This window comes from Lactuca virosa, chromosome 1, assembly GCF_052849685.1.
Source record: "Lactuca virosa cultivar CGN04683 chromosome 1, Lactuca_virosa_CGN04683_v6, whole genome shotgun sequence".
NCBI classification, from domain to species: Eukaryota; Viridiplantae; Streptophyta; class Magnoliopsida; order Asterales; family Asteraceae; genus Lactuca; species Lactuca virosa.
The window spans coordinates 63,907,125-63,979,213 of NC_136426.1; the positions used below are offsets into that span (position 1 = coordinate 63,907,125).

A 72,089-nucleotide genomic window follows, 5' to 3' on the forward strand; every position below is an offset into this window, starting at 1 on the left:
GGGTTATAAAGAAAAAATAAATTTGTGTCCCTTCAGTGCTCATTCTAAACTGAAGTCATTGGTTTAGATCCTTGATTTCAGACCAAGTTGTGGTTTTGGAGTCCACATTTTTGTAAGAAGATGTAAAAGATGCAGTTTGATCATGTGGTTCTGGCTCCAGGTCAGGATGGTTTTAATATTCTATTTTGGAAGAAGTATTGGGACATTCTACAAGTTGGAGTTTTAGGAATTGCTAATGAATTCTTCAACATGGGTCACATTCCTTCATGTTGCAATTGTTCCTCTGTTATTCTTATTCCTAAAGTGGAGAGTGTAACATCCCCATTTTCACGGCCAGAAAAGACCGGTTTAATTTATGCTTTTAAAATAATTTCAGAGTAATCCTTTGATTAAAAGAGTTGCGGAATTTGTTCCCAAAACGAAATATGATAAAATAAGATTTACCAAAGCATTTCTTAAAGAAATGTATTTTCATTATATAACAAAACTCGGGATGTCATGTTCCGATACAGACCAAAAGCATAAACGGCACATTATAAGCCTTACAACAGTTATATACACTACAGGTCTATAATTAAAATATCTTGATAAGTCGTTCAACTTATGCTCTTGCGTCACTACCTGTAATACAAAGAAAACTGAGTGGGTCAGGCTTGGGAGCCTGGTGAGCATATAGGGTTTTCAACCCACAATAAATAAATTTATTAATTTCATCAGACAACAATAACCCGATTACCCATTCCCGTTATCCTCACTTTACGTCCCTAAAAACAACTATCATAAGGGACCTAGTCTAAGGATTTTCATCGGGGCGACAACACTGCTTTGGGCGTTTCCCAACAATTTATGTCAAATAAGGCAACCATGTGGGGAATGGAGTACAGCAAATAAACACCCAAGCTCATTAACACCTACAGGTTGCGAGCCTGCCAGCGTTCCACGGGACTATCTAGAAAAGTTTGTGGTCGTCATCCATACTCCGCTAGATGACTGGATCACAATAACATAGAGGCCTCTCATCATTTTATTTCACCACACATTAACTATCTACCCATATTTTACCCAACATATTTGTAGATAAAAATACATATATAGTTTAATTTATTTAAAAATCTGTATAAATCATTCATTCATCATCTATCTCAAATAAATAAACAACATATATTCACATAGCACATATTTTATATAAAATACTTCATATATATGTGTAAGATGAAAGTGACTATACACTCACCTGATTTAACGATAATCGGGCAGCACATCGTTTCCTAAAACGATCGTTTTCAATGAAACCGGGAGCTTTTTAATGAAAAACCGGCCTTACACAGGCAGAGTTTCGGCTTGTAAATATAATTTTCTCGGGAACTTCGGAGCGTCGGGACTTGCTTCGGGTGTCGGGGATGATACCGGGACTTCGGGGGTTAAAAGTGGGCTAAAGGAGTGTCTTAGAGTGAGAGAAATGAGAAAAATGTAACCAAAATACGGATGCCTTCGCATCTATTTATAGGGTGAAAATTTGAGATTCACCTCGTGAACCGAGTATGTTCACCTTGTGAGGTTCACCTCGTGAACCAAATATGTTCACCTCGTGAATTCGATCCTGATCATCTCCTAGGCTTACCGTGTATCTTCTAGGCTCGAAAGATGTCATGCAACGAATTCACCTCGTGAAGGTCTCGAAGTTTGTGCTCCGAACTTCGAAAATTCATATCTTTTGCATACAAACTCCGTTTTTGACGTTATTTATATCTACGCGTAGGTGAAATTATGCTCTACAACTTTCATTTAGACTCCGTCGGCTAATTTTGACTTCATTTTTATTATTATATTTTTAACAGGCCGGGACAGGAAAAGTCTGTTAAAAATTCATAACTTCTTCATCCGACGTCTGTTTTCGTCTGTCTTTTTACCGTTGTACTACTATTGACGAGACCTTCGATTCTCGTTTAGGTTGTGTCGGTTAAAAATCACTCGATCTAAAATTCGAGTTTTTAGTTGTCTACTGCTAAGCTGAAACTTAGAAAAATCATAACTTCCTCACACGAAGTCAGATTTGGGCGTTCTTTTTATGCATACTCTCGGTTTAATGAACACTACGACTTTCATTTAGATCACCAAGGCTAAAAAGTAGTTTATCAAAAACTCACTTTTTACGTCATTCGGCGCCGTGCCGGTTTTGTCGCGAAACTTTGACAAGTCATAACTTCTTCGTTATAACTCGGATTTCGGTATTCTTTATATCTCCGGAATCCTTGTTTCGGCCACTAAAACTTTCTTAATAGATATCGTCTTTATCTAATATTTATTTTCGACGCTTATTTTTATTCTTAATTCATTAATCATAATAATTAAGCAGATAAGCACATAATTCACATAATATTCACATAATTCCTCTTTATTATTTCAAAATGAGTTACAAAGGTTAACCTAGACTATTACGTCAATATTAATGTCTAGCCTAGAAACACGGGCGTTACAGAGAGTCATATGTATTTGTCTGATTTAATGCATATTAGTCTGATCAGGGATCATTATAAATTATTTCCAAACTTTTGGGTAATAGACTTGCCATGGTGGTTGATTTTATTGTTACTTCTACGTAGTCTACGTTTATTAAGGATCGTCAAATCCTTGATGGTCCCTTAATAGTGAATGAGATGGTAACTTGGTACAAGAAAAAACTAAGGATTCTAAAGATTGAATTTGAGAAAGCTTATGATTGGGGTTTTTAGTTCAAGTTATGTACTTTATGTTGGGAATATTAGGGTTTGTGGTGGAGATCTGGATACCGACTTGGATCGTGATATCACTTTCCGAACTGATATTTCTACCCTATGCATGGGTTACAAGAAATTCAGCCTAGGATAATCCAAGTGGACACTTACGATTCTAGGCACAGAAATCGTAAGCCAGAATGCTAGAGGATTTTGTGAAAGTATGATGAAAAACGAGAGCTTAAGATTGTAACCCTCTTCTGAAAAGAAGAGTTGTTTATATAATAAACGATATTAGGGTTTCATCAGGTTGAGTCAGGGGCTCTTCCCCTTGGACACTGCTAGGGGCGCTGCCCCTAGACCCCGCCAAAGGGGCGTTGCCCCTTTGGAAACCCCGGACCCGGGGGCGCTGCCCCCGGACCCCCGACTAGTCGTCGAACCGACTTCTAATTCGATCTTATACATGCGTGCACTCCACACAACTCCGTACATATAATAGAGTACAAATTATGAATCCCCTTAGCTCACATGTTAGTTCCAGTTACTTAAAATGACATGGTGACACTAAAATCACCAACAATCCTCCCCCATTTTAGTGTAACCCTTGAACAAACATAACCTTTATGAAACAAACCAAACTAGTACATAATGAAAATATCGAAACGATTGAATTTCCACTTAGTATCATACATTTGCAAATACTCAAGAATCAGGGTGTTCTAATAATTGAACCCATCAACCCATTTGAATACCAGAAAGTAAAATACATACTAGTTTATTGAATTTCTAGCAAATTACAACTTGACACTATTATAAAGCCGTGTGTCCCAATCCTCTCATGATCGTATCAAGGTCAAGTCCACAACCTCTTGAAATGCGGCTACACTTCACAATCACGTAGGTAACTCCTTTCCATGTATCTGCACATACATTTATCAAAGGAATTATTAAGAAGTTAAACTTCAACCTGGCTAACATGCAGAACCGAACACATACCTGGGATGAATACTTATGTGTTCCAATATATAAGTATGAGCTTTCCACATTGAATTCAACTCCTAACATTATATTAAGAGGGAATTGGGTGTCTCATCATTATAGAATTAAATGGACTTTAATCCCATCCCGATTACAGACTTGTGCACTAAGTCTCGTGTCAGACCTTTAGTCAAGTGATCTGCCAAATTTTGTTGCGATTTCACAAACTCAACCGAAATCACACCATTCATGATTAGTTCTCTAATCATACTATGTCTAACACCTAAGTGTCTAGACTTGCCATTATAAACCTGGCTATATGCCTTAGCCCAAGTGGCTGCACTATCACAAAGGATAGAAATAGGTGTTATTGGTTTAGACCACAAAGGAATCTCATAGACTAAATTCCTTAGCCACTCTGCTTCTTTACCAGCAGCTGTTAACGCAACAAACTCAAATTCCATTGTCGAGTTTGTAATGCAAGATTGCTTCTTGGAAGCCCAAGAAATGACACCTCCCCCAAGCAAGAATACCCAACCAGAAGTTGAAGAATGGTCCTCCATGTTGGTTATCCAACTTGCATCTGAATGACCTTCTAAAACCGAAGGACTTCCCATATAAATCAAGCCATAATCCATGGTTCCCTTGAGATATTTAAACACTCTATTCACTGCTTGCCAATGTTGAGCACTAGGATTACTAGTGTACCTGCTCAACTTACCCACAGCAAAAGCAATACCAGGTCTGGTACTTGTCATGGCAAACATCAAGCTACCAATAGCCTTAGAATATTCCAACTGTGAAATAGGAACACCATTATTTGGCATTAATTTCAAACTTGGGTCCGTAGGAGTACTCACAGGAGAACAGTCGGTAAAATTAAACCGCTTGAGAATTTTCTTAATATAATGACTTTGAGTCATTACCAAACCTTTGTTCATCCTTTTAATTCTTATTCCAAGAATTACATCAGCCTCTCCTAAATCTTTCATAGAAAACTTAGATGATAACAATTTCTTTGTTTCATCTACTTGATTTTGGTCGGTACCAAAAATCAACATGTCATCTACATATAAGCAAATGATCACACCAGCTTTAGTAGCATCATCAAATCTACTATAAACACATTTGTCACATTGGTTTGTCTTGAAACCAGAGGACAAAATAACTTCATCAATTTCTGATGCCATTGTTTAGGCGCTTGTTTCAGCCCATACAAAGATTTGACAAGTTTACAAACCATATGCTCTTTACCGGGCATAATAAAACCTTCAGGTTGTTTCATGTAAACTTCCTCGTCAAGATCACCATTTAAAAAGGCTTTTTTCACATCCATTTGATGAATAACCAGATTGTGGATACTTGCCAAAGCAATCAACAATCTAATAGTAGCAATACGTGCAACCGGAGCATACGTATCAAAGTAGTCAATACCGGGTTTTTTTCTAAAACCTTGAATGACTAACCGAGCTTTGAACTTGTCAATAGTCCCATTAACATTCATTTTCTTTTTGAAAATCCATTTGCAACCGAGTGGTTTAGAACCTGGAGGCAAATCAGACAACACCCATGTGTTGTTCTCAAGAATTGATGACATTTCATCATCAATTGCTTCCTTCCAAAAGGCACTATCACGAGACTCTATGACCTCTTGATAATTCTTAGGATCATCTTCAATACTATAGCAATAATAGTATTCAAGATTGATGAAAATTTCATCTCTTGAACCTTCCACCAAATACAGTTGGAAGTCGGATTCGAAATTTTTAGCAATATTGCCTCTTTTGCTTTTATGAAGCTCTTGTGGTTCTTGCACATTACCACCATCTTGACTTTCTGAATTTTTCTCTTTAAGAGCACCAAAAGTCAGATCCTTAGGCCTTTGAATCGATGAAAACCGCATCTCATCAAAAATTATATCTCGTGATTCGATAACAGTGTTAACCGAAACCGAATCATTAGGTTCTATTACAAAAAACCTATATACCTTGGAATGTTCAGCATATCCAATGAATATGCAATCAATTCCACATTCTCCCAAATTCTTCTTTTTGGGCTCGGTGAGTTTTACAACTATCCGACATCCCCAAACCCAAAAATAACTCAAATTTGGCTTTTTCTTGAACCAAAGTTCATATGGGACTGTTTTGTTCCTTTTATTTGGAACCTTATTTAATAAATAGCAGGCCGTTAACATGTCCTCTCCCCAGAATCCTTCACTCAATCCCGAGTAAGACAACATCGAGTTTACCATTTCCTTTAAAACTCGATTTTTGCGTTCAGTAATCCCATTCTGTTGGGGCGTGTAAGGTGTCGTGGTCTCATGAATGATACTCACTAATTGGAAGTATATAGGATCCATATATTCACCTCCCCTATCAGTCCTGAGACATTTAACCGGAATGCCCAATTGCAATTCCACCTCGGTTTTGTATATTTTAAATTTATCTAATTCTTCATCCTTAGAATGCAACAAATACACATAGCAAAACCGAGTGCAGTCATCAATAAAAGTGACCACATACTTTTTATTTCCCAAAGAAGGAGTGGAGTGGAAATCACACAGGTCACTGTGTACAAGTTCCAAAACAGCTAAATTTCTAGTGACACTAGGAAAGGGTTGTTTTGTCACTTTTGTAAGCATGCATGTTTTACATTTATCAGATGTCATATCAAAGGCTGGAATTAATCCATCTTTTGACATCTCATGCATCCTTCTAAAGTTTACATGACCTAATCTTACATGCCAAAGCATAGATTTATTAACATTAGAAGCAGAAGATACAAATGTAGAATTCTGAACAGGTAATAATTTGTCAACAATATTCAAACGAAACATTCTATTATTTAAATATCCAAAGCCAACAAACATTCCACCCTTAGACAAAACAAACTTATCCGACTCAATAACTTGTTTAAAACCATCATAATTCAAACAACTAGAGCTAACAAGATTCTTGCGAATCTTGGGAACAAACAAAACATCAAATAACCTAATTGTCTTTCCAGAAGTAAATTCAAGACACACGACACCTAAACCACAAATAGGAATAAAAGAATTGTCTCCTATTTTCAGCACCGACCCATCTTCAAGCGGAGTTAATGTTTCAAACATTCGTTTATCCTTTCATACATGGTTCGTTGCACCGGAGTCGATCCACCAAGCAACATCATCATCCTGCACATAGAATGATTCAGGGATAAATGAAACATAATAAACATAATTTCGATTAGAATTATCAAAGTTAGTCAAAAACTGACCTCCTTTAACTTGGGCCGAAGACCCGTTCACTTTCCCATTGGCTCCACTGTTTCCAGCACCATTGTTGCCCAAATTCACACGACAATCATGCTTACAATGCCCAACTAGATTGCACCTCCAACAAACCAGATCCTTTCTCTTTTTGTTGGAGTTGCTTAGTACATATTCCTGCTTACGTTTGCCATGTCCTTTGTGGTTCTAGTTCCTTAGTTTGTTTTCAACCACATGAACCGAGGGTTGTCCAAGTTCAACTTTTCCTTTGGGTTTTTCATATTTGTCAATTTCCTTCGCACGAAGAGATTCTTCAATATGAATGTGACTAGCAAGTTGAACCAATGACAGTTCCTCCTTTTGATGTTTCAGGTTATGTTTGAAGTCTTTCCAGGACGGAGGAAGTTTGTCAATGATAGTGGACACAGCAATGGATTCATCCATATTCATACGGTGCAGTTTAAACTGACCGTATATGCCAAGGAGTTCATTGTACTGTTCAGTGACAGACCTTGAATCTTCCATCTTATAATTATTAAAGTCACTGACCAGAAACTTCTTGCTAGAAGCATCCTCAGTAATGTATTTCAGTTCAAGGGTGTCCTACAACTCCTTGGCACACAAGGCTTCACTATGGATATCAAATAATGCATCAGACATACCGTTCAGAATGTGACCTTTGCAGATGCAGTCATCATTGTCCCACTTCTGTCTCTTTCTTGTCTCTTCGGCCATCTCAAAAACACCTTCTGCAGGCTCTGCTGGTTTTGGAGTAGTCAGCACGTATGCTGCTTTCAGAGTAGTCAGCATGAAGTGCATCTTCTTCTTCCAACGCCTGAAGTCGACACCTTCGAACTTCTCCAGTTTGGCAAACTTGGTAGTCATCTCGTGGATTGAGTCACCCATCTCCAGGAACAGAAAATATCAGTTCGATTGTTGGGAATATTAGGGTTTGTGGTGGAGATCTGGATACCGACTTGGATCGTGATATCACTTTCCAAACTGATATTTCTACCCTATGCCTGGGTTACAAGAAATTCAGCCTAGGATAATCCAAGTGGACACTTACGATTCTAGGCACAGAAATCGTAAGCCAAAATGCTAGAGGATTCTGTGAAAGTATGATGAAAAACGAGAGCTTAAGATCGTAACCCTCTTCTGAAAAGAAGAGTCATTTATATAATAAACGATATTAGGGTTTCATTAGGTTGAGCCAGGGGCTCTGCCCCTTGGACCCAGCTAGGGGCGCTGCCCCTAGACCTCGCCAAAGGGGAGCTGCCCCTTTGGAAACCCCGGACCCGGGGGCGCTACCCCCGGACCCCCGACTAGTCGTCGAACCGGCTTCTAATTCGATCTTATACATGTATGCACTCCGCACAACCCCGTACATATAATAGAGTACAAATTATGAAGCCTCTTAGCTCACATGTTAGTTCCAGTTACTTAAAATGACATGGTGACACTAAAATCACCAACACTTTATGGGTTTTAGTGGAAAATGGAATAGTTGCATTAAGCATGTCTCAATTTGGCTAGGTCTTCTCTTATTGTCAATAGGACTTCTTGTGGATAGATTTACAAATAATTTGTCCAAATGGAAGATTTAAATGCTTTCTATTGGTGGTAGACTTTATAGAAGTGAGTTTTGGGTTCTTTAAGGACTTACTACATGTATATTTTTCCTATGTTGGTGTATGTTTCTAAATTCTTAGAAATTCTTAGAAACTGCTCGGATTAGATTCTTTTTTTTTGGGGGGGGGGGGAGTGGGAGATGAAGTTAATAGAAAAATGTATTGGGTTAAATTGGACATGGTGTTAGCGTCAAAAGAAAATGGAGGTCTTGATATTGGCAATTTTTCGGCCCTCCGTTATGCCCTCATCGAAAAATGGAAATGAAGATTTCATAAAAATAAAGATGCTTTATGGATTAAGGTTACCACTTTAATTCATTCATAAAAATAAAGATGGTTTATGGATTAAGGTTATCACTTTAATTCATGGCCTTCATAGAATAAATGGGTTTCGTGACAGTTATGTTGACACGGTGAAATTTGGTCGAATATTGTTGGAGCTATAAATAAAATGCATGCAAATAGTATTATTACTGATGGTAATCTTCGGATGGCTATTGGAAATGGTAATAGTTCTTTTTTCTATAAGGATTTTTGGATTGACAATGTTCATCGTAAAACCAAATTCCCTTATTTATTCGTTCTTGAAAGAAATAAATATTGTTGCATCAAAGATTGAAGACTTGGTGAGCATTACCATTGGGATTAGGTTTGCAACCCGAGGACAGGGGTCGAGACTAATCAAATCATGACATTAATTCCTTTGGATGATAATGTCCAATTTTATGATCAAAGAGATAGATGGTATTAGGATTTGGACAATGATGGTGATTTCACGGTTTTTAGTAAATATAACCCTATTGATGATTTCTTACTTCTGGATAGTGATCTAGTTACTAAATGGAACAAATAATCCCCAAATAAAGTTAATGTCTTTATGTGGAGAGTTATTTGGAATAGACTTCTAAGTAGACCTAACCTTTCCTTCTATTGGGTTGATGTTCCTTCCACTGTGTCTTTGGGTTGTTTTATTAGAGTTAAAGACTTAATTCATCTTTTAATGAAGTGTCAAGTTGCAGCTAGAACTTGGAATTCGATTTCTCTGTGGATGGACATGCAAGTTCTAGATTATGAAGAAATTGATGATGTTTCCATTAGTTAGAGTCGAGTCATACCTCTTCCTCAAAAAAATAATGATTAAATCGATTGTATTTACTATGTGTTGGGCTTTTTGGCGGTTCAGAAATTCATAGTGACAGGTGCTTGGTGACATTAAACAAGTAAAAGATAGCATAACACTATTCAAGACTGTTTTTTTTTTGTTTTGAAGTGAGGGCATGAAAACTTTAATTAGTTGTATAGAGTGATTAAAACACCCAGTTAATGTTGTGTAATTGTTTATTTTTCTAGCTTCTTGCTTGTATAAATATATGAATAATTAGCTGTTAAAAAAAATGATGCAATGATATGAAGATCAAATATACATTTCATCTTGATGGAACATAAATAGACTAAAGGCCAAACGAAAATCACTAACAAATGAAACATCTCGGTTCAATAACCTCCCAAGTGTCCAATGGTTATATATGACCATCGTCTAGGTGATAATAAATGAAACATCATTCAGACTCATTTGTATATCAATAGTTGTCTGTCCTATAGAAATACGACTCCCAACGAATCAAGTCACTAACTTTAATATGGATGAAATAGATACATGCCTAGCTTAGGGTCAACTTAGACACGTTCAATGAGATAATGGATGTGGCATCTATGAGGCGGGTTGCATGTAATTAGGCCTGGCAATCATGTCGTGTTCGGGTTGGCGTGTCGCGGGTTGGCAGGTCAAAATATGTCAACCCAAACACGACTCATTTAAATATACAGGTCACGGGTTGGTGGGTTTGGAACATAAACTCATATATGACTCGCCAACCCATTTATTTATACGGGTTCACAGGTTGGCGGGTTCGTGGGTCAGATTCCATAAATAAAATTGACAATTAAACATGAATAAATTCTTGATGGTTGATGCAAACATATCCGAATTTTAGACACTTAAGTCTTAAACATCCAAATGAAAATTATAAACATTCATAAAAACATGTTCAAACTAAACATTAATACAAACATAGATAATTCAAGTGCTAAAGTAATACGCTCGTACACGATTTGATTTTGAGATTATAATTTAGGGTTAGGGCAAATGAGCAAAATAGATACAGACTTAGCCTTACAGGTTACGACTTACGACCTTAGGTCATCCACCACAAGTCAAAATGTCAAAACAATCAAATGGTCTATGAATCAATGGTATGTATTATATAATACTTATTAAATATTAATACTTGATACATAAATACATTTAAAAATAAAATAATTTTTTTATTAAAAATATAAACGGGTTGGCGGGTCAACCCGTTTATTTTTCGAGAAACTCATATTTGACCCGTTTAATAAACGGGTTGGCGGGTTGGTGGGTTGGCGGGTTGAAAAACTCAACCCAAACCCATTTATTTCGTGTCGTGTTGCAGGTCGTGTCGAGAATTGTCAGCCCTACATGTAAGTCCTACACATGTGAATATTAAATAATTAGGTCAAAGGCATGTATTTTAAGGTAAAGAATATTGTACTTTAGAGCCTTGTTTGCTAGGTTCACTGCATTATATTGATCATTTGAAGCCTACCATATACACATATACAACAATTTAGATTTTTTGAATAATATTTTTCAAGTGTTTGATGTCACTCTCATCGACTATCTCTATAGGATACTTTAACGTAGAATGTTGAAAAGATAAATTGATATTAACTATGTTTTGCAAACCTGTCTTCAAATAGAGCAAATTTAGTAAATCAAGAAAATTTAAATCGGACATAAATTTTGCACCATAGTTCTTAACAAAAGGCCTAGCATATTGAGTTTTATCATTTAATGGTTGTTATGAACCACCGATACAAACAATTAAATACTCTGTTGGGTTTGAAGTCATGGTTTTTATTTTCTCAGAGAATGATATCAGATAATTTTCTTTTTGAAAATTTCAATGTTTTCAAAGTATAACTTATACAAAACAATGATTCTTTTTTTTAATCTATATACGGATGTTAGATTTTACAATACGGAAAACAGAAAAATATATACTATTGTCAGAATGTCTGCATATATATATATATATATATATATATATATATATATATATATATATATATATTCACCAAAGTTCTAAATAATGTGAGGCGTAGCTTGGTGGCAAGGTAAAAGTTAAGTCATGACAAGCCTTGGCGAGCCATGACGTTTTTTAAGGCGTGACTATTTTATATATATTAAAAGAAATAAATCATATAATTATTGATTTTTATCAAGTATATCAAGTTTTTAGAACTGTTATATTAGTATTTAATATAAAAAGTTAACAAAAACTAAATTATTTTAGGCTCGATAAAAAAATTCAAAAAACAAAAAATACTCGGGCCTTGAAAAAAACTCGCGCCATATCGCGATAAGGCGCGTCTTGCCACGTTATTTGGGCGTCACGCTTAACAAACCCGCTTTGGACGCTTTCGTAATGGCTACACCACGCCTCACGTCATAGCACGCCTTGAGGCGCGCAATGACGCGTTTTTTAGAACCATGATATTCACAGATGAAATCTGTAATTTTGTAGGTATGTGAAAAATCTCATTTTCTCATATGACATGAACGATTTTGCAAATGTGAAAAGAAAATTTCTCAACATTTTTAGATCATTTCACAAATGAAATCTAAAAAATAATGGCTAATTTTGATAGAGCGTTTAATTTTTATTTTTGTTTAAATCTTAAAAAATTATAAATGGAATTAACATATTTGTCTTTTTCTCTGATAAATAATTGGAATTAACAAATACAAACAAAACAACACATCCTTTTAAAGAGTAATACAGACACTTTGTTTGGTCTCCCCGGTCCAACGAGTACTAATATGTTGCTATAAATAAGTAAACCACAAGAATCCATTAATTCCATTCATCCTCGTACACAAAAAGACAGACACAAACACAAACACAAATTCCCTTTCTTTCTTTCTTTCTTTCTTTCTTTCGCTTTCACCCATCATATCAAAACCATCCAAAACGGGTGTTCCTCTGTGGATGCTTGGATTCGGTGCAGTTCGTCTGCGAACCGACATGAATCGCTTGCTTTCAGTCCTCTTCCACCAAGGCGTTCTCGATGAACAGTTCTTGCAGCTCCAACACCTCCAAGATCAATCCTCCCCCAACTTCGTCTCCGACGTCGTCACCATCTACTTTCACGAATCAGAAAAGCAGCTTCGCAACCTCCGAAACCTACTGTACGTATTATAAATTTATAATCCCTCCATTTCCTCTCATTCCTTCAGGTTTTCTGATGTCAATCTTCTTCATATTAATTGTTCGAAACCAATTAAAGGTTGGATAAGGAGACATGGGATCATGTTAAGCTCGGAATACATTTGAATCAGTTGATGGGAAGCAGTTCCAGCATTGGTGCTAAAAGAGTTCGAAACATTTGTGCTGTGTTTCGGGCTGCAGTTGAACAGAATAATCGGCCAGCGTACGTGACCGAAGATACATTAGATTAATCGGATTTCGTTTAAACTTTATTAGATAAACATATTAATTTGCAGGTGCATGAGGGCATTAGAGGTGCTTGAACACGAATATTGTTATCTGAAGAACAAGTTGCATGAACTTTTTCAGGTAATTAATTATTATTCATTCATTTGGTTTTGTTAAAGTAGAATGGAGGTCTGACGAGTTTCAGGGGTTGTGTGCAGATGGAGCAACAAAGAGTGCTTGGAGATGCAGTGAGGTACGCAGGTGTAGTGCACCAACAGTGAATCGAAGCGCATGTAGGTAGCATGGGGTGTGCCTTTTGGGTGTTATAGGTTGTTAACTTTTTTGTCTTTTGTTAATTATTAGGGGGGAATGTAAAACGGGCTACTTTTTAGTGTTGTCTTTTTCTATCGCACTCTTTTGGGATAGTCGGCGCAAGATTCCTTTCTTCCTTTTTAACGTTTTTGTCAAGAATTGGTAAGGTACAGCACACTAAAACACTACAATATTTTTTCAATAGTATATCTAAATATCAATCAAAAAATAATAAAAAAATTTAAATATCAATCAAACTATATATACAAACGCCACTTTTTAAGTTATATAAAGATTTGAAATTATGATGCATTTGTTTTAAAAATGGCTTAACTTTGATTATACCAATAAGTCAAATTAATAAGCTTCAAAAACTTAGTTGAAGCAAAAACAGAATATTGGTTAAATGGAATAAATGTCGACCAATGTATTAAAATACTTAATAATCTCGTAAAAATATTGATCATATTTTAACGCGGTACTTCTATTATTTTATCTTTTTTCTTATAAAACAAAGTTTATACTAAAATATTGTTAAGTAAAAGTTCAAACATATTCATTTCATGTTTAGACAAATGGAAAATACATTTGTATTTTTTTACTTTTTTTTGCTAAAATCTCATATAGGGGCTATTAGGAGTTGTCTTGACGTGAGGGTGCCAAAAGGATGGTCACATCATCACAACACACTTCTACCGCCACCGCGCCACCATTGGGATGGTGTTCACGCCAATGACGCCCATCAAGTGCCCGATGATGCTCCCATTCCTGATAGTTAAATCTTCATTTGCATTTAGATCAATCAATCTCTTCTTGTTATTAGCAAACCGTATTCTTCTTTGCACGGCCAAATTATATTAAACTAGCATGACACTACTAAACAATAAAATTACAACGAAGAGACAGCCAGAGTTGGATTTGTAACAAACCGGTTCGACGTTTAAGTTATAAAATAACCATAAAATGAATACAATACATTTTTTTGTAAAAAGACCATATTTTCTCAGTTTCTTTGTTCTAAAGAGCAAAGTGTTACAAAAGTTCCAAATCCTTGTAAAAGTCTCTCTCTCCATGCATTCTTATTGCTCTTTGTTTAAATTGTAAAATTTTTGGCCAATGATAGTTGTAACCCCTCAACTTATATATAATTTCCAGTCATATTTCATTTCCGCATGTATGTTTTTTAACAACATAACTCGCATTATTTTTATCAAAAGTTACTTATATGTTTTTAGGGGTTACAACTAGCGATCACAACCATATGAAAACATTCAAAAGTATATTACAACCATATGAAATTAAAATAAATTGTTATGATGTTTTCCACATCTAAGTCTCAAAAGTCCATCTTCTTGTATCTCAAAAGTCCATGCTAATGACTTATATCACTCTTATTTTTCTTTAGTGACTGAAGTACATTTCATAAAACAAAGAATACGCAATACTTTTTTTTCTAGTGCTATACATAGGTTTTAGACACAAATCATTCGTGTAAATACGCAAATACAATGCAATACATATACTCGAACACTTGACACTATGTAATCTTGTTCCAAATCAGAGGGGCCATATGTTGTCCCAAATCGAAAGGATATTTGCTTATTCTAAATCAAAGGGACCTTTATCTCATTCGTAATTAGAGGACCTTACACTCTAGACCTTTTATTTAACTTTATACAATCACGTGTACATGTACATCACAAGCACTCTTTCCAAATGTAATCATACTACACATTCACCATGATATGTTATGGTATCAACCAAACTTTATCATGTAAAATTACTTGTGAACATATTATTTCATAAAGAACTATACATCATATCATTAACATTTCATAACAAAACATTATAATAAAAATAAAACATTGGTGACATATACCCAATTTAAAAGCTCTATATGTACTATAGAAGATCATCAAAATGGATTGATAGACATTTAAGGGCTTTATAGGCCTTTACTCTAGAAGATCGTCGTAACACCCGTTTCCTCAAGTACATTTCTTATATTATTTAAAACCTTAATTTTATTTTTGGGAAAATTGGTCCTACGCGGGGCGTAGGTAGTACGCATGGCGTAGGTCAACAAGTCATTGAGAGGGTTTAATGCCCTACGCATGGGCGCATACATGTTTACGCAGGGCGTAAGTGCGCAGGGTTCAAACTCTAATTATGGGTTTGTGAGCCCTATTTAAGGTCCTTCACTTCTTGAGACCCTCTCCATACTCAGCCCTCCACCATTTCCTTCATTAACCTTGAAATCCTAGTCCCTGGGTGTGAACTTTGAAGCATTTGAGTGATTCTTAGTGTGTTTTTATGAAGAAGGAGGCCCTCGAAGGTGTACTTAGGAGTCCATAGCTTGTAGATACAACCCATACTCTTCTTCAAAATTCTCCAGGAGGTATAAAGCGTAAACATTGATGACTCATTTGATAGATCTAGCTAGTTATGGGTTTTATGAGCTTTTTGGTCCCTTGACTTTGGTCCAAGTGAGTATGAGCTACTCCAGATGTAACACCCGTTTCCCAAGTACTTTTCTTTGGGGCTTGATTTATTTTAAAAAAATCAAAATTGGTCCCTACGTTGGGCGTACATGTTTGGTACGCCGGTCGTAAGTCATTAAGTTGATCGCGCATTCTTTCGAGTACGTTGGGCGTACTCATGCAGAGTGTAAACCCTAAATTTTAGGATTTGGACCCTATTTAAACACCTTATAAGGCCTCTCCCATCACCAGCCTGTTGGGTTTTGAGCATTCTAACACTCCTAGGTGTACATGCAACCCTAAATACCTTTGATCTATGTTTTCTCTATTATACATGCAAATATGAACATTCCAAGGTATTACCCTAACTAGCATATAATCTTTTGATACTTGGGTAATAAACTAGATAGAAATACATACCTTGTCGATGTAGCTTGATTCCATGAAGCTCGAGAGCCTAGTTCCCCAAGTGTGACACCTTAAATGGTTCACACAACATCACCAACACATGGAATAACCATGAGAAGAAGACACTCATGCTCAAATCGGCTAGCCCTCATCTATGTATCACAAGTGCCGGTTTCTTAAGCTAAAAGGGTCCTTATATAGTGTGCACATTAGGGTTACACCATGTAACCCATGACTTTACCCATTCCTTATGCTTCATGAGTTTTTAACCTCCATGGAGTATCGATGGATCACCACATGGGTTAAACCCAACATAAGGAATCATGGATCATAAGCCCACATATATAAGAATGAATGATTTACACAATCAATCCCCATATATTTAATTAGTCTCTTCTGATCACTAAATTAAGTCCAAATTAATTCTTGATCAATACTAATTAAATAACATGATTTCATATTAATATATTAGAACTTATAATATATTAATATGTCACAAATGTCCTCTTCTCACAAACGGTCTATCCAAATGTTCTGATGCCATGCAACCCAAATGGACCATGCCGAGTTGGGTCAAGTACATACCAAATATAGTTATGGACTTAGACACTAATCCAACAGTCTCCCACTTGGATAAGTCTAAATTTATTATTGCGTATGTCTTCAAAAACCAACTGGCAATCGTAGCTCTCAAAAGCCGCTGTCGAACTCTGACCTTGTCGATGAACTTTGACCTTTGTCAATGACTTATCCATTAGATAAGAGATCATATATTCCTCCATTCTAGATATCATATGGACTGAGACATGGATTGTAAATCATTCTCTCTGTCCATTTGTTGTTTCCCGATTTGCGATTCATGATGACTGACTGATTGAACAGATCAAATCAGTCCTGGCTTGGCCAAGCACTCACATGTATCATCATTAAATCATCGAGCGGCCCACATATATCGCTTTTATCCCGAGGGTAAAAGGAATGGATAAACTTTGACTCATATGGCTTGTTCTACTACTTGTTGAATCATACACAAAGGCACGTTTTATAACATCGAGTTACCAATGCGTTTTCGTGCAATCAATGTATAACCAACTCATAGTAACAACTCATATCTCTAGGTTTGAAGAATATAGGATATTATCTTCTCATGATCACTCGTGATAAAATCCATGAAGTGATTCCAATGAGCGTGGGTTGAATCCAATACTCAGAACTTATGAGCATTCATGAGTGTTGTAGCACCACTTTGTCCAACATCTTAGACCTCTACAAGCCAACTCATGACAGTCTTGATTCATATCTACTTCCAACATATGACCGACTGTGGATGGTTTGAATAACTTAGTCATTCAGGAGGAACGACCTAGTTATTCTGGAAGTCAAAACATGCAAAGTGAAACACAAGAATAATCGAATCCAATATGGTCTCAGAACTTATGAATATAAATAAAACATCTTTTATTTATCACCATATTGATTACACATTATTCATTGTATACTGTTTCACACTATCAACTTTATACTTGAATTAAAACAATAGTTGTCCCATGCTCCAAGCATGTACACTATGTTTTCTAAACACTAGCCATGTTATACTCTAAGTATGCACCCTATGTTTGTCTAAACATTAGTTATGCCATACACCAAATATGCATACTAAGTTTGTCTATGATCTTTACTTTGTGAAATAGATCGATTGAACATAATTCCAATGATACTCATTTCACAATCCCAAATCCTTACCGCAAATGCAAGAATTCCAAATTCCTTCCATTTACCTAAATCTGTTAAATTCTAAACTTATATGCATTGGTCCTCTTGTAATGATTATGCACAAAGTCACAAAGACTTGTCAACAGACATTACAGAGTGTTCCAATAGAGATCAACTCCATGGAACAGAAGTCTCATATTCAAAGTTCATTGCCTTTGAACATTCTTCTTGCATTAAGTTTCCTAATCTTACACAGATTTAATGAATAACTTCCATCTATGGGAACATTTCCATATTCCCCTTTTGAATATTACTCCTGAACAAGAGTTGCCTCTTTTCAGAATATGTCAATATGGTCCTTCCAAAATTAACACTATACTTCCAACTGTCCCTGAGCAACCAATCTTTGGTAAACCTTAGATTGTCCTAGACAATTGCTTAATCATTTTAGTCATATCCAATTCTAGACCTTTTTCCCTTCTTAATGCTCTGGGCATTTGGAAAAATTTAGAACAGGTGAATATTATAGCACATGCAATCGATCCTATATCCGAAGCATATGGGACACGATTCATGATGTCTCACATAAAGACATGATACTAGACCAGTCCTTTTGCTACAATATTTCTATTTGCCAAGTTCTTATAATTCAGATTATGAAAAGGGATGTCGTAATCATAATCGAATTTTAAAACGCAAATAATGGACTCATATATAGAATTTCCTTATGTTGAGCCATTCCAACACAAAATTCATATATATCCTTGACTAAAGATGATTAAAACCTCAATCTAAGCTTTTAGAATTGAAATGAAGTATAATTTCCTCTCCCTTAATTATAGCAAAACAACTTTTCAACCCCTGCAACTTCACGAATTGAAACTTTTGTTTTCTATAATTAACATTGCTATCTTGCAATACTAATAATTATCATGCTCCCACTAACATGATGATTATTAGCGTAACACTTATGCTCCCACTAGCTTTGACATGTACTTAGAAATCAGCTGGACTTCTAGAAATCAATACTTTATTGACTTTCTTACCAAAGTTCAGATTTCTGATACAATGTGCTTTGATAAAACTTTATCAAAATCATACACCTTTCCTCAGATAGCACACATATGTGTCTAAACAATTTCAGAACTATGAAAAGGGATGTCGTAATCATAGTCCCAATTGTTTAGACCTTTGCCATTTCTCACAAGTCCATGTTAGTGTCCCGGTTAACCACACACGCTCCACTAACGACTTTGAGAATACAAATATCACAATTGCTATCTACTTAAAATCTACTTAGTGAAAGTGTTTCCTCACCATCATTTTCATGAATCGGAGAGAAACCTTATGACACTTAGATTTTATGGTGTATGTGTTCTTATCCATGTGAATTTGTCAAAACCATAATCACAAAACAAGGATAATGACAAATCCAAACTCATATGGACTGAACTCAATCTTAATTACTTGCCACTTGGCAGCACAAGGGCCTGCCATTGCTTCCAAGTTGTTATGCAGCCAATTGAGAACTCTCAGAACTCATATGCAAAGCCAATTTTAACTGGAATGGGCACAGAAATAGAAATATGTCAACACGATAGGTTATAAACCTCACGTCGTGTGCTAGTGTCAAACTACAAGTTTTTATTCTTGATTAGATCTTGAAATTCTTTCAGGATCTTTAAGACTCCCACTGTCCTCTTGACATATAAGACTATCTTGCCAAATATTCTAGAGATAGTGCGGATTCTTTATCAAGACAAACACTTCACACAATTAGCCTTAGTTGGTCTTTGTTTTATCCAAAAACATCACAACTTACCAATTTCAAATGTACAAGAGTAGAAAACATTTTACTCTTACATTTGACAAGTGTTATAAACCTTCTTTAAGATGTGTCACTCAAGTTACAATCTTGGAGTATGACTCTAAGAATTATTTTGCAACGAGGTATGATTCGTCTTTTGATTTAACCAATTCAACAATTCACGATTCCTCTTCTTAGTCAAACAAATGCACTAAGATGTCCATAAGGAATCAATTGTAATATGGTTTCAAAATCACTAAGATAATCACAAAACACGATACTAAAGTACTCTCCCATCTTTTCATATTGGAGAAACTTTTATCTTTCTGCCAAATTTGATTCTTCTCATTCGTTCTGCCTTACATTGAAACTTTTCCAATGTTTCAGAATTATACTTAAACTTGCAAGTATAACCATATTTACTAAACTATAGTAAATCATGACGAATAGTCTTATCGATCTTTTGTAGTGGACTTGACCAGCGTACAAGAATGTGTACTCGATCCCTTAGTCCTTCACTTGACTCACATATAAATGTGAACAAGGAATTAGTCTTAATTTTCCAAAGGTGAAAATTCTCATTCATCATAGTATACAACTTGCATAATTCCAAGTTTCTATCAACTTGAAACTTGGTTGATGAGAATCTTTCCTTATTTGGTAAATTATGACACTACCACAAACGATAGAATCAAATTCATTTTCCAATGTTGCTATCAATGGAATCATATAAACAACAATTTTTCACAAGTGCCATTGTAAGGATACTTAAAATAAATAAAATCAAAACTTTTCTTTTATTTTAAAACTTGCGGAAAAACTTATCCTTACAATGCAGATGCATATGAAAACTATGTTGTTATTTATTCCTAAGCAATCTATCACAACTCTTAAGCAGTAGCTCAAAAATTCTGATCACCGAACCTTGCGATCGAAATCCATCTTCGCGATCAGAATCAACTCACTCTTCTTTAAGCTTCCTCTCCTTTCTTTGGTTCTTAAAACTTCAACATGTGACCCAGTCATATCATGTAATAAGAATCTCCAAATAGGAACTTAATAGAGTTAGATAGTGGACTTACCTGAAGTAGAGTCAAACTTTTTGACCAACCTTATGATCTTTTAGATAAATAGGGCAGCTTTGCAACCAATGCCCCTTCCTTTGGCAATACAAGCATATGGACCTTTTGGGAATGGTACACGAGACTGTCTCAGACTTAGCCTTTCTCTTACCATTTGGTCAACCGAGTTGACTATGGCCAATCCCTTTCCATTGGGAAGAGAAAGCTTTTTTGGATTTTCAATGTTACCATTGTCAATGTCCATGGAAGTTTGGGAAGTTGATCTTCTAATCAAATTTGCTTTACCAGTACTCCAAATCATTGCTGATTCAGCAGCACCTAGCAAATAAATAAGATCATTAAGGGCCATGTCACAGTCTGTTTCATAGTAGTCCCAAGAAAACTCGCTATGTGACTTAGAAAGTGATTGAACATCCAACTTTCTTAAGACTTTGACACCCAACTCTCCCGGCTTGTCAATATGTGACTTCATCTCCAAGATGCAATCACACATAGACCTTGCTTGACAATAGGGCTTGAGTGACCTTGAACTTGTGGGTTAGGGAGAATAATTGGAGGAGGTGGAGAAAGTGAAGTTCCAAGAGATTTGGGAAGATCATAGATGTCTGAACTAGACATCTTTTTGGGATATATTCAAGATAGTTGATCTAAAGTCCTTAATATAACACCCAATATGAAATATTAAGGCTAGGATCCAACACAATACTTTTATAACTTGGAAGAGGGATGTCGTAATCCAAGTTATAAAATATTTGAAGGTAGGCGAATGACGATTCACCAATTTCCACCATGAAAACGAAATAATTTAATTAGGTTTTACTTGGATTTGAAACTCCTAGATATTTTGAGATTCATTGAACTGTTCAATGGCATGTTTCAATCTCGATTGTGCCCTCTCAAATTTTGTGACTGGGATGCCGAGGATCACAAAACAAGGTGTGAATAACCATGCAAATATACTTGGTACCCTTAATATTTACCCCTCAATCGATGTGTCGGTTAACCACATGCACTCCATCGATACTATGATAAACATTAAGTTACCCTTTGCCTACCTTGTTAAGTCAAGCTAGTGTGCCGGTTAACCACACACGCTCCACTAACCGACTTAAGCAAAGTGCAAAGTGTAATTTCATGGGTTAGCACCAAATTCACATTTTCCTAAAGTAACTAAGATTGGGAATTTATAAAAGGTTTAGTTACTTTATATTTATCATTAATACTTTTAATGAAGGGAGAATTCTAGTCCTTGTCCTACCCGTTCGGCTAACGACCCTCCACCAGTCAAGGAAGCGGTGGGTGAGAGTGGACACCCATTAAACTGCCATTTTATAGGCAGTAACCTTATACCCCCCTTATAGATCGGCTTCGTGAATGAGGCCTACTAACGGTAAGACTGACTTGCTCTTATATATATATATATATATATATATATATATATATATATATATATATATATATATATATATATATATATATATATATATATATATATATATATATATATATATATATATTGTAACAACGTGAATTTTCAAAACAATTTTTCATTTTTAAATCATACTTTCAATCACATGAAAATCACAAAACATAATGTATCACTGTGTCATAACAAAACATGTCCCCAGAATCTTAATAACATAAACTCTATAAATGTGTACGGATCATGCCGGCGCCTTCCCGCGATCCTCGCTAGTACCTGAAACACATAACACAACAACTGTAAGCATAAATGCTTAGTGAGTTCCCCAAAATACCACATACCACACATACGCCTTTCCAGGCCATAACTCTATAGGATCTTCCGATCCATGTGTCTCAGGGGACTTCCGTCCCGAATCCCGGTAGACCTTCCAGTCCTACCCGTATCGACCTTCCGGTCCATAACCCTTTGACCTTCCAGTCCATATCATCGTGACCTTCCGATCCATATCATCTTGACCTTCCGGTCCTTACCATACATAACATACATAACACATACATATCACGTAACCGCATATAGCACATACATCTCATAGCATACAAGACCTTCCGGTCACACATATCACATAACCGTATATAGCACATACATCATAGCATACAAGACCTTCCGGTCACACATAGGTACCCTTCCAGGTACAGTATAGTGAGAAGACTCACCTCAATGAAGTTGGATAAACTCTCGTGCTCAACGTCCCGACTTAGCCTCCTCCTATTATTCAAATAACATCCCCGATCAATATTCTCTCATAGCCTCATCTTTACAGATTGGGTAGAAGGCCATTCTACCCTTCCCTGAACTCTCTTGAATTAGTCTTGACCAGAACCCTAAGGTCAACGAAAGTCAACGGTCAAACTTTGACCCGACTCATCGAGTGCACAAGGGCGACTCGGCGAGTCCATGCGGGTCCTCTGAATCCTTTCAGCCTCTCTTGGCTCGTCGAGTCATCCTTCCACTCGACGGGTTACACCTGTCACGAATCGCGGGCAACCCCGACTCGACTCGTCGAGTCCACTTATGGACTCGGCGAGTTGCTCCCATAACAACTCTCAAATGACCTTCTGAGGTCAGATCTGCTTCTCTAAACTATAGATCTGGCCTTCAAGTGCTCAAAGGTCACGTAAAGGTGCAACCTTTACGTGCATGCAACCCACATCAAGACATAAATGGAGAAATAACTCTAAAAATGGCAACCTAGTCTCCAATCCTCCATGAACAAGCTTAAAGCAGAATGAGAAAGGTTCTCTGGACCTCTATGGGTCCAGATCTGAGGTCTAACCCAGCAAGGGACCAAAACCTCAACCTTCCAAGCCTTAAAAGGGTTTATAGAAAACCCTAAATCATAGATCTTAACCCAAAACAGAAGGGAAGTTCGATTTGATACCTCAATAGTGTAGATCTGAACTTGAAAACTCTGGATCCACAGCTCCCTTGACCTCCTCTTGTTGGAAACCACTTCTCTTTTGCTAAAACACTCAAGAAATGGTGAATTAGCCTTCCTCTAGCACCACAAACGCTCTCTCTCTCTCTCTCTCTCTCTCTCTCTCTCTCTCTAGGGTTTCTCAGGGGGAAAGTGGCCGCAATGGAGGCTATAAAGGCCTTTAAATAGGGCACAGGCCCCGAGAATTGGGGTTTCATTTAACAGCGCGGACTCGCCGAGTCCACGCATCGACTCGTCGAGTCCTTCACTAAATCAGACCAGAAATGCGCGATCCCACTCGGCGAGTCTGAGCGCCTACTCGCCGAGTCCCTTTCTAAAATTCAATATAAATACTTAAAATAAGATACCTGGGAATCCGGATGTTACAATTCTCCCCCACTAGAATCAGACTTCGCCCTCGAAGTCCTGCTCGGCAAACAACTCTGGATGCTGCTCCCGCATCTCCAACTCCGGCTCCCAGGTCAGCTCGGACCCTTTCCGATGTTGCCACTGGACCTGCACCAGGGACACTTCCTTGTTCCTCAGAACCTTGATCTTCCGATACCGGATCGCGATTGGTCTCTCAGCATAATTCAGGCTCGCATCCACCTGAATATCCTCCAGCGGTACCACCGCCGATTCGTCGGCTATACACTTCCTCAATTGAGACACGTGAAAGGTATCATGAATCTGCCTCAGCTCCTCAGGTAGCTCGAACCGATAAGCTACCCTGCCCACCCTCGCGGTCACCCTAAATGGCCTGATATACCGGGGCCCCAGCTTTCCCCTCTTCCTAAATCGGATCACTCCTTTCCAAGGAGACACTTTCAGGAGTACGAAGTCTCCCACTTGGAACTCAAGCTCGGATCGTCGCCTATCCGCATAACTCTTCTGACGACTCTGAGCCGTCAATAACCTTTGTCTAACCTGCTGTATCTGCTCTGTCGTCTGAAGCACTATCTCAGTGCTACCCATCACACGATGTCCTACCTCTCCCCAGCAAATGGGAGTCCGACACCTCCTACCATACAACAACTCGAAGGGAGGCATACCAATACTCGAATGGTGGCTGTTGTTGTAGGAAAACTCAGCCAACGGTAAGTACGTGTCCCAACTTCCTCCGAAGTCCAACACACATGCTCGAAGCTTGTCCTCAAGTGTCTGAATCGTCCGCTCACTCTGTCCGTCCGTCTGGGGGTGGTAGGCGGTACTGAAATGCAACCTCATACCCAACTCCTCGTGGAACTTCTTCCAGAACCTGGAAGTGAAACGTACATCTCGATCTGACACAATCGAGATCGGTACTCCATGACGCGATACCACCTCCCTCACATACAACCCTGCCAACCTCTCAGCAGAACAGCTCTCACTGATAGCAAGAAAGTGCACGCTCTTCGTCAGTCGGTCGACGATCACCCAAACTGCATCGACACCCCTCGCGGTCCTCGGCAATTTGGTGATGAAATCCATGGAAATCTGTTCCCACTTCCACTGGGGAACCTCAAGCGGCTGCAACTTGCCATGCGGACGCTGGTGCTCAGCCTTAACCATGCGACAGGTGAAGCACCTCTCGACAAACCACGCGACATCCCTTTTCATACAGGGCCACCAATAATCCTTCTTCAAGTCCAAATACATCTTGGTGGCCCCGGGATGGATTGAAAACCTTGATCTATGTGCCTCCTCCATCAGAATGGTGCGCGTCCCGCCTGTATACGACACCCAAATCCGACCCTGAAAGGTCATAAGCCCACGACTATCGGTAACAAACTCAGGTACCTGTCCAATCACCCGCTCCCTCTTGCGGTTCTCCGGTCTCACGGCCTCTGCCTGGGCCTCCCGAATGGTGTCCAACACCGGAGTCATCACTGTCAATTGCATACAAGTGTCTCGAATCGGGGCACTCTCCGCCCTACGACTCAGCGCATCAGCTATAACATTAGCTTTGCCCGGGTGGTACAGGATCTCACAATCGTAATCCTTTACCACATCCAACCATCTCCTCTGGCGCATATTCAGGTTGGGCTGATCCATCAGATACTTCAAACTCTTGTGGTCCGTGTATATGGTACACCGAACCCCATACAAATAGTGACGCCAGATCTTGAGGGCGAACACCACTGCCCCCAACTCCAGATCGTGGGTGGGATACCTCGTCTCATGAAGCTTCAGCTGCCTCGATGCATACGCTATCACATGCCCCCTCTGCATATGCACTGCACCCAACCCCGATATCGATGCGTCACAATACACCACAAAATCCTCCATCCCTTCCGGGAGGGCTAACACTGGGGCTTCGCATAACTTCTGGCGAAGTGTATCAAACGAGGTCTGCTGCTCTGGACCCCATGAAAAAGCAACACCCTTCCGGGTCAACCTGGTGAGAGGCACGACGATCTTGGAGAAATATCTGATAAATCTCCGATAGTAGCCGGCCAATCCTAGAAAACTCCTGATCTCGGTGGGAGATCTCGGCACCTCCCAACTCATCACTGCCTCAATCTTGGCCGGATCGACCAAAATCCCATCCTGGTTGACGAGATGCCCCAAGAACTGGACCTCCCGTAACCAGAACTCGCACTTGGAGAATTTGGCATAAAGCCTCTCCGTCCTCAATACCCCGAGAATCTCTCTTAGATGCTCCTCGTGCTGCTCTCTAGATCTCGAATACACCAGTATATCATCGATGAACACGGTCACCGAACGATCCAACATCGGTCTACACACCCTGTTCATGAGATCCATGAACGCTGCTGGTGCATTGGTGTGCCCAAAAGGCATCACCACGAACTCGTAATGCCCATAACGAGTCTTGAACGCCGTCTTCTGGATATCCTCATCATGCACTCTCATCTGATGATATCCAGACCTCAGATCAATCTTGGAGAACCAAGACGCTCCCTGCAACTGATCGAACAAATCTTCGATCCTCGGTAATGGGTAACGGTTCTTGACCGTCAACTTGTTCAACTCCCGGTAATCAATACACATCCGGTGTGAACCATCCTTTTTCTTGACAAAAAGGATCGGCGCTCCCCATGGCGAGCTACTCGGTCGAATAAACCCCTTCCCCAGCAGCTCCTGGAGCTGCGAGGATAACTCCTGCATATCTGGCGGCGCAAGGCGATAAGGCGCCTTGGCGATAAGCGCTGCCCCCGGAACCAAATCAATGCGGAACTCTACCTGCCTCTAGGGAGGCACACCCGACAACTCCTCGGGAAAAACATCCGGGAACTCACGCACTATCGGAACGTCATCCATCAAACTTGGCCCCTCGGCGGCCACTCGTGAGTCCATCACATATGCCACAAACCCGCTACAGCCCTGCTGTAAACTCTGTCTCGCTCTGGCTGCCGAACAAAACGCTGACCCACATCGGGTACCCTCGCCGTACACCGTAAGTACTCCCCCATGGGGTCTCGTATCGTCACCAACTGTCGCTCGCAGTCTATGACAGCCCCAAATCGGCTCAACCAATCCATGCCCACTATGACACATACGTCCCCCATCGTTATCGGGAACTCAACACCGAAGATCTCGAGTACACATCCTCGAATCACATCCGTAGCATACACCGCTCGCTCGTCAGCTATGGAAACTCGTAAAGGTCGTCTCAACGCCTCTCGTCGGCTACTGATGTGTCGACTAAACGCTATCGACACAAATGATCGACTCACACCCGAGTCAAATAACACTAAGACAGGTACAGAACTCACAAGAAAAGTACCTACGCATATCATAATATAAGCACAATATCTCATCTCAGCATAAATAAATAAAGAATACATACCAGCCACAACATCGGGCGCTGCTCGGACCTCCTTCGCTGTCAACTGGAAAGCTCTCCCACGAGCCCTCGGTGCCTCGGCCTTCGCTGGCAGAATCTCGGTAGCCCTAGCAGCAGGTGCAGATCCCTGTGCTGATCCCTGATGTAGTTGCGGGCACTCGGCCTTCCGATGGCCAGTCTGGTTGCAATGAAAGCAAACCATAAATCCCTTCAAGCACCCGATCGACAGACCCCATCATGTCCCTTGCCGCACTTCCCACAATTGCGGCCCTTCTGGCCTCCAGATCTCGTATCAGCGGACTTTGCCCGCTTGGCTGCCGGCTGAGACTGTGTCGGCCGCCGATCCATCCTCTGAGACTCGGCCTCCTCCCTGGCCCGAGTCTCCAACTCAATCTCCCTCTTCCAGGCATTTGCCTGGAGCTCAGCAAATGTTTGGTAAGTCGAGTTCGACATGAACTCCCGAATATCCCTCCTCAAAACGCCCAAATACCGGCTCATGCGTGCCTGCTCAGTAGACACCTGCTCAGGGCAGAACATCGCCCTCTCATGAAACTTCCTGGTAACCACAGTAACCGAATCAGTACCCTGCTTGAGGGTCAAGAACTCCTGAACCAACCGTTCCCTCTCCACCGGGGGAACATACTCGTCTCTGAACATGGTGGTGAACCTCTCCCAGGTCACCGTTGAAATCTCTGCAAGAGTGAAGCTCGCCGTCACGAACTTCCACCAATCCTTCGCTCCCAACGAAGCTGGTTCAACGTGAACCGTACCCTCAGATGCTCCGGACATGAACACGTGTAGAAGCATCCCTCGATATCAGAAATCCATCTCATCGCAGCGATCGGATCCTGCGTCCCGTCAAACTCTGGTGGCTTCGTGTTGCTGAACTCTCGAAGCAACAACAAGTCACCTCCCCGAGGGCTGGCAGCAGCCACAGCTGCAGTAGCTGCAGCAGCAGCAGCCTCATTCACCGCTGCGTACCGCTCATCAAAAGTCTCAATCAATGTGGTCTTGATAGACCCAAACATCTCCGGAATCTCGGTCGAATCGCCGCTGCCACCTCATCGTGGATCATCTGACGAAGCTCCTCGTCACTCACGCCACTCGGCTCAGGTATGTGACGTGTCCTAACCATGATGTCTCTGAAATACAACATAAAATATCAGAGACTCGCTCGAGCATACTCGCACTCGATAACTTAACCCTACTTGTTCCTTAGTACCCAAAGGATTCTTACTTAGAGTGCGCACTGCTCCGGTGTCTTCAGTAGTACGGGCCCTATACTACCGTCCACACCGCATCAGTATTCACCCTAAGTCCTCCTCCTTGGATCCCAGATCACAAGTACTCTATATCTCACTGGCATAGGCTACCCTTCGGTAGACCCCTCATCAGCTCCTCACTGCTACCTAATCGCTCTCAAGCATCACATAGCAGCAAAATCCTTCCTAGGCTAAGGCATCACAAATCAGGCCACTCTAGTCCTAATATGAATACCTAGCCTACTCTAGCATGCATATCATAACATATCTCATAACACATAATGTAAGGGTATCTTGGGAAATCACCGTTCAGGCGATGGCTGATCGTACACACTGCTTCCTTCTGCCTTTCTCAAAATCTTTTACTCTTTTAGAAAAATTGTTTATTTTATGAAAACTTTCTCAATTCCTCAGTTTGAGTTCACATCCATCCGAAGATGCACCCGAATCCCTCAAACCAAGGCTCTGATACCAACTTGTAACAACGTGAATTTTCAAAACAATTTTTCATTTTTAAATCATACTTTCAATCACATGAAAATCACAAAACATAATGTGTCACTGTGTCATAACAAAACATGTCCCCGGAATCTTAATAACATAAACTCTATAAATGTGTACGGATCATGCCGGCGCCTTCCCGCGATCCTCGCTAGTACCTGAAACACATAACACAACAACTGTAAGCATAAATGCTTAGTGAGTTCCCCAAAATACCACATACCACACATACGCCTTTCCAGGCCATAACTCTATAGGATCTTCCGATCCATGTGTCTCAGGGGACTTCCGTCCCGAATCCCGGTAGACCTTCCGGTCCTACCCGTATCGACCTTCCGGTCCATAACCCTTTGACCTTCCAGTCCATATTATCATGACCTTCCGGTCCATATCATCTTGACCTTCCGGTCCTTACCATACATAACATACATAACACATACATATCACGTAACCGCATATAGCACATACATCTCATAGCATACAAGACCTTCCGGTCACACATATCACATAACCGCATATAGCACATACATCATAGCATACAAGACCTTCCGATCACACATAGGTACCCTTCCAGGTACAGTATAGTGAGAAGACTCACCTCAATGAAGTTGGATAAACTCTCGTGCTCAACGTCCCGACTTAGCCTCCTCCTATTATTCAAATAACATCCCCGATCAATATTCTCTCATAGCCTCATCTTTACAGATTGGGTAGAAGGCCATTCTACCCTTCCCTGAACTCTCTTGAATCAGTCTTGACCAGAACCCTAAGGTCAATGAAAGTCAACGGTCAAACTTTGACCCGACTCATCGAGTGCACAAGGGCGACTCGGCGAGTCCATGCGGGTCCTCTGAATCCTTTTAGCCTCTCTTGGCTCGTCGATTCATCCTTCCACTCGACGGGTTACACCTGTCACGAATCGCGGGGCAACCCCGACTCGACATTTCGAGTCCACTTATGGACTCGGCGAGTTGCTCCCATAACAACTCTCAAATGACCTTCTGAGGTCAGATCTGCTTCTCTAAACTATAGATATGGCCTTCAAGTGCTCAAAGGTCACGTAAAGGTGCAACCTTTACGTGCATGCAACCCACATCAAGACATAAATGGATAAATAACTCTAAAAATGGCAACCTAGTCTCCAATCCTCCATGAACAAGCTTAAAGCAGAAAGGGAAAGGTTCTCTGGACCTCTATGGGTCCAGATCTGAGGTCTAACCCAGCAAGGGACCAAAACCTCAACCTTCCAAGCCTTAAAAGGGTTTATAGAAAACCCTAAATCATAGATCTTAACCCAAAACAGAAGGGAAGTTCGATTTGATACCTCAATAGTGTAGATCTGAACTTGAAAAGTCTGGATCCACAGCTCCCTTGACCTCCTCTTGTTGGAAACCACTTCTCTTTTGCTAAAACACTCAAGAAATGGTGAATTAGCCTTCCTCTAGCACCACAAACGCGCTCTCTCTCTCTCTCTAGGGTTTCTCAGGGGGAAAGTGGCCGCAATGGAGGCTATAAAGGCCTTTAAATAGGGCACAGGCCCCGAGAATTGGGGTTTCATTTAACAGCGCGGACTCGCCGAGTCCACGCATCGACTCGTCGAGTCCTTCACTAAATCAGACCAGATATGCGCGATCCCACTCGGCGAGTCTGAGCGCCTACTCGCCGAGTCCCTTTCTAAAATTCAATATAAATACTTAAAATAAGATACCTGGGAATCCGGATGTTACATATATATATATATATATATATATATATATATATATATATATATATATATATATATATATATATTAACTTATAATACTATAAAGTATAAGGGTTGAATTTTAACTTTTAAAATTCTAAGGGCTTAACTTGGAATTAAAGTAGTCATAAGGGAAAACTTTACAAATTCCAAAACTTGAGGGCAAGTTTTGAAACTATTCAAAACTATTCAATTCCATAACTTATGTGTTTAAAGTAGTTTTAATTCAAAAAACTCTTCAAGTTCCATAACTTGAGGACAAGTTATGGAAGACTTTAAACTATTAAAAGAATATGACTTTTCTTTATTCATAACCTATGGAAATATTTATGAGTTTTATGAATCTTAAATGTGACTTTTCATATAACTTGAGGACAAGTTACAAAAACACATTTTAGAACCAACTCTTAGATTAATTTGGATTGAAAACAACAATTTCACATAACTTTTCTATTAATCTAAGCAACTCATAAGAACAAGATAATTCAATCAAACTTTTTCATGTAATCAGCCTAACCATGAAACTAATACAAAACATGAATCTATTGACAATTATCTTTGAAATTGGATTAGCATGAACATTACCACATCAAAAACAGGTTTATAAGTTGAAAAACAGCTTAAGGTAATGTTCCTAGTCCAATTCCAGCCAAAACAGTCGAAGATATGCTGTCTGGGGGTCCAACTCGTCGAGTGCATGAACCAACTCGACGAGTTGGATCGGTTTGAACACTTTTAAGGCATGGACTCGTCGAGTCACCTGATGGACTCGCCGAGTCAGATGCCCAGACAGCAAAAACTTCGATTTTTAAGCAGATTTTGCAAGTATAACAAGAAAACAAGCCTAGGCTCTAATACCACTGTTGGGTTTTGAGCATTCTAACACTCCTAGGTGTACATGCAACCCTAAATACCTTGGATCTATGTTTTTTTTTATTATACATGCAAATATGAACATTCCAAGGTATTACCCTAACTAGCATACAATCTTTTGATACTTGGGTAATAAACTAGATAGAAATACATACCTTGTCGATGTAGCTTGACTCCATGAAGCTCGAGAGCCTAGTGCCCCTAGTGTGACACCTCAAATGGTTCACACAACATCACCAACACATGGAATAACCATGAGAAGAAGACACTCATGCTCAAATCGGCTAGCCCCCATCTATGTATCACAAGTGCCGATTTCTTGAGCTAAAAGGGTCCTTATATAGTGTGCACATTAGGGTTACACCATGTAATCCATGACTTTACCCATTCCTTATGCTCCATGGGTTTTAACCTCCATGGAGTATCCATGGATCACCACATGGGTTAAACCCAACATAAGGAATCATGGATCATAAGCCCACATATATAAGAATGAATGATTTACACAATCAATCCCCATATATTTAATTAGTCTCTTTTGATCACTAAATTAATTCTTGATCAATACTAATTAAATAACATGATTTCATATTAATATATTAGAACTTATAATATATTAATATGTCACAAATGTCCTCTTCTCACAAACGGTCTATCCAAATGTTCCGATGCCATGCAACCCAAATGGACCATGCCGAGTCGGGTCAAGTACATACCAAATATAGTTATGGACTTAGACACTAATCCAACACAGCCTCCATTATCCTAAAATAGTCCCCTCGAAATCCTAGCCCCTTTTGAGAGAATATTGAGCCTTTTGAGTGAGTTGGTGTGTTTTTGGTTCATTTTGAAGAAAGAAGAACTCTTTGGAGAAGCATTGGGTGGTTTGAAGCTTGTAGATCTCGACCTTGCTCACCTTGATCATCCTTCTGGAGGTATATAGTCTCAACCTTGTTGCTTCATCTCTTAGATCTAGTTAGTTAGGGTTTTTGGCATATTTGGGTCCCTTAGGTTGATTCATGTGAGTATAAATTACTCCAGAAGCTTAGGATATTAGATCTTGATGTTTTTGAGGTCCCTAATACATAAAAATAGCATCTTGATGGATTTAGCTCAACCATGCATGAGTTGATGTTCATAATATGGAATTAGAAGGTTAGATTTTGGCTTTGGGCTTCTTTGAGCCATGTAAAGGCATCACGTTGATGACTTTGTCATTTAAGACATTTCCCAAGAGCAAAATCTTTGATTTGGACATTTAGACTTAATGCATTAAGTGATTAATGTGGATTTTGGGCTTCTGGGGAGTACGTTGGGCATAAATATGCATACGCTCAGCATAACGTGTTTAACCCCGTTCCTCTTTGTTGTTAAAGCATGTACGTTGGGCATAATAGGGTGGTACGTTTAGCGTACACACCAAAAGATATTTGGGTCATTGTTTGGGCCTTAGGTATTTATGGGTTTAGGTCATTATTGGGCCTTAGGTCTTTATGGATTTGGGCCATGGTTATATTGGTAAATTAAGAAAAGGGTAAATGGTCTTTTACCCTTAGCTGTTTGATTATAATTTGGACCATTTATTATGGGTTATTACCTTGATTATATATTAGGGTTAATTTTGGATATGTTCAGTGTGAGGAGTCGTTGTAGCAGCGGCCTGAGAGCGTAATTTGTTCAACTTTATATTGAGGTGAGTCTCCTCACCGAACTTGTGGGTCGAAGGCACCAATGTCGACCCACTGGAGTATGTTGTAGGATAATAATGGTCTTTGTGACACTTCCTGGTATGCATGTATGTGCTTGCAGTCTTTATGACTCTTGCTAGTATGACTGTATGCTTAGCTGTATGGGGTGAAATAGACATCTACCGGTTGAAAGATACCGAAGGCGTCGGAAGGGACTCAGGGGTGAAATAGACCCGTACTTTCTTTAGCATGATATGTATGTATGATGTATGGTATGTGGTATTTGGGGAACTCACTAAGTTTTGCACTTACGGTTTAAGTTTATGTTTCAGGTACTTCGAGTTCGAAGGGGAAGGACCTGGCCCAATCGCAGTGCATCCACCCGTCTTTAGCATTTTTATGATTTTTGGATTGTACTATGATAACTATTTTCATATTGACATGGTTAATATGAATATTTGATGGATTTTGGTTGACTTAAAAATAAAAAATTTCACTTATAATTTTTGGGATGTTACACTAGACCTCATGAATGGCATTTTCCATCACTTCTGAGCTTGTAGAGTGATAAAAATGGGAGTTTGGTCACTCTCATCCTTCCATGTTTGTATCTTTGGGCATTGAAGTGTGCTTTGGACTTGGGTTTGGTATCACGCTCCATTAAGCCATGTAAAGGCATAAAGTTGTATTTTTTGGTGTTTGAAAAATGAAAATTTTACCAATGTTTTTGAGATGTTACAATCGTCAAAATGGATCAAGCTTGGTAAATGATAGGTGTTTAGCATTGTTTTATTCATGTAACCAAAATAAGCTTAGATATATCGATATTTGACCATCATATAAAAGGCATCAGAGTAATTGGGCTTTCTTGGCTAATTAAATATTTATATTAAGCGAACTAAAAAATTAATGATTAATTAAATTATCAGTCCGTGATCAACATTTGATTACCTTTCTGAACAAGTTTTGACATTGAGATTTTCAGTTTTCGACGATTATTAGTTGTCGTTTTGACACCATATGTATACCCCAAAATGACGGATTTTGGGGTTGTTAGACACTCCAGAGACATACCATCGATTCGTCAAATTCAAATTCATCGGTCATAATTTATTTCGTAAGACTACATGCAAAAATTGTTTTATTTATCCTTCGGACATAAATTCTTTATTTTATTTATCTTTCGGACATAAATTCATGGGGGTCTACTATTGTTTTATCATACCAAATTGTTTTATTTAGTTGGAATTCAAGTCCATATTGAATTTTTTTGTTTGTTATTTTAGAAAATTTGTTTTATTTAGTTGGAATTCAAGTCCATATTGATTTTTTTTTTTGTTATTTTAGAAAAATTATATAAGAACTAGCAAGATGCTAAAAAAAATTATTAAAAAAAAAAGTTGAGTTTTAAAGATACCAAACCCAATTAACTTTTAGTATTTTGGTCTTTGTTACAAAGCCAAAAAAATACAATTGCCTTACAATTTTCACGAATGTGCAATGAAAAACCTTTTTAATTAGAATTGTATCTTTAAAAAAATGCATTCCGTCGTGAGAATAACCACTTCTAAACCTTTTTTAGCGATGGTGACAATTGCATGAATTTTTTACCACTCCATCAAACACATTAACCACTATTTCTAAACAACAATGAAGTAATAAACGATCCGCAGTTTCCACATATACCTCGCACAACCGGCACAAAAAAGAATAAACATTTACCCCCGGTCTTTAGAGATTATCTCTAGTCGGCAAGCGTTTCAAACAAAAACCACCACATTAAAATCTTAACTTTGGTTAATGGATACAAGAATGTTCCATTTGATGCCATTTATAACCACCAAAGCACTATCAATAAAACGTCTCATGTAAGAAGAATATCTCAGACTTATTTTGCATTTTTTATCCACCATGTATTGAAATTTCCACCACACACACACACACACACATATATATATATATATATATATATATATATATATATATATATATATATATATATATATATATATATATATATATATATATATATACACATTAGAATTATAATTCACAAGTCAATACATACATATACTCACATATAGATACTACTTAATTACTAGCCAACTTTAACCTCCTTGACATTCTTCTTCTTGGTGTCATCTTTTGGTATGATTACATGAAGCACCCCATCTTTCATCTCCGCCTTGATCTCCTCCACTTTAGCATCCTCCGGCAGCATCAGGCTAGTGTTATAGTACCCGTATCTGGCTGCAGTCCAATACTCCTCCTCGTCTCCTTCCTCCTCCTCCTCCTTATGCTCTCCTCGGATGAACAACATCCCATCTTCAACTGTAATCTTCACATCATCTTTCGACAGCCCAGGCATCTGATACTTGATGCTGTAACTCTCATCTTTCTCTTTGAATCTCCTTATCAGATGGGACAGAGACAAGTTTTCCAGTAGTCTGTTCATGTTCGCCGCCGCTTCCACGATGGCATGCCCAACACCTGGTGAATTTCAAGAAATCTTGGAATTATTTAGAAATAATTAAGAAAGAAAAAATTCGGTGGTGAATAATAGTTTAAGAGAGCGAAGGTACCGGAGAGAGAAGGAAGGACGTTCCGATCATTGTTTCTCGACCAAGGACGTGATCTCCGGCTGCGTCTCTTTGGTGAAAAGAGTTTGGGTTTTGTGGTAGATTCGGAGATGGAAAGCTCTTTTGTGTCTGATTTTTCAGGGTGGTCGGTGGATGTCGTGATGGTGAAACGGTGGAGGAATTGAGAGGTCCATTGTTGGGTTTTGAGAGGTGATCGGTGGCTGTGAGTGATAAAACGGGACATGGCCATTGTTGTGTTTGTGGTGATGGTGTTGAAATTGAGGGTAAATAAGAGATGGAAGAAGAAATGAGAAGTTTCTTGTTGTTCTCTTTTTTAAAATGAAAATTCTACTACCTTCTATAAGACTCTAAATCATTTTATTAATTTATAATTTTATAACATACTCAATAGAACTACAAATATTATTCACCAATATCTTGTTTTACTATTTTTTATCATTTGATTTTTGAGGTTGTTTTACTATTTTTTATCATTTGATTTTTGAGGAATTTTCTTATTAGTCGAAAGACATTTCTTAAATTATATGTTAAGCAAAAAATATTGCAAGGAACATGTAATTTGAGAAGTTTTTATCAATTACTACAATTTATAGCATAAAACATAATAACCAAATTTTTTACCAAAGAAATTATTTTTACCATAACAGGTGATTTCTTACCTTTTAATTGGCAAGAATGCATGCTTCCCCTCTCCTCTTCCTCTCACACACTATTACACTAATTCGAATAACCCCATGTTAAAAAATGAATTTTCTTTTGCCGGTTGTAGACCCTTTAATAGAAATCGGTAATTCGTTTTCCTTCTTCACATTCATAAAAAGTATTGAGGTGTTGTCATGAAAAGCAATGGTTTTAATTATTTTGAATACAATAAATTTGATCATATTGGAGATTGAGCAATGATATCTAGGGGTGTAAATGAGCCAAGTTAATCATGATCTTGACTCGTTTAAATTCATAGTGCTCTAGCTTAAGCCAACTCGATCCTTCTATACGGAACTCGAGCTCACCTTGTGAATAATCTCTTATGCTTAGGGGCAACTTCGTTGTTTTTAGGCTTGTTAGATGCTACTTTTTCTAGAACATGCAGTTTGCCTCCTTAAAACACTAAAACCATCTTCGTTTTCTCGAAACTACATCATAGAAAAAAAAATTACATGGGAAATTTCTTGTAGATACAACCCATATTTTCTAAGGATCTAGGATAAATAGAAAATGAAGGAGTTATTGGGATTTTATTTCAAAACGAATTTTTTTTTTTTGTAAAAGTGTTTATTAGCTTATGTGGTAGCGAATTTTTTTAAAAAAATGATTTGATAAGTTATTTGGTGGCAAAAAGTTATAAGTTACAAGATTTTTGTATGTTTGGCAAAACTATTTATAGTTGTAAAATGACAATGAAATTAGGCGGTAAAGAAAAAATGAAGGAAAGAGTGTGAGGTTCATATTGTCTTTCTATCTCAAAAGGTCATTAGTAGGGAACGACTTCTTGAAAACTCATTACTAGAGGTGAGGAAATGTCATTTAGTATGTATAATTACCAACTAGCAACCAAACACGAAAACAAAACGGATCTTACAAATTTCCAAGCAAAAACAAATGCCCAAAGAATAAACAGCGAATAAAGTAAAAAAGTAAAGTAACCAATTTTTCCTTTTCTTGTATTTTATGCAACATCTTACATCCCTAGGTGAGAAATAAAGTTACAAGTTTAAAGTTTAAAGTTTAAACCAGGGGGTTTTTACAAGTTCTGCCTATGGATCTAGTCAGTTAAATAGTCCAATACCAGAAAAATAAATAAAGGTTACAGTAAGCATAATAAATAAAAATAAAAATAAAAAGAATTCAACATAATAACCTAATGTGTTATTTTAAACCACAATTCAAGACTAAGTTTAATTTCCACCTATTTTCAATCATACAACCCTTCCTGCTCCCATACATCCCCCAAAAAATCTACCATTTCCTGCAAGTTTTAAGTTTTAACCAATATTGTAAGTCTTCCTCATCCACAAAAAAAATAAAAATAAATAAAAAAATAAAAACGGCTTACAGAAAGAGGAATGGGCTTTGCAAAGGGCTTGTTGCTACCTAGCAAACTATCATACGTAACATTCTTACTGCAAAAACCGTTAAAAAAAATGCTTCTTTAAACTTTTCTACAAAATTAATCTAATTTTATTCAAATAATTTGAAGTAAAAAAAAAATGTTACCTCAATCTTGGTTCGCGAGGCTTGTTTCTTTGTCTATTTCTTTTATTTCCTATCCACTGCTGTCTACTTTGGTTCCACAGAAGAAAACCTATTACCAAATTTTATTATTTGAAATAAGAATAAAAGAATACATGTGAAAATTAATAAAAGGGTAAAAAATATATATAATGTTCTTGCCATGATTTATGAAGTCATGAGAATCAAGAGATGGATCGCGTGTGTTGTCCATGTCAAATCTACTACTTGTCCAGGTGTCATCTGCCATACAAGGTTTTGACATTGGGCGAGTTTGCCTTTGACTTTTGATCAGTTTGTGCTTCGCATCACATCCAAGACAGCAACTGCTCTGTTACAAATGATGTCATTGAATAAACTTACAAGTTAAAAGATTAAGATTTTCTTTACCTCTTTTAATCATCTTATCAACATTTTAATCTTAATGTATGTTATTATAAGATGCAACACATGAGATAACACACATAAACTTTTATATAAAACCCATTTTAACCTCTTACACTTGCAATTACACAACAAAGTTAGAATCTTTATTTGAATTTAGACCTTTATTATATCTATAGCCTTTTACCTATAAAGCTACTGTTACACCATATAAGTTCATATATTGGTGCTAGAGAGGATGATAAAAAGTTCAATTTTTCTTTTAGGAACAAGAAAATATCATGATTTATTGTGTTTCAGGTATGAAAATATCATGATTTATTGTGTCACAAATGGAACCACTTAGTGACAATTGAATATAGGATTAGAAAGTCACAATTCATCATTATGCACCTTCTTTCTAGGTCTTGAATCTAGGGCTTTCTAACAAGCAATCGTTTTTGTATTCATGAATTTCCCCTACCAATCGTAAACATAACAAGAACATAATGAAAGGATGGTATACAATCTCATGTTCAGCAAAAAAAGATTGATTCATATTATTACACAGCAAAAACCTAATTAGTAAATGTGCAAAAAAAAAAAAAAAAAAAAAAAAAAAAAAAAAAAACAATCGGCAGAAAGATGAATGAGAAGAAAACTCCAGAAATTGATGGAATGAAACAACGTACCCCATACAGGCAACAAGGTGAAAGAGCCAAGCTGTTACAAATCCAAAACGTAGCAGTGCTCCAACAAGAAACATCGATTTAATTTCACCAAAGGAGGAAAGATCAATAGGCCCTGATTCAATAGAGGTGTTGAATTAATCATATATAGCTGAAACATTACGGCGATTGCAAAATAAATTAACGTTGACATAAAGAGACGCGTCGTAAAGGGGCATACATTTGGTCTCTTTCCTTCCCTTTGGGTGGTAATCTTTGAATGATCCCCTTCTGAAACGGAAAGGATTGGAAGCCCTAGGTCGAGAGGATAGCGGCGAACTCAGATACTTGGAAATTATTCTTCTTGGCTGATGAATTTTTGGCGAAAGATTGCAGATCCAAGATTATTGAAACGCGAAAAAAAATGTTAAATTATGTTTAGATAGATACTCCACGGATCTTGCTGGATGCTACCAGGAAGTCGGCCATATCCAAAAGTCCAATCTACGCCTAATATCATTTTGGTTAAACTCCATATATGACGAATTTTATTGTTTTTGTTGACCATCATAGCCCTACAAGATCTTATTTTTGTTTTGTTTAAAGGTTGTTATTTTTCGGTAATCTAAGGTCATAAAGGGTTTAATACATCATTTTGTGGAAATTGGAAGGGTTTATAGGTTGTTTTTGTCATGTCATATTTGTTAGAAAAATTAAATATTATTTTATTTTTTTTTTCCTATTTATTCTTCATATCATATAAGATTATGACACGTGGATACAATTAATTATCTATCTTAATTTGTCTTGATTTAATAAATAAAAGGATAAGCAGAAAGAAATTATAAAAAAAATATTTGATTTCTCTTGAAAGAAATTGTTATGTCATTGTTTATATTTTACTCTTTTAATTAGTGTAACTAGTACACACCTTAAATGATCCATACACTCATTCATCTCTCATCTTGCTTCAACAAAAACCATTCTCATCTACAACCGTTCGAAAAGGCAAAATTATGGAAGAAGGTAATCAGAATCGGGTGTAATATCAAAAGCAGAGTTGTGTTTTCATCGTCGAGCTTCTATTTTATCTACGATCTCTTTCATGAACGACGCCCGGTGTTCGCCGTCCACCACTAGGCTGATGTCAAAACGTGCACAATCATCGCACCGCCCTCCGGTTCGCGGTGAAGTCAGAGAACATCGAAATCGGCGAGACATTAGAAAACATATTGTACGCTTCAATCATATCAGCTTCATGTTCGGCACCTTGTGGAGGATTTTCGGATGGTATTCATCGGCTTAGAGAATACATATATAGCATTCCTCAAGAGACTATATGGAGGAATACAGAAGCTAGACATGTTTTCGGAATATATGAGGGCTATTGTAGGTCTACGACCTACGCTCGAACTCCAGTTGGTCAACACATAGTCATTCTATATGGAGATCGGGTTACATCATGGATAAAATCTTTGCGTTTTGATTTTGAAGAGATATTTCTCATGAGATTCAAGAAAAGGTGCATTGGTATATACCTTTTTGTTGATGACATTATGTCGAGTGGCAATGCAACATCTCACTTATGGTTAATTTAAAATATCAGTTAAATTATAGATAAAATATTAAGCAACATCTCACAAAATCCTTTGTTTAAAATTAAGTAGGAGGGATGTTCCAATTAAGTATCATCTTCCAAATCTTACACTAAGCATCAACTCCTCATGTTCGTAAACGTTCTTATCACATGTGTCACGTGTCATAATAGTACATTAATCTATGAAGTTTGATGAGTTACACAGGGTTAGACATAATATAATCATCACAATCCATAAACATAACATGATGATTTAGTCATACTCAGTTTATGAACATACTGAGTAGTGAGTACAGTTATAAGTCTTCATCATACCCATTTTTGAACCTCACCACAATGACGGATTATCGGTAGATATCATGTGGTCAATCCACATACCCATCACACGAGTGTTTGCAAGGTTCAAACGACAGTTTGGGGCCCTATTGGGATTTATGTTGTAACATGTATGTATGAAAAATATATATGTTATGAGATTCCTTTTATAGATAAAAGCATATATATCTCACTTAACATACATTATACATATAACAGGAATCACAAAGATATTAGAAGTTGCATCAACTAAAAGTCATAGTTAGGGAAAACAAGTAAAAGACAATACAAACCACTAGAAAACCCAAGTCTTCCCTCATTTAACCACATCCAAAGCAAACATACCTTATTATTATTATTATATACCAACCATAAAATTCTCAGGCTGTAAGAATTGGAGGAAGGTAATCAGATTTGGCACCAAGAACACGAGCCTTAGTATCCGGAAAAAACTCCGTTCCTGGCAATTCCGTAACATTACCTTCACTATCAACCCCAATCGGGTATCGCAACAAATGACCTGGCAAATCCTGTTCAAGATTCTCACTTGCAAACAAATCCCAATATTTCTCAGCAATCTGATTAACCTTTTTCACACAGTTTATGTTTTCTGGGTTCTGGAAGCTTTCATCAAGCATCCCCATGTGTTCGTACCATAAAGCCATACGAAACCCATATATCTGACCCCTTGCTGGTTCACGGGTCGATAAATGGAAAGGCTGGTAGGCTCCCATTGCTATCTCGGTATCCCGAGCACCGTCCATGGATCGCTGGTTTATGTTTGCTGATCCGATGATAATGTATTCGTCATCCACTGCAACACACAAGTGAAGATTGAAGAAGAAAGTTGTTAGACTGGATTTTACATTTTTGGACCCTGAATTTAGATGATTGTTTTGGCTTTGCTTAAGCAAGTTTGTAATTTTGGTCCCTCAATAGTTAGATCTACCTATTCAACTGTTAACTTTTTTAAACGACCATTGAAGAAAAAAATATTATACTGGTATATTACATTTTTGGTAGAGTTCAAATTATTTTTTGGGTTTTGGTTTGCAATTTGGTCTTTATTTTGATGTTTCATAATGATTTTGGTCCCTGAATCATAATATCTAACTACTCGTTTGTTAATTAATTTAAAATGACCATTTTGCCCTGTACCACAAGGACAAAATGGTCAGGTGGTCCAAGGGAAAAATAATCTCAGGCCATTTTGATGTTTCATAATGACTTTGATCCGGTGGTCCAAGTGAAAGATGGTCATTTTTAATTGATAAACAACTAAGCAGTTAGAAACTTAGAATTAATGATTTAGGGACCAAAATTGCAAATTGTGACTCCTTTAAAAACCAAAACCGAAAAAATCATCTAAACTCACGAAACAAAATTGTAATTTACTCGAGTTATTATGATATTATACCGATCATCATTTTGGCATGAACATAGATCATGAACCTCCGAGCCTCCTGAGCTTTCAAGTAATCCGTATCCGGGTCTGGCGATTCCGAGGGTACATATTCACCCTCCTGTTTCATCTCACGATTCCCAAGGCAAAAAAACGTAAGATAATCTCTCGGGTCTTCTTCAAGCCCCTGAACCTGAAGAGCCTGAATAATATCTTTATACATCATATCCATAGTCCTCCTTTGCCAATCCAATATAGCTTGAACCGAAGCACTTTCCGGTATCCCTTCCGGCCACATCGGGACCACAACATAAACCGTAAACTTTTCACCCGCCTCAATTTTAGTCGTTATTTTCAACGAAAGTTCTTTCGGGATTAAATGTAAAGCACCAACATCTTCTCCTTTAATGCCATCGGGTTCCCACCCGTATGAGCTTCCTAGGAAATACTGGTTTTCTATATAGATGAAGCGTTTGGCTCTTCGGATAGCGTGAATATACGCGTCTTGTATACTTCGGTCAATGATGTTGTCCTTTCCACTGACTAGACCGGCTTTCGCCGCCTCTTCCGGTGTGTCCGGGAACCCAAAAGCGGCTCCACCGTCGATTGACCGGAAAACCTGAACGTTCCATGTCTCTTGGTCATCCGGGAACATGATCGGAGACGGAGGGGTAATTTCGTCCAATTCTCGTAAATTGACCAAAACGTCCTTCCCGCCTTGTTTTTTCCACCTTTGTTCGAAGTTAAATAACACGTCCCACGCAACCGGTCCTTCGAGTCGCGAATGTATGTCGTGCCACGGCTCGCGGGGTCCACCTTTTGTTATCGTAGCACCGGGGTAGTTAGGTTGGTGGAAATCGTCGTGGTGGGCGGTGTCCAAAGTTCGGAAAAGGGAATGGAATGGGGAATCGTATCGCCCGTCGCAAAGATCGATTCCGCCAACAAAGCTTACAACTCTCCGGTTTTGTGATTCCGGAGTCGGCATTGCAGAATCCACCACAAGAATTTTCTGGTGGTGAGTGAACATGGTGGAGATTTGGAGGTCTTGAATGAAGCTTCCACCATCATCGGGATTCCGAGGGCATAAAACACAATGGACTTCGCTACCCCGGAAGTAGTTTTCAGTATCTTCATCGTGAGTCGCCATTAATCCGTCTTTTTTGAAAACATCTACAGAAGTTCTATCGTCCCAAACAAGCATAAGAACACGAACACCTTCACTTGCTTTGGTTTTTAGAAGCTCACCAAGCGTGATATCACCTCCCGCCTTTTGCCTTCTTGTATCTCTTATCAAAGTAATCCCGGTGTAAACAGACCACCCGGTGATATAAATGAAGTGTTTTGCATTTGTGATGGCATCAAACACATCTTCCCAACATCTGTGTGGTTCGTAATTTTTTCCACCAGCGAGGGGTATTTCGGGGATGAAATTGTCGGGGACATGGGCGTCTTGGTATAAAGAAACACGGCATCCTTGTCTTTGAGTGAAGAATGTGTAAGGGACTCCGGGGTATTTTCCGCTTTTGACCCCGACATTCCAATTTCGGTCTTGAGTGACATCAAAAAACTGTAGTTTCACATGGATTTTGGAACCCGCACTTATGGGATTTTTGTTAGTATCCAGGATTTCAACCCATCTGTCTAATTCTTCCCCTTCTAAGAGATCTCGAACAGGGACATAAGCTCTTCCGAGTAATGTTGCACCAATGGGATTATCATCTTTGACAGTGAATATAACATCAGAAGCAAGATGAGCACAGTAAATGTGGAAGGACTCATACCACCTTGGGTTCTCGACCTCATTCTCAATCTTCCTAGTCCTTCCAACTCTGGCTTTTTCTAGATCGATTGTTGCATAAATTTTGGCAGTTCCTTTCCCAAATCCAACAGTCTCCTCTATGTTAGCCACCAACTGCCATAAGAAACAACTCCAATGAGATCAAAAAGTCAATTGCTAAACTTTTTGCCTTTTTGAAAAAAGGAACAAATGTTTAATCGATAGAATGAAATTGGAAGTTGGATCTTCTCAATGAAAAGACATGGGGTATAGGTATATGCATACCTTTTTGAATATATTTCCGCCACCACTCGAATGAAGCTTATCAACTTCGTAGATTGTCACATGAAGAGTGCCATGGAGCAGTATCTGAGCCATTATGTATCCTGCAGCATACGTTACAACACGATTCAGTAACATTTTTACACAAATATGAATTGAAGCGACTTGACATAGCCTAAATGCCTAATTAACTAAAAAAAAGCTAGAAACAACGAGATTGACCGTAAGTTGAAAATAAACTGTTTAAACAAACATGAATTGAAGTAATTCGAATATAGTCTAATCGAATCAAAAAAAAAATTATCCACGAAACTGACTGTAACTTGAAAATAACTTGTTTACACAAATATCAACTGAAGTAACTTAAAAGTAGTCGAATCGAATCAAAAACCCCCCACATCAACGAAATTCACCGTAATTTGTAAAGATCGAGTGATACGGTGTTGCAAATCGGATTATATTTGCATCAACGTAATTTTTAAAAGGCAAGTGATACAGTGTTTCAGATCTGAACATATATCGCGTCAACAAAATTCACCGCAATTTGTAATGGAGATACAATTTTGCGAATCGGAATATATAATTAGTACGTGCGATTCAAACCTGCTTATCTGCGAAAGGAAGAATCTGAACTGAAATAACTTGGCTACAGTTGAATCCGATCAAAAAGCCTCTGCATCAACAGAAATTCAAAGTAAAATTAGCATATAACAAGTTATACAGTAGCTCAAATATGATAATCAAAATTCTTATCATCTACATGAAAAATTATATACAGAAAATTGCGGAAATCTGGTAAGATAATTGAGAGGATGTGGTCCGAAACATACTGAAGAAATGTAATGAGAGAATGGAGACGGCAATCAGTGAAAGATTGTGACCGGGCAATCGTTTAGAGGCCCCCAAGTCCAACTGAGTCATGACACCCACCCTGCAATCTAATCTGCTTTATAAATTAGACTTCAATTATTTTATGGTGACGCGGCATATGTGACAAACTGACAATTATCCGTCCTACACATCGTGACTCTCGTGTACAAAGAATAATTTAAACGATTGTTTATTTGATAACAATATGATTAGTTTATGATAAATATATGACATGCCTATTTAGAATAAAAATCAATTTTTGATAACTAAAATCAATATTTAAAGTTTATTTTGATAAGATGCTTCTCAAAATAAAAATTAAATAGAAACGGATATTTTTAAATACAATGGTATTATATTTATTTAGACAGGCAAAGAAACACCCAAAAAAAAATGAAATATAAAAGGTAAACTATAACATGCTTAAATAAATGCATTTTTTGCATTATTGTTGTATTTCTAACTCTTTTATTTATTCAGAAATTTTTTATGATATGTTTTTGTTTTGTTTCTATCCCTTTCAAATGGAAAATTATCATATTGCCTTTATTATAAATTTTATTATTATTATTTATTATTATAATTATAATATAAATTTAAAAAATAAAAATAAAAACTAAAATCAAAATCAATAAATACTTATAACCTAAAATCAAGATTCAAGCTTCGTGCTACTCAATTTCTCCCCCTCCCTTGAACTTTTCATCGTTCCAAAGAGCATCACCACCGACGACCCTTTTTGGTAAACCACGTCATTAAAGCCGGCGGCACATCAACCTATCGTGAAGTCATCATATGAATGTGGACATAATCCTGTTAATAGAGCCATCTTGTTCAAAATCATGTTTCATCACCATCACCATGGACAATCGTGTTCGAAATCTCATTTCATTACCATCCGAAAACCTAGGGGTGGCAAATCGGACACTCGTGTCGTGTTTTTGTCTGACACAACACAACATGACAATGTTTTATGTAACACAAACACGACCCGATGTCGTGTTTTTTTAACTAACACGCAAAACGAATCAATTGAAAAACGATAAATACAACACGACACCACAATGATAACATAAAATACCAATTAGTTTACTTAAGTAATGTTTAATCATACATAACACGAGAAACCCGAAAAACACGACAAACAATTGCTAAATCATGTCAATTTCGTGTCGAAATTTGAACACGAACACGACACGACATGACACGACATCGTGTTTTTTTAAACTTGACACGAACACGAATTCGGATTTCAGATTCATCCTAGTTTTGTTTCGTGTCATTAATTGTCACCCCTAGGAAAACCACAGCTACTGTCAGCGGATGATCAAGCGGATGATCAATAGGCGATGAGTGGATATTGATTTCGATTTCTTCACCTAAGGTTTTTGAGGTTTAATTTGAGGTACATCACGAATCAAAATTCATATAAATACTTATCAACATCAACATCACCATCTTCGATTTCTTCATTTGAAGTTCAAATTCAACCTTGTTTGAGGTTTAATCAAAGAATATTAACACTAAAATATCTCTCGTCTCTTTCTCTATCTCTCCTTGGCAGGGGCAGACCTAGGGGGTCCATGGTGGCACTAGCAACCCCTAACTTTTCCGGCCGCAGTGGAAAATTTTCGAAAATTTTATTTTTTCTACTACCGTGCAACCTCTGACTTTCCTGTGCAACCCCTACTGTGAAATCTTGCGTCCGCCCCTGCTTCTTGGTGTAACAACTTTTGAATTTCTAGGTTTGTTAGTCCCTAATCTGCTTGTGTATCAATCAGATTCGTTTGATGGTGCGGAATCTCAATCAAACGGATGATGTCAGATCAAATAGAAGAGAATGAGAAGAAGATGATGATGAATCTTGTATGTATTTATATGAATGAAGATCCGGATACAAGATTCACACACACTAACACACACTCTCTTTTCTCTAGTTTCTCTCTCTAGAACACCTTCAAATGCACACACTTAAGCTCCTCTAGTGTTCTATGTGTTCATCACTCTACTCCTCACCCCTTACACCTATATTTATACATAAGAAACATGGGCTTGGTGAACATGGGCCGTGAATGGGTTTACGGTCGTAAATGGGTTTACGGCCGTAAACACCCATTGGGCCGTAAACAGGGTTTACGACCATAAACCTGTTTACGGCCGTAAACACCGAGCTGTTTACGGTCCTAGACATAAAAATACATTTTCCTAGAAAAGCAAAGTATAAACCATATTTTTGACCCAACAATCTTCCCCCTTGGTTTATAGCTTTCTTTTCTTTTCTTAAATGACCCAACAAGCTCCCCCTAAAAAGTAGCTGGCTTTCTTGTTCATCTTCATTGTAAGCTTGGCTTCAGCATTTATCTTCAAATTCTTCACAACTTCAAGATGAACTTGATGAATCTTCAATGAACGACTTCATCTTGAGCACTTGGGCATTTCTTCAAAATTTGGCTTTGAACGATCGTTGGGTGAGGAGGCTTGACGTACTGATTCTTGAAAGATAGCGCTTTCAACTTGAGAATCTTCAGAGAGAACATCAGAGAGAACAAATCTTTTGGATCACTTCAGCAGGTTTAAGATAGCAGCAGACTCATTGAGGAGGCTTCAATGCAATCCGTCACCTAATCTTCAATTTCAGCTTCACCTTGCTTCTGGGGTTGAAAGATTGAATGTCGAAAGAATAATCTTCATTTCTTGCTCCTTCGAATGAGAATTCTTCGATGATCACGGATGAAGCTTTGGCTCAGAAATCTTCGACACAAACTCCATGAGTTTCATCTTCACCTGAATTTACTTTTCAAGACAAAACAAAACTAAAAGAAAACTTAGCACACAATATTTTTGGATTTTTCATATTTTCTGAAAAAGAAATAAAACAGAAATAACACTATTTTTGGATTTTTAATTTTTTTTTATTTTTGTTTGGTTTTTAAAATTTTTAATTCTCCCCTAATATTTAAATTAGAAGAAACTATGAACAAATTTAACAAAAATAAAATGATATCTAACTTTAAGAGTGATTTGGGATCAAAGTTTTTAGACAGCCTTTATCCGTTTATCAGTACCTCTCCCTTCATGAATAGATCTGGTCAATCGCTGGTATTGTGGTCCACTTAAACACGAGAGATTGTGACAAGATTAGGACATACTACAAGTGACAAGACAATGTGATCCTATGTTCCTAGATAATATGCCTAAAGGACCATTCAGCTGACGACGACCAAAGATATTGTTGTCCACCTAAATTGAGCAGTGAGATCTACAGACAACCTAGTGATTGTTCAATTTTAAATGTACTAGAACATGTTTCCAGCTTCCTGACATACCCCAATAATCAGAAACTTCCAAAGTACTCCTTACTTTAGGTGAGCAGACAATTATTATGATAGAAGTCAGATTTAGAATGCATATGCTATACACCCAGGTCGGATCTCTTCCAATCTCGCAGAGGATGAAACATATGACTAACTGAAGTTTTAGAGCGATTGAGAAGAAGAATGGTGCATATACTGTGTACCAGGTCGGATGTATTTCAATCACGCAAAGGAGACAGCATATGGCTAACAGGCAGGAAGAATTGCATAAATAGAAGATGCATAGAAATAGAGTTGCATATGTTGCAGTCCAGTTCGGATGTATTTCAATCACGTAGAGGAGGCAACATATGACTAACAGAAAGAAAGCAAGAAAATAATTTTCTACAGACCTACTTTATCGGAATTCCCCAGTCGCCCCATCAATACCGGAATTAAGGACAAAGCCTGTACATCGAGGAAGAGTTAAACCACAGTTCTAGATACGGATTACTTTAATGTGACCGGTGGATTATCATGTATATCTCCCTGCTCAACCTATCCGAGCGTCGTATTGTCAGGCTAAACGGATTTAACTAGGTCAAGATTTGTCAAGTCTTTGAATTCCTAAAGTTCAACTCTGCCTAGTCAAGTCCATTTAGAATCTTTCGTGCCTACCAGCGCATCGAACACAGAGCCTAGACAATTCAGATTTAGTCCCTTACACAGATTCAGATTGCCTGTTATCACATGATTATATCACTTCCCAAAACATCTCCCTCAAACTCATTTCATAACCAACATATTTTTGGATTTTCTGATTTTCTAATGTTTTTGGATTTTCTTAAATTTTCTAATTTTTGTTTTGTTTTTATTTCTCCCCCTAAATTTGTGCATAGGAGAGAAACGAAAGTAAATGCACAAATTTAAACTATCCTAAAACAAAAATTAGTCTTTAAAGTGAATCAGCTTAAGAAAAACTCAGGAGTATAGAGAAGAAAACTCAAACCGTAAGTCACCGATTGAATTTGCATTCAGAAGGTCTGAGAACAGCACGCATAATCTCAGAACAGATCCGAAAATTCTTCATGTCATTAAGCACTAACCCCATGTGTGATCCCTTCTTTTCTTCCTTTCCCGCAAAGGACACATACTCCCAAACAAAGTTATGAATGTTGTACAGTTGAGAGATGTCCCCTATCATGTGCCTGGAACAGCCACTACCAACAAACCGAAGTCTGATGATATGCCTCCATAGCTGCTCCGACACAGAGCAGGATTAGTTGGTCTTTGGAACCCAGTCCATTTTGAAACTAGGTTGACCTTTTTCATCCTTGCACGGTACTCTCTCCCATGACATGTCCTTCTTATCACAAACAGAAGATGTAGAAATATTAGAGTCATTAGTTGATTTGGGAGAGTGAGCCTTTGGAACCCATTTGTAGTTGGGTTTGACCCATTTCTTTTTCGATCCGATGGGTGGCTCAGTACTTGCTTTTGATTTTGATGTCGGCCGTTGAGATGACTTTGACCTAGCCAGTCTTGGTTTCATTGTAGCATCTCTTGAAATTGGCTTCTGGGCCGGCATTCCCTTCTTGCCCTTGAGATCCAGATTCTTGGCCTTGTGGGTTTGATTCTTGGCCTTTTGCGCGTTCCAGTCACCATTGTCTGAACGTGACCTTGAGGGGTTCCTTTTGGAGTATCTCCCTCTTGGCGCGTTCTGCCACCCTTGTGCATAGTAGGGAACATATGCGCTATTAGGACAATTTCTGGCAATGTGTCCAGGTGTTCCACAGTGAAAACATGTCTTTTTCTTCACTGTGAAGTTGTTTCTTCCTGCCCCTGGTGGCGTGTCCTTGCCTTGTCTCTTATTTTTCCCACAAGCACAATTGCAACAAGCCGTCGGTTGTTTCACTTGATTTGGTGGCCTGTATTTCTCAACAGCAGGTTGATCAGAAACAGCTGAGTTCGAAGCAACATATTCAGAGTTCAAGGAGATGTTGGTTTGTTCAATGGTTTTCTCCTTGTTCTCATCTTCTGCTACTTTACCTGCACATGAAGCAGAAACATTAGTATTTTCAACCTGAATACCTCCTGACACAAATCCAGCTGGTTTGTCATATTGAATATGTGCCTCCCTGTCAATTTCTTCCTGTGTCGTAGGGATGGATGTGTAGTTATGATTGAAAGGTGGAGGAACACTATCATACCCTAGACCCTTGTTTTGATTATCTTTGAATTTTAATTGGGTTTCAAATAAGGACTCAACTGTCTTACTTGACGCAGTATAATTTTTGAAACTAACATCTGTTTTTCCACACTTAATTTTCAAAGCGTCAAGCTCTTCAGTTACAACATCAAGTTGTCTCTTAATATAGTCATAAAGTTCACATTTTTCACTGTATTCTGTCTGAATTCTCTTAAAATCCTTTATTTTTGTTTCTAACTGGGCCTTCAGGAGTTTCTGTCCTTTCCTGAGTTGATATCCTTCATATCTCAGGTCCTCAACTTCTCTTTTTAATAAATCATTATGTTCACGAAGAAGTTTAATCGTAGCGTCACATGATTGAGAACATGAAACTTCACATGATTGAGAACATGAAACTTCACATGATTGAGAACATGAAACTTCATTGACCGGAAGGTTTGCGGAACTCATTGTTTTTCCACACTTCAAAGCGTCAATTTCTTCAATTATATCAGCAAGACTAAGACTATTAAGATCTTTTGTCTTCTTGATGACAGCCACGCTCTTATCCCACGATTTCGGAAGTGAATTCAACAGCTTTTTGTTTATCTCAGATTTAGTCAAGAAAATCCCAGCTATATTCATCTCAGTAGTAAGTGTAGTAAATCGCTGCAACTGAGCTTCCAGGGATTCTCCAGGGATATAATCGAACATGTTGAATATTTGTCTTAACATATCCTGACTCTCTTTCATGTCTTCATTTCCCTTGTTGACCTCAAAAGCCATTAAAAGTCAAATTTAAAGAGTCAAGCTTAAAAGTCAAACAAAAAAATGCCCTTTGACTATAAACCTCAAAAGTCAACCTTAAAAGTCAAATTTAAAAAGTCAAACTCAAAAGTCAAACTTGAAAAGTCAAACTTAAAAGTCAAACCGAAAAGCTAAATTTGAAAATTTAAAAGTTAAACGAGAAAGTCAAAGTTTAAAGTCAAAGGACAAAATTTAAAGGTCAAAGTCAAAATTTTAAGTAAAAAATCAAAAATAAAATTCAAAATTTAAAAACTAAAATTTTTGGTTGAAAAAGAAATTTAAAAATGAAAGAAATTGATTTTTGGGGTTAAAAGTGTTAAATATGCAAAAGTGGTGCGACAGGTAGTGTTTATGAATTAAATTGCGAAGGTTTGTAGCATGTGATATGTTGGTTCAACTGGTAAGGTGGAGGGCTGATGAATCAGAGGTCTTGAGTTCGAACCCCGTCACCTCCAATTCGCCTCCGATTTTTGTTGAACGCTGCTGCAAGTCGTAGACCAAGCCGCGTTGCCGAGCCGTCCTCCAAGCCGCGATCAACCAAGCCGAATTCCGAGCCGAGGCGCAGACGATCCGAGCCGTAAACCGCCGAGCCGTAAACTCTGGCGACCGTAAACCCTTCAAGGACCGTAAACTCTTCAAGGACCGTAAACACAGCTTCAGATCGCGAAAAAAACGACGTTTTTCACCATTTTTGTTCCAAAACTCGATCAAAAACTCGTTTTTACGAAAAACGCGAAGAACAAACCCCCCTAATTTTCAGAGATCTATCCAAAAACGCAAAAATCTTTCCAAAATAAGATCAAATCGGCTCCAGATCTGACAAAGATGAGTGATACAATCCAAGCTCTGATACCAATTGTTAGTCCCTAATCTGCTTGTGTATCAATCAGATCCGTTTGATGGTGCGGAATCCCAATCAAACGGATGATGTCAGATCAAATAGAAGAGAATGAGAAGAATAAGATGATGAATCTTGTATGTATTTATATGAATGAAGATCCGGATACAAGATTCACACACACACTAACACACACTCTCTTTTCTCTAGTTTCTCTCTCTAGAACACCTTCAAATGCACACACTTAAGCTCCTCTAGTGTTCTATGTGTTCATCACTCTACTCCTCACCCCTTACACCTATATTTATACATAAGAAACATGGGCTTGGTGAACATGGGCCGTGAATGGGTTTACGGTCGTAAATGGGTTTACGGCCGTAAACAGGGTTTACGGCCGTAAACACCGAGCTGTTTACGGTCCTAGACATAAAAATACATTTTCCTAGAAAAGCAAAGTATAAACCATATTTTTGAGGTACATCACGAATCAAAATTCAAATAAATACTTATCAACACCACCATCTTCGATTTCTTCATTTGAAGTTCAAATTCAACCTTGTTTGAGGTTTAATCAAAGAATATTAACACTAAAATATCTCTCGTCTCTTTCTCTATCTCTCCTTGGCAGGGGCAGACCTAGGGGGTCCATGGTGGCACCAGCAACCCCTAACTTTTCCGGCCGCAGTGGAAAATTTTCGAAAATTTTATTTTTTCTACTACTGTGCAACCTCTGACTTTCCTATGCAACCCCTACTGTGAAATCTTGCGTCCGCCCCTGCTTCTTGGTGTAACAACTTTTGAATTTCTAGGTTCGAGTTTAGTTAGGCAACAAGATATGGATGATTGCAGTGGTTGTTGGATCTTTGAACAAGAAGGATGTGGATGGATACTGGGTACGATCAATGAGTCTCAATACATTAAAAAGATATAAATAAATAATAAAAAATATATATAAGGGTAAAATGGTTTTTTTATGTATGCTAGGGACAAAATACATAACAAATGAAAGTTTGAGGGCCACCCAATTTTTTTAACAAAAAGTTGAAGATCAAACATATAAATTATCACAAAATATAGGGGCAACTAGTATAATTTACTCAATTTAAACTTTGTTTACTTTTTTACAAATAATCTTATTCTATCGTCTGAAGTATTAAAAAGTGTTTGAATGTGTCTTTTTGAAACGGTGTGTATATATATAACCAAGATAAAATAAAAAGGAGAATTTTTGTATGAAGGTAAGAAATTTTTTATATACTTATCAAACAACATACTTTTCTTTGTCAATCTCACAGAATAGCATTGTCCACACATCCGCACAATAGATGTCAATCCATATTTGAATCTAGCTCTCTCTCTCTCTCTCTCTTTCTCTCTCTCTCTCTCTCTCTATATATATATATATATATATATATATATATATATATATATATATATATATATGCTTAGGTTATTCTATTCAAAGTAATTATTGTGTTATTGTATGCATAAATGTGGGCCAATCAAATTTACTTATTTTAAGAAAGTGATTAATATATATTATTGAATTAAATATAATTGAAAAAGATCATCTTAATTAATTACAAGGGTAATTTAGTCAATTAATATAGATTTAATAAAGAAAAATTACATTTTTTAAAGGATCATAGATTCTTTTAATTTTAAAAATCCGATTTTACGAATTATAATTCTTTTAATTCGGACATTCTGACAGAATATGTTTATGAGTATATTCAAAAATAAAAATATTCTTGAACCATAAATAATAAAAATATTCTTGAACTTATTTCTTGATCATGAATTTAAAAACTTCTTGTAGAATAACAAATTCTTGAACAATCAATTGAAGAATAAAAATAAAAAATACATTATTTCTTATAGAATACGAGTAACAATTGTTAAGAATTACATTTATTGTTAAAGAATAAAACTAAAAAAAACTTTCAAAACGGGAAAGAAAACATCAAAATCTAACAACGACTAATACATTCTAAAAGAATAATGTTGCTTAGAATCACTTTCAATTTTGTGGTCCGTTCTTCAAGCATCAACTTCTGTGATTCCAACAGAATTGGAATTCGTGATTCCATTCCAACAGAAATGGAATTCGTGATTCCATTCCAATAGAATTGGAATCTCACCAATATCATCCATTGAATCATTTACATAAACATACTTGATACCTTTTCAGAATTCAACCTTGTCAAGATCCTGCACTGTCCACATAAATGAAGTGTTAAATCAGAAAAAAAAAACATAAATTGAAATATGAATCAACACAAGGCTAAATCTGATGAAGCGTGTAATGAGCGATCTGCTTTTAATTCTCAAGCTCCAACCTCCCCAACTCTTGTGCAAATGTCTCTAGCAGCTGTCTTGATACAACCAACGGAACATCGTCCGAAAGAACTGTCAATTCAACACAATAATCAATAAATAAAAGAACATACATACACAAAAAGTTACACCGATTGCAACATCATCTGTTAGATAAAACCCTAACTGCCTTTCGGAAAGAAGAATCAACAATGGAGCTAACCTCTTTTTTTGATTTTTGAACAATCAAGAATCGATCAGAAGAAGAAGAATCGAGAATCGGAGAATCAGACTGGTAATGGTTTTCAGCTTTCTGCAGTTCTGAGGAGAATGAAGAATGAAATCAGAGGACAGAATCACAAAGATTCATAGAAAGAAAAAGAAGTCGCAATTGATTGTCTCACCTTAAATATAATCACAGATGTTAATGTTGGAGACAAAAAACTGTGATAGTGAAATTAGGGTAGAAGGAAATTGGCATACCTGTGGAGTCAATGACGAAAACGAAGATGGATCTGTGAACCAAACGAAGATGGAGTCAATGACGAAAACGAAGTGAGATGAATTGATTTCGTTCTTCAATTTTATCGTTCTTCAATTCTATGTCGTTCATTCTCTCGTTCCTACTTTAGTCGATCATATGGGGGGGGGGGATGGTAGCGTGGTGGTGGGTGATGGTATTGATCGGCGACGGTGGTTGGAAGACTCACCTTCATCGATGTACAAGGTCGATGACGACTGCCCTTCTTTTTGTTTCAGGTCATTATCGACGGTTGTATATAAGAAAATAAATTAGGTTAAAAGTGAATGCTAGCATGATTATAGGGACTATTTATGGAAACTATTTATCAAATTACTAAAATACCCTTGATTGTTTATTTAATTATTAAAATTTTTATTTAACTTTGATTGGCCCACATTTATGCATACAATAACACAATAATTAGTTAGAATACCTGAACCTATCTCTCTCTCTCTCTCTCTCTCTATATATATATATATATATATATATATATATATATATATATATAAAGAAAATGTGATGAATTAAACAATCATAGCATAATGATATTGAATTTATAAATAATTAAGCTATTTATTTTTATTTTTTATTAGGGCATATAACCAATTAGGCTATCTAACAAAGTAAAAGCTAGAACCATAAATTGGTTTGTTTGTTATCATGAACGAAACACGAACATTATAATTAAGGGTGCAAAATCAAAATCCAAAACAAAACAATACAAACAAGTTTAATTTGATTCAAAAAATAAAGATAAATAAAGAGAGGGAGGGAAGTAGGGATGGAGTGCTTGCCTTACTAGTTACTCAACTGAAGAAGTGATCAGAGATGGAGGGCGACAACAGGCTAAACGCACAAAGGAAGTCATAACTGAGCAAACCGGACTCCAACGACCAATGAAAATGAGAGAGTGTGTACGGTGGCAGTAAGCAAATCGGCGACGGGCAGAGAGGAGAAAGAGGATGCACCCACATTGTTCTTCCAATGAGCTTAAAGTTGTCTTTTTTCCGACAGCCGGAATAAACTTTTGGAGATTTATTGGTTCTTAAAATCAAAACCTAGAGTTAAAAAAGTTACACATTTGATCAGATTTTTGTTTTTATATATAGAGTTACCATGTGTATACTTTTCTGTTTTGCACAAATTTATAATGAACTTGATTATTTTCAGTGATTTTCAAAGCTATTTATTGTTAGTTATCGTATTATCTATTTTCTTAGTTAAAGAATAATCTGCAAACTATATTAGATAATACACAATAAGTTTAAAACCGAGGGGGCTAATTAAGTCACTTTAGTAATTATAGCAAAATATATATACATAGTTATGAATCTCAAAACCAAGGAAGCCTTGGTCCCCTACACCTAAAGAGGGTCCGATACTGCGGCTATCACTACAAATAATTATTTACTCTGAATTGTATTATAATGCAAATATATTATTTATAGAGTGGTGCTATTAAATAACCATTTTATTTTATTACACGTAACATCTTTAATCAATTTTTTTTATTTTTATTTATTTTTATTTTTTATTTTATTTTTTGCTTTTATTAGATTATCCTCCCTTACAACTAAATCTAACTCAACTATCTTTTAAACCAAACTTTCATTCTCATTAACAACCCAATTCAAATCAGTCTTTTATTAAATAAATATAAATTATGATTTTTTTATTATAACAAAAATAATTAAATTTATTTAAGCAATTCAAAATAACTAAATTATATATATATATATATATATATATATATATATATATATATATATAAATACTTAATAAAATAGATATATCAAGTTACAAATATAAAATGATGCAAATATGTATATATTTATCATAGCTGTCAAAATTTTGTTGTATATACCTAATCAAATCATTTTTTAGAAGAATATAAGTTTGTTTATTACGAAGTTGTTCTCCATTGATCATATGCTATCGAAAAACACTAGATGATCATAATTTGATGGACTTTATTTATAAACAAAAAAGTTGAAATTTTTAATATGCTTTATAAATATTTTTTTTGGATAAAAAACATGATTTAAAAATAAAAATGGTATTATAGATAAATGAATGTGAAAGTCATTATTAAAATTAATTAAACTGATGTAAAATAAAATAACAAAATAAGTGACAACTTGGGGTTGCTATGAAGGCACCGTCGTTTGTTAGGTGCAATTTGTGCACCTTTTTGCACACCTTTTAGTCTCATTTCATGCATCTATTTAGCATAATTGTTTTTCTTTTTTCTTGCATTTCATCATATTTACGTTAGTCTCTAGAACAACCTTATTTGCACACTTTCATGTCTTTTTCAGGTAAACCGGAGCTTGGAATGCGCTTTGGGAGGTGCCGGGAAGCATTGGTGAAGATTTCGGGATGATCGGGCGAAGAACGAAAAAGTTGGAAAAATCAAGTTTGGATTCGGAGTCAGAAGGGTACACGAGCCGTGTTGGATTTACACTGCAAAATCAACACGAGTCGTGTTGACCAAAATGGGAGCTGTTGACCATGCTGAACACGGGCCGTGTCAGTTTAGTGCAAATCAACACGGGCCGTGTTGGCTGCTGAACACGGGCCGTGTCAGTTTAGCCTATTTTAACACGGGCCGTGTTCGACCCAAAAACCAACTTTTGACAGTTTTTCCTATCTTTCATATTACGGGTTGAGGGCCATTTTGAGATACACACAACATATCAGAGCACATTTTGAGAGGGGATTTCGAAGGTTTTTGCAAGGATTTGATCATTTATCATTTGGAAACATTATTTCTCTTATTTGTAAGTTGTAATTGCACATTATTTCCATCTTTTATTCTTGTGATCTTGTTCTAGCCATGTGTGGCTAGAACCCTAGTTTCTCCAACTTCATGTCTTGACTTCTTAGTTGTGATTTCAATCATATGACTTGATGTTTTCTTTTAATTTCTATCTAGTGAATTTGATTTTGATTTAATCGAATGTTTGATTCTAATTGTGATTCTTATTGGCCATTTGAATTAGGGTTTGGTCATTCAAGTTATCTCTTTTACAAAATCCGTAATTGTTTTGTGAAATTGAACAAGTAACAAGCACTAAACTGATTTACATTGAATGAATTTAGTGTAAATCTTATTCACACACTCTTACGCTCCCGAGCTTGTAAGGAGTATTGGGTGTTGTTGGGAACATTCACATAAAGTTTAATGCAATCTTTCAATCTAATTCTAAGAGCGTGTTTAGATTAGGTTAGTAAGGTTAGGGTTAATCAAAGAGCTTGTTTTGGTTAATTAATGTGGTGAATGGGAAGTGTTAGAGCTTGTTAACACTTTCAAGTACCAACTTAGATAGAATTGAGCAAATATCATGTTATCTTGGAATCACATTGCTAAGTTGTCATACATGAGGTTGGAGTGCTTACCATTTTTGAATTTAATTCACTCTTTTAGTTGATTACTTGTGTTTTTAATTGTTTGTTTTAATTATTTCATTCTAAACCCCCCTCTTTACTGTTGGTGACCATAGTACCTTGCGCAAAGAGGTATAGACTAATTATCCCGTGTCTCTGTGGATCGACCCTGCTTGCCTTGTACTACCTTTTAGTGCAATATAGTGGGATTCTTTTGGAGTATATCGTACCCCTTTATTTGTTGGGTCTGACACGCCTAATAAATTGGCGTCGTTGCCGGGGACACGGTGTTACTAATTGTTTTATGCCAAGATCTTTTCGAACAGGTACGCCATTGCCAATTGACTCGGAGATAGAGAAGACTGCAAAGAGGTTAAGGAAGCAAGCCAAGCTTCGTAAGAAGCAACCGGGCTCCGGGACTTCTTCATCATCTAACCCTACAGTCATCAACATTTGGGAGGACATACCCCTCTCAAGTGTATCTGCATCCGAAACAGAAAGTATCTCACTCTCACCATAACCATCATCACCCAAAAATACCACTCCACCCTCTTCACCTGTTCATAATATCCCAAACACTACACCCACAGAAACTTCAACTACTTCTCACGCCATGGGGGATAACCACGGAGGAAATCCACATCCAAACCCACCACCCGAACAAACCCTTCGTCAATGGTCGAGACAAGAGGTTACACAACAACCTCTTTGCATCACCTATCCGGCAGCCACAAACCTTGAACTAAAATCTGGACTTATCCACCTCCTCCCAACCTTTAGAGGCTTAGAAAACGAGGATCCCCACAAGTTTCTCACAGAGTTCCACGTTGTGTGTGTTCGCATGAAACCACACAATGTCACGAAGGACCAAATCAAGCTTAGGGCATTCCCCTTTGCGGTGCAAGATGCAGCAAAAGATTGGCTCTATGACCTCCCACCGGGGACGGTTACTACTTGGGTAGATCTCGCGAGGTTATTTTTGGATAAGTACTTTCCCGAGATGAAAGCTTCAGCCCTACGGAGGGAAATCATTGGAATCAAGCAGCACAAAAGAGAAGTTTTTCATACATATTGGGAGTGATTCAAGAAACTTTGTGCTCGATGCCCAAAGTATGGAATCACTGAATACCAGCTCCTCCAGTACTTCATTGAAGGCATGACGCCAATGGAAAGAAGGCTTCTTAATGCCTCCAGTGGCGGATCTTTACCCGACAAGACTCCCACTGAAATCCGCAACTTGATCAAAAACATGGCTGAAGATTCTAAACATTCAAGTCATGAAGAAGAATGGTACACGGATGCACCCCGAGGTGTAAAGGAAGTCCAAACTCCTCAAATTGAAGCTCAATTGTCCGAGCTTACAAAAATGGTCATGATGCTAGCTAAAGACAAGGGTGTGCAGCCCACACCCCGCCCTTGTGGTATTTTCACTCAAGTGGGGCACCCAACCGACATGTGCCCTCAACTTCAAGATGAGGATTATGAAGAAGCAAAAGCCATGGGAGGCTTTTCTGGGTCAAATCAAAAGGGATATGAGCAGCCACGGGGTGATCAAAGATGGAACAACAATCAAGGTTAGGGAGGATATCAACATGGAAGTTATCAACCAAGTCAACCACATCAATACCAACAAAGACCACCTTTTCCACCACAGAACTTCAAGCCAAGGCAGCCACAACACCCTCCTCAATAAGTGGGTTCATCAAATATGTCCTTAGAGGACATAGTGAAGAGTTTGGCAACTAGTACACAAACTTTCCAACAAGAGACAAAAGCAAGTATAAAGAACTTAGAGCAACAAGTTTCACAGCTTACTATTTCTGTAAGCAAACTAGAATCTCAAGGAAAGTTGCCCGCCCAAACTGAAACAAACCCAAGGCACAACGTGTGTGCCATCACTTTGAGAGGCGGAAAGAGCTATGATGGTCCAAAAGTGTCGGTTGATCAAGAAGAAGAAGAAATAGTGGTCGAAGAGGCAACAAAAGAAGAAAAGAAGGAAGATAAAACAACTACAAAGAAGCCCTTCGTCACTGAGCCTAAAGCCACACCTTCTCCATTCTCCGAACGATTAAAGAGCACGAAGAAAGAACGGGAGGAGAGTGAGATTATGCAAATGTTCCAGAAAGTTCACATTAACATCCCACTCCTCGAGGCCATCAAGCAGGTACCTAGATATGCAAGGTTCCTTAAGGATCTTTGTGTATCTAAAAAGAAATTGAAAGGAAACCAAATCGTAAAAGTTGGGGAGAATGTATCCGCGGTTTTGCAAAAGAGGATGCCCCCAAAGTGCAATGATCTCGATGTCTTTACTGTTCCATGCAAATTGGGGAATCTTTATGTACCGCGAGCCATGCTCGATCTAGGTGCATCCATAAATGTCCTACCATATTCTAATTTTAAATCAATTGGTGTAGGAACATTGAGCAAAACCGGTGCGATCATCCAACTTGCCGACCGGTCTTTGGTACATCCAAAAGGTGTATTGGAGGCCGTGTTAGTGCAAGTTGATGAATTTGTTTTTCCCGACCGATTTTTATGTCTTAGATATGGGAGATGACGACTCTCCAAGTTCAAGTTCCATACTTTTGGGTAGACCTTTTCTTAAAATTTCTAAAACAAAAATTGATGTCTACAACGAAACTTTAAGTATGGAATTTGATGGTGAAGTTATCAACTTCAATGTTCATAAAGAAAAAAAGGTTCCTTCTGATGTTCAATCTGTTAATTTTGTGAATATGATCCAACCATTGGCTGAAAAGAGCTTAAACTCGACTAACCATGATTTTATGGAGTTAGTCTTTTCACAAAAATTAGACAGGGACAAAGCCAAAGAACTTGCAAAGGAGTGCGGTATAAACGAGGAGGTGCTGGAGATTTTGAAGTTCAAGGATGATAAGCACATGCGAATTGATGGAAGAGAAGTAGAATTACCTACTACCAAAGCCAAATTTCTTCCACCGGTGGAACAAGCACAAGATTCGGGAGAAAAAACTCCACCGGACCCTTTAAAGAATATACATGTCAAGAAGGAGAGCACTCAACCAGTCATCAACTCAAATAAACTATCGAAGAAGGAAAAGAAGGATTTAATAACCTTGCTTAATAAATACTAAAGAAGGATCAAGTGGACAGTCTCCGATATTAAGGGTTTAAGCCCTTTTTGGTTTGTGCGTAAAAAGAAAGCCAAAGAAAGGGTGAAGGTTCCATTGAAGGAAGTGGCGAGAAGGTTGATGTGTTGGAAAGGCCCACATACTTAGAATGAAGCATATTCTGGGGCCAAGTCGAGCCAGCGACTTAAAACAAGGGCGGCTAACCGGGAGGCAACCCATGGGTATTTTTGTCTTTTTCTTTAAAAAATGTTTCCGTTTCTTTGAAGTTTTTAGTTTTTATATGTTCCAAATGTGTTGCAATATGTTTTTATGCCTAGAAAATGAATCTCGGGCTCCAAAAATATTTCACGGATAGCCTGGGGAAGATGAAGAGGAGGTTCTCACCACAATTGCATAGGTTCCAAGAACGATTCGGTAAATTCTTTCCATATCTTTAATCGTCCATATTTTGCTTAAAAATTCAATTTGTGTGCACTTGTGATTGTTTGGACTCTTACCCAACCGGGCACCACCCGTCTCCTCCTCCGTAATAGGTTGTTCCGCCCTCTCCGAGCATCAGGGACGATGCTTATCTTTAAGCTTGGGGAGGGGTAGAGTTGTACACTAGGTTCATTCATGCATTTTCAAAAAAAAAAAACAAAAAAAAAAGATTTTTATTCCATGTTTGTTTTGATCCAACCCAAGGCAGCCTAATCTTCTAAAAACAGTTAAATTGGTAAGTGAGTCGTATGCCTTGAGATTAGACTTGTTCTTTTTATTGAAAAATCTCAAAGCAAGCTAATTGACATGAACACACCTCCCGAAGCTACTCGTGCAAAACAAAAAATGAAAAGGTTGTCAACACCGGAGCATAACGACATGTAGGAGTCAATCTTTGGGACACGTGACCGGTCTTATGAGTAGTAAGTGCTCAATTGGTCCCAAAATGCCAAATTCAAGAAAACATAAAAAGAATATAAAATCTCAGTGTCCCGAACCTTCCAGCGCTCTAAAAAGTCCTTTCTACTAATTTCCTTTTATATACCTTGCTTGGGGACATAGTTTCCAACTATACTTACGGGTCTTTGCATGTTCACTTCAGTCCCCCGAAAAATGTTTTAGAAGCCCCTCACGGTAATAGATCGTGAGATGTCCCCATAATAGAAAAGTCAATGACGGAAATATAAAGAAATAAGCCTAGAAAAAAAATAATAAATAAATAAATAAAAATAAAAATAAATTTATTAAGTTAATCTGTGACCTTTGGAACTCGAATAAGTAAACTCCGAGGGGTGCTCTACATCTAATCGCCTAAAGCTGAATTGTTTGGGACTGATTGGGTTGAAAGTTCGCTACACGGGTTCCATAGAAAGTCATGAACTTAATAATAACAAAAAAAAAAATAGATATGTATAGGTATCCAAATAAAGCTAATTTGTGGCCTTTGAGGTTCGGGCGAGTAAACCCATGGGATCTCTTTAAATCTAGCACACTAAGGTCATATGGTCTGGATGTGTTGGTTGGAAGTCCGTTACATGGATTTCAAAGAAAGCCATGAGCTTTATTTGTAGGAAAAACATAATTAGATAATTTGTATATATTTATTTTTATAGTTTAATTGAATAATATATTTAGGAAAAATGCTTGGCTGCAAAAAGATTCCTTTGGACTTGGACTTGAACTTATGACATTGGGACTGACTGTTAATTACTTTGACTAGTGTAAGTGGTTTAAAATTTGTAACCAATCTGGGTAAATTTTTGGGAATTCTTAGAAAATATTTTTTAGAAAAGGATTGTTGTTAATCAACAAATAGCTGGAGTCGGTCATTGTTACATTTTGTAAAACAAAGATCATTGAGCATATTTTTGTCACATACATTTTCACGAGAGTAAGACCATAATGTGTTCCATGAATTGATTTGATGCTATTGAAAGGGAACAAGTGTTGTGATCTTTTATCCTGTTGAGTTACGTTAGGGAGTGACCAAAGTCTTATTTCTATTGTCATATAATATTTTGAGACCAATGCCAAGTTGACTCAAGGCACGACAGATACATTCTCAACTATGCTACAAAAACAAGGTTAATTGGGTTGAATCTTTTTCATGATTGTTTTGATTTTTGCATTAAGTTTCGAAAGGTTCTTGATTTTGATTTTTGTTTCTTTTCTTTTCTTTTATTTTCCCCGGTCTAGATCTTTCTTCTTATTTCTTGAGGACAAGAAAGGTCTAAGCTTGGGGAGATTTGTTAGGTGCAATTTGTGCACCTTTTTGAACACCATTTAGTCCCATTTCATGCATCTATTTAGCATAATTGTTCTTCCTTTTTCTTGCATTTCATCATATTTACGTTAGTCTCTAGAACAACCTTATTTGCACACTTTCATGTCTTTTTCAGGTAAACCGGAGCTTGGAATGCGCTTTGGGAGGTGCCGGGAAGCATTGGTGAAGATTTCGGGATGATCGGGCGAAGAACGAAAAAGTTGGAAAAATCAAGTTTGGATTCGGAGTCAGAGGGGTACACGGGCCGTGTTGGATTTACACTGCAAAACCCGGTAATTTGGGACTTATTCGTAAATTATGGTAAAATAATGGGACTTTATTAAAACCCGGTAATTAATGAAATCCGTAAATCGGGAAAATAGGGCCAAATCGTCGTTTTTACCGGTAATTGAGACTTTTTTGTAAACAAATTTTAGTTTGGGATTTTTTCGTAAATTAGGGTAAAATATTGGGACTTTTTCGGAGATTTCCCATTTTAATAAATTTATATCATTAGTTATTTCCCCTATTAATTCATGATTTTATAGACCATTTTGTGTTGTGTAAATTATATATCAAGTATATATTGATTCCTATGTATAAAAAAACAAAGTAGTATGAAAAAATAAATACTACACCTTTTGATGATTTTATATAACGTTTTAACTTGTGGAAATTATATATAAAACGTATGTCGGTTTGTATATAAAACAAATAACAAAAGTATGAAAAATACTATAGCTTTTAATAAAATAAAAACACTACAACATTATAACATTTACATCAAACAAAACTTATTAAACACTTATAAATCATTCAAAATGAATATTTATAAATCAACATACATTTGATATATATATATAAACATTGTTATGAAAAATTTATGTTGAAATAACCATTGATACGACAAAACTTTTTTTTTTTCAACTCTTTCATTTTGAATCACAAATCTTTTCAAACATATGATTTTTTAATCAAAACTTACTTATATACTACTAATATAGCTAGAATGTGTATAATAAATAAGTGGAAAATAAAAAACATTGCACATTAATAACCATAAATTTAAAAAACTTTTGAATGTAGTGGAAAATATAAAGGTAAATTACATTAAATTTCAAATCATAATTACATTTAAATAAAAGAAAAACTATTGAGTTGTACTGGGAGTTTTAAACTGTTGATTTGTGTCCAATAATATAATATAAATATTAACAATTATATGTTATAAAAATAATATTATAAGTATTTATCATTGAAATAATAATTTTTATGCTAAGTTGTAACTAATATTATAATAATTTTAAATATACGATAATAAATATATAAAAAAAGTTGTGTTTGAATCAAATTGAATTGAGTTTTTGATTTGAAATTATTTTAAACTATACTTATTTTTAACTAATTTATAAATAATTTATTTGAATTTTTTTTCCTATATTATTATTATTATTATTATTATTATTATTATTATTATTATTATTATTATTTCAAATAACAATAATTTATTAATATAATATAATCTATTCTTTAGTTGTACGTTATTTTAAACAATTATTATTTTTTACTAATTAAAAACTACTTATTTGAAAATTTTCATTATTATATTTAAAAAAACTATCACACTTTTTTATTGTACTTTCATTTTTTTCCTTAAAACTATGAAATATTGGAAGAGAATGAACGGTCCAAAGAAAATGGTAATTTGAATTTCAAAACTATAGTAATTGTTATTACTGTGATCAATCTTAAAAAACAATATATTAAGAGTGCGTTAGGAGAGGAGGAGTGTTACACTTTAGGTATATTTTGATCACTTATATTTTCTTATGAAAATATTATTATTTTATTTATTTTACTTTTTTTACGATAAAGAATGAATATGAGAAAAGGAAATTGACAAATATAATAAGATAATTTATTTTTATTACTATAAAAACATTTAAAATTGGGTAGATCCATAAAAGTTTTGGTAGAACATAAAGAATTCATTTTTATAACACACATAATTATTGGTTTTCAACAATAAAGTCATATCATATTAAAAATCATTCGTTCTAATTCGTCATTATCACCAACAATTTGGAATAATAATTGTAAACTTATTTCATCAAAATTAATTATAAAAAACTCCATCGATGTTATTTACAAAAATAAGCGATAGAAACTAACATAGTATATACATACCATAAAATACATACTGAATAATGTTCTTTTGTAAATAAAATATATTTTCTTAACATAAAAAAGAGAGAGACAACATAAAGATACATGCATGTTAAGAAAGTTAATTGCTCTAACTTATAAATAGCTTGATGGTTGATTTACCAAAAGCTTATGAGAAGTAATTATCAATCCCACTTCATCATCCTGTGATTATAGAAATATGCATAATACATAAACTTAAAAAATGATCTCAAGTATACATTTACAAACATACCTAAATTTGAACCTTGGCTAATATCTAAAAGTTTACATGCACCTAATTTGAGTTTACATGAATTTATATTTGGAAAGGTTGCAATTGTTTTCTTACATCCATGGAACCACTCATACAACTCTTCAAACAATATAAATATAATATATCATTTTGTGTGTAATCTACAAATTTCTTATATATGCTAAATATTTCATTTAAGTAATCAATTAAATAGCATGATTTGAAGAGTTTTAAGAGTTACAAATCATAATATTTCAATTAATCATAAATTAATTTGTATAAGTTGAATAGTCTTGGGAGTTTTAAATGCATGAGGTTCAAGAAAAAATAGTCTTGAGAGTTTCAAATGCATGAGGTTTAAAGAAAAATGTTAGCTTTATAAGATATGTAATCTACAAATTTCTTATATAGGCTAAATATTTCATTTAACTCATCAATTAAATAGCATGATTTGAAGAGTTATAAGAGTTACAAATCATAATATTTCAATTAATCATAAATTAATTTGTATAAGTTAAATAGTCTTGGGAGTTTCAAATGCATGAGGTTCAAGAAAAAATGGTCTTGGGAGTTTCAAATGCATGAGGTGTAAAGAAAAATGCTAGATTTATAAGATATAGATATAGATATAGATAAGAGAAAATAACAACTTGATTTATTATATAACTTATTATTATTTATAAAAATCATTGCTTTTTGTCATCATAAAATAGTGATTTCTATAAGTTTACACCAGCAACGGTAAAACTTGTAGATGTTATTGTTATATATATATATATATATATATATATATATATATATATATATATATATATATATATATATATATATATATATAGAGAGAGAGAGAGAGAGAAAGAGGGAGAGAGAGAGTCAAGATCAAATAAGAAGGAAATTTTTGGTAGAAAAATAAGAAGTTTTTTTTCTAAATATTTTTTTCGCGAACAAACAAAATGAATCATTAGATGATTCATTTGTAAGATGATTCACAACAAAAAATTCTCAAAAAAACATCTCGATGATTCATTTCTACAATGATTTTTGTTGTTATTCACTAAAATTGTCATAAAAGTGAATTTTTTCTTAATTTACTTAAAAATGAATCATAAAGATGTTTTTTTGAGAATTTTTTCTTGTGAATCATCTTACAAATGAATCATCTAGTGATTCATTTATTTTGTTCGTCAAAAAAATATATAGAAAAAAAACTTCTTACCTTCCTACAAAAAATTTCCTTCTTACCCGATCTATATCCTATATATATATATATATATATATATATATATATATATATATATATATATATATATATATATATATATATATATATTATGCTTTTTAGGTTCAATATCAATTTAATTTATACATTGATCATATTCACTTATTAAATCTTTATTGTTCTTTATTAATGAATTTATTTTATTAAATATGTAAATAAAACTCACTATTTTATTAAAATTCATTAAGAACTATTTGCCAAAAAAAATCAAAATAACAGGAATATTAATTATTTTAAAAACATTGTGATCTTATAATATTTTTATCATTTTTTATATTGCTAATTGTAATATGTTTGTTTATTTAGATTCTTACAACAATTAATGTTTGTTATATAAAATATGACCTGGGTTTCAGAATATTAGATAATTAAACTTTATAAAAGTTTAAGATATATGAGTACCAATTAGTTTAATTTTAAGAAATGACTTATAGAAAAATAAACCAATTGAAAAAGTTTTGTGATGATAGATTCTAGTTAGGCTTATGTGTATACACACTTGACACTATGAGGCCATACCAACATTCGACTTATTCTCTCCACGACTGTTAAAGCGGACGGTGTTTTATTTATCTTCACGTTGTGACTGAGGCCGAGAAAAATAAATTCAAAAGTGGAAAAAAAAAGATGAGAAGAGCTTCACTCAACCACACACAAGGGGGTGGTATGCACGACTGCAAGCCAATGTCACGCTAGCACCACACGCTTGGTCGTGGGAGGTATAACCCTTAGTATTAACAAATAAAAATAATGAATAATTCAAAGGTTAACCAAAAAAGCTTTTTGATGCTATAATACCAATAAATAGTTAATAAAAGCTTTTTAAGAAACTAACTATTGGGATTGCTAATTTGTAGTTAATTTATATTTAGTTTATGAATAATCTATTATATTCATAAAATTTATTTTTTCAATAAAAAACCGCCAACTAATTAATATATTTGAAAAAATGAACATGTAAATAATGTCAAGAATGTAAGCACGAATAATGGAGCATAAGAAAAGTGCATTATCTACGAAGTAGGCATAAAAAATAATAAATCATCCCATATTTAAAGAAAAAGAACATTCCTAGTTTGGTCATTTTCTAATTTTGACTCCGGAATAATTAATTATAAAGAGTTCAAAACAGATGTGATATTTAATTTAACATGTTTTATCGTTATAATATGTGTCCCTATCACGTTTTGCATCGATGCATTTTGAGTTTTGTGTGTTCCTTTTGTTCTGTTGTGCAAATGTTTTCTTTAATGAATCAATATAGGATATGGATGGGATGCTAGCGGGTAGTATATTATGTACATTGTGTCACGGTACTACTCGATCACCGTGTGTCACTTAGAGGGTGTTTGGATTAGCTTATTAGCTTATTGTTTATTAGCTTATTTGTGGTGAGAATAAACAATAAGCAATAAGCAAAAGGGGAGATGCTAATTAAAATTAGCTTATTTAGCTTATTCCCAACATAATAAGCTGATTTTTAAAGATTTTATCCAAACACTTAAACTTAGCTTATTGTGGTGGGAATAAGCAATAAGCACTATCTTTTTTTTCCTATCCAAACACCACCAGTGTTTCTTTTACTAAGTCAGGATTACTACGATTCCTCGACGATGTACTAACGACTTGGAAAGCAAGAGACAAGGTTTGAGAATTACTACAAACAAAAGAGAGCTTCTATTATACGAATTCAAGAGAATACAAGACAACTTCCGATGATCTTGGAACAAATGGCTACACCCCTATTTATAGGGTTCTTACACCTCCTCAAATGGAAGTGTCTAGATCCCGTAGTTTCTTGACTATTCTAGACTATTCCAATTATATCTACATGCCTTTTACAAGACTCTAGAATGTACCATACTTATATATGATAACCTAGAGAATTCTAGGACGCTCTAGGATATTCTGAGTCAAACTAGCATACTCCAACAACTTCTCGAGTACTTCGGAAAATTCTAGATACGGTGCGTGACACCCTCCCCCACCAAAGTCCTTGACGCCCTCGTCAAGCTTTAGTTCGGTAAGCGTCAATCTTGTCACGGAACTGCCATAAATCTTGTTCTCGCTCCCAGCTAGATTCGCTCTCGGGTGATCCTTTCCATCGTACGTAATACTTTATCCAGTTGGTCAATCCTCTTTTGCTAACCATTTTGTCGGCTAAGATTTCATCCACTTCCTTATCATACGAGACAACATTGGCGACTAGGGCGCGGTGTGATTCACTTCTAGATGGATCGTCATTGTCTCGGTTGTATTGTTTGAGGAGACTTACGTGGAATACCGGGTGGATCTTTAAGTTGGATGGTAACTCGAGTTTGTATGACCGTGTCCTGACCCTTTTATCAATATTTTAGGGCCCCTCGTATCTCCGAGTTAGGCCTTTATGTACTTGTCGGGTAGATTTGAACATTCTTTGGGGAAGTTTTACCATTACTTCGTCCCCTATAATGAACTCTCTTGGTTTCCTTTTTTCATCCGCCCATTTCTTCATTCGTTTGGCTGCCTTATTCAAATAAGACTTCGCTACGTCGAGTTCTTCATTCCACCCTTTTTGCGAACTTATATGCGGGAGGGCTTGATCCTTTGTAGCTTTTAGTTAGTTTGTGTGGTGTTAACGGTTGTTGACCTGTAGCAAGTTCAAAAGGACTCCTTCCTGTAGCCTCGCTTAGTTGTAAGTTACAATAAAATTGGGCCACATCAATCAACTTGGCCCAATCTCGCTGGATCGCACTCACAAAGTGCCTTAGGTAAATCTCGAGCAAGTGATTCACCCTCTTAGTCTGGTCATCGTTCTGAGGGTGAAAACTAGTCGAGAAGTGGATATCTGATCCCATGAGTTTAAATAACTCTCTCCAAAACTTTCTAGTAAAGCAAGGATCTCTGTCACTTATAATGTTCCGTGGGAGTCCCCAATACTTCACGACATTCTTGAAGAATAGTTGTCCGAATTCTTTGGCCGTGCAATATCGTGGGGCTGGAATAAATTTTCCATATTTCGAAAACTGATCTACAATTACCATTATGTAGCTGCGTCCTTCAGACGTAGGTAATGCCGAGGTGAAGTCCATCGATATACTCTCCCATGGTCGTTTGGTAATCGATAGTCGTTCTAGTAGGCCTGTTGGCTTTGCTTGTTCTACCTTGTCTTGTTGGCATATAAAACAAGTCTTCACATATGCATCCACATCACTTCGCATACTTGGCCCGTAATATGATTGTTCTATAAGTGCCCTTGTACGATGGGTGCCCGGATGTCCAACCCACTTACAGTCGTTGCATTCCTTCAGGACTTCACGCCTTAAGTTGTCCTATTTCGGAACATACATTTGGTTGCCAACTGTGAGTAGGAGTCCTTCTTAGACTTAAAATTTTCTTGTTTTTTCCTCTCTAACCATCTCCATCTAGTTCTTCTCCAGTGGGTCGTGGCTCAACCCTTCTTTTATTCGATCAACAAGGTTACACGTCACCAAGGTCAGAGCTGCTAGTTCTGCCTTGCGACTTAAAGTGTCGGCAACGACATTGGCTTTTCCGGGTTTGTACTTCATGATATAATCGAACTCAGCTAGAAAATCTTGCCAATATTCGGATCTCAAGTCTAGCTTTGAGAACCATCGTGCCTTTACTAGTCAGTCGAAAAGATCTGCCACTATCATAATGGAGTATTTGTTTTTCACCGTTACTTTGTTTAATGCTTGGTAGTCGATGCACATTCTCAAGCTACCGTCATGCTTCTTCTAGAACAACACCGGTGCTCCGAACAGGGCCTTTGAAGGCCTTATGAATCCGTCGTCCAGTAGCTCTTTCACTTGTTTCCTAAGTTCTTCCAACTCAGGAGGTTTCATTCGATATGGCCCCATGGCTGGTGGTCTTGCTCCTGATGGGTTTTTGAGCATATCAACATTTCTAT

The 72,089-nt window shown here is 36.8% G+C and overlaps 4 protein-coding genes across 6 annotated transcripts; 1 reads left to right on the forward strand and 3 right to left on the reverse strand.

Annotated features, from left to right (window-relative positions):
• The first annotated feature begins 12,535 nt into the window (after positions 1 to 12,535).
• HP6 (histidine phosphotransfer protein 6) lies at positions 12,536 to 13,533 on the forward strand. Its single transcript, XM_079042072.1, has 4 exons — positions 12,536 to 12,849; positions 12,948 to 13,091; positions 13,165 to 13,237; positions 13,315 to 13,533. Exons 1-4 carry the CDS (start codon positions 12,650 to 12,652, stop codon positions 13,375 to 13,377), a joined length of 480 nt encoding a protein of 159 aa, XP_078898198.1. The 5' UTR covers positions 12,536 to 12,649; the 3' UTR covers positions 13,378 to 13,533.
• A 22,177-nt stretch (positions 13,534 to 35,710) lies between these two features.
• On the reverse strand, positions 35,711 to 36,554 carry LOC145104917 (HSP20-like chaperones superfamily protein). The gene is made up of 2 exons (XM_079042079.1): positions 36,236 to 36,554; positions 35,711 to 36,143 (listed from the first exon to the last, which is right to left on the reverse strand). The coding sequence occupies exons 1-2, from the start codon at positions 36,480 to 36,482 to the stop codon at positions 35,752 to 35,754; spliced, it is 639 nt and encodes a 212-aa protein (XP_078898205.1). The 5' UTR covers positions 36,483 to 36,554; the 3' UTR covers positions 35,711 to 35,751.
• A 1,339-nt stretch (positions 36,555 to 37,893) lies between these two features.
• On the reverse strand, positions 37,894 to 40,034 carry LOC145139501 (uncharacterized). 2 transcript variants are annotated; one of them, XM_079073322.1, is made up of 6 exons: positions 39,755 to 40,034; positions 39,538 to 39,649; positions 38,645 to 38,808; positions 38,468 to 38,555; positions 38,307 to 38,373; positions 37,894 to 38,219 (listed from the first exon to the last, which is right to left on the reverse strand). In XM_079073322.1, the coding sequence occupies exons 2-6, from the start codon at positions 39,609 to 39,611 to the stop codon at positions 38,166 to 38,168; spliced, it is 447 nt and encodes a 148-aa protein (XP_078929448.1). In that variant the 5' UTR covers positions 39,612 to 39,649; positions 39,755 to 40,034; the 3' UTR covers positions 37,894 to 38,165. The 2 variants fall into 2 exon arrangements, with proteins under 2 accessions (XP_078929448.1, XP_078929478.1); XM_079073352.1 differs by lacking the exon at positions 39,755 to 40,034 and having other exon boundaries at positions 38,645 to 38,813.
• Positions 40,035 to 41,576: 1,542 nt separating this feature from the next.
• Positions 41,577 to 45,831, reverse strand: LOC145139619 (phospholipase D alpha 1). 2 transcript variants are annotated; one of them, XM_079073394.1, is made up of 5 exons: positions 45,717 to 45,831; positions 45,490 to 45,559; positions 44,890 to 44,990; positions 42,843 to 44,739; positions 41,577 to 42,239 (listed from the first exon to the last, which is right to left on the reverse strand). In XM_079073394.1, exons 3-5 carry the CDS (start codon positions 44,980 to 44,982, stop codon positions 41,806 to 41,808), a joined length of 2,424 nt encoding a protein of 807 aa, XP_078929520.1. In that variant the 5' UTR covers positions 44,983 to 44,990; positions 45,490 to 45,559; positions 45,717 to 45,831; the 3' UTR covers positions 41,577 to 41,805. The 2 variants fall into 2 exon arrangements, with proteins under 2 accessions (XP_078929520.1, XP_078929548.1); XM_079073422.1 differs by having other exon boundaries at positions 45,663 to 45,750.
• Between the last annotated feature and the right edge of the window lie 26,258 nt (positions 45,832 to 72,089).

What these genes read in the sequence shown, in the direction of transcription:
- LOC145104917 (XM_079042079.1), bottom strand. Translation starts at nt 36,482, where the DNA reads ATGGCCATGTCCCGTTTTATCACTCACAGCCACCGATCACCTCTCAAA. An exon ending in CGTCCTTCCTTCTCTCTCCG is followed by an intron (nt 36,144 to 36,235) that starts GTACCTTCGCTC and finishes GAAATTCACCAG; the next exon opens with GTGTTGGGCATGCCATCGTG.
- LOC145139619 (XM_079073394.1), bottom strand. Translation starts at nt 44,982, where the DNA reads ATGGCTCAGATACTGCTCCATGGCACTCTTCATGTGACAATCTACGAA. An exon ending in GCGGAAATATATTCAAAAAG is followed by an intron (nt 44,740 to 44,889) that starts GTATGCATATAC and finishes TTCTTATGGCAG; the next exon opens with TTGGTGGCTAACATAGAGGA. An exon ending in TCATGCCAAAATGATGATCG is followed by an intron (nt 42,240 to 42,842) that starts GTATAATATCAT and finishes TGTGTGTTGCAG; the next exon opens with TGGATGACGAATACATTATC.
- LOC145139501 (XM_079073322.1), bottom strand. Translation starts at nt 39,611, where the DNA reads ATGTTTCTTGTTGGAGCACTGCTACGTTTTGGATTTGTAACAGCTTGG. An exon ending in TCATGACTTCATAAATCATG is followed by an intron (nt 38,556 to 38,644) that starts GCAAGAACATTA and finishes ATTTGGTAATAG; the next exon opens with GTTTTCTTCTGTGGAACCAA. An exon ending in CCTCGCGAACCAAGATTGAG is followed by an intron (nt 38,374 to 38,467) that starts GTAACATTTTTT and finishes CGGTTTTTGCAG; the next exon opens with TAAGAATGTTACGTATGATA.
- HP6 (XM_079042072.1), top strand. Translation starts at nt 12,650, where the DNA reads ATGCTTGGATTCGGTGCAGTTCGTCTGCGAACCGACATGAATCGCTTG. An exon ending in CGCAACCTCCGAAACCTACT is followed by an intron (nt 12,850 to 12,947) that starts GTACGTATTATA and finishes AACCAATTAAAG; the next exon opens with GTTGGATAAGGAGACATGGG. An exon ending in GAACAGAATAATCGGCCAGC is followed by an intron (nt 13,092 to 13,164) that starts GTACGTGACCGA and finishes ATTAATTTGCAG; the next exon opens with GTGCATGAGGGCATTAGAGG.